This window comes from Oncorhynchus tshawytscha, unplaced genomic scaffold (genome assembly GCF_018296145.1).
Source record: "Oncorhynchus tshawytscha isolate Ot180627B unplaced genomic scaffold, Otsh_v2.0 Un_contig_956_pilon_pilon, whole genome shotgun sequence".
Classification (NCBI taxonomy): domain Eukaryota; kingdom Metazoa; phylum Chordata; class Actinopteri; order Salmoniformes; family Salmonidae; genus Oncorhynchus; species Oncorhynchus tshawytscha.
The window spans coordinates 52,501-115,000 of NW_024609753.1; the positions used below are offsets into that span (position 1 = coordinate 52,501).

The 62,500-nt window shown below is 42.8% G+C and overlaps 6 protein-coding genes across 9 annotated transcripts in view; 1 reads left to right on the plus strand and 5 right to left on the minus strand.

The window, feature by feature from the left end:
* hgs (hepatocyte growth factor-regulated tyrosine kinase substrate) overlaps positions 1-6,546 on the minus strand; it is a 36,316-nt gene extending 29,770 nt beyond the window's left edge. The window contains 4 exon segments of the mRNA XM_042317590.1: positions 3,755-3,847; positions 4,585-4,660; positions 4,906-4,990; positions 6,389-6,546. Coding sequence (XP_042173524.1) covers positions 3,755-3,847; positions 4,585-4,660; positions 4,906-4,990; positions 6,389-6,425 — 291 coding nt within the window. The 5' untranslated portion in view covers positions 6,426-6,546.
* A 3,911-nt stretch (positions 6,547-10,457) lies between these two features.
* Positions 10,458-14,573, minus strand: cldnk (claudin k). The gene is made up of 2 exons (XM_024408170.2): positions 13,480-14,573; positions 10,458-11,729 (listed from the first exon to the last, which is right to left on the minus strand). The coding sequence occupies exon 2, from the start codon at positions 11,428-11,430 to the stop codon at positions 10,786-10,788; it is 645 nt and encodes a 214-aa protein (XP_024263938.1). The 5' UTR covers positions 11,431-11,729; positions 13,480-14,573; the 3' UTR covers positions 10,458-10,785.
* Positions 14,574-16,962: 2,389 nt separating this feature from the next.
* btr02 (bloodthirsty-related gene family, member 2) lies at positions 16,963-28,498 on the minus strand. Of its 3 annotated transcripts, none has more exons than XM_042317584.1 (10): positions 28,252-28,498; positions 23,012-23,145; positions 22,652-22,802; positions 21,639-21,722; positions 20,810-20,929; positions 20,445-20,594; positions 19,667-19,814; positions 19,169-19,195; positions 18,445-18,604; positions 16,963-17,607 (listed from the first exon to the last, which is right to left on the minus strand). In XM_042317584.1, exons 2-10 carry the CDS (start codon positions 23,140-23,142, stop codon positions 17,223-17,225), a joined length of 1,356 nt encoding a protein of 451 aa, XP_042173518.1. In that variant the 5' UTR covers positions 23,143-23,145; positions 28,252-28,498; the 3' UTR covers positions 16,963-17,222. The 3 variants fall into 3 exon arrangements, with proteins under 3 accessions (XP_042173518.1, XP_042173519.1, XP_042173517.1); XM_042317585.1 differs by having other exon boundaries at positions 18,445-18,607; positions 22,667-22,802; positions 28,252-28,450; XM_042317583.1 differs by having other exon boundaries at positions 18,445-18,607; positions 28,252-28,450.
* A 1,040-nt stretch (positions 28,499-29,538) lies between these two features.
* On the minus strand, positions 29,539-37,906 carry si:dkey-120c6.5 (GTPase IMAP family member 9). 2 transcript variants are annotated; one of them, XM_042317587.1, is made up of 5 exons: positions 37,768-37,906; positions 35,174-35,263; positions 34,848-34,879; positions 31,816-31,866; positions 29,539-31,682 (listed from the first exon to the last, which is right to left on the minus strand). In XM_042317587.1, the coding sequence occupies exons 3-5, from the start codon at positions 34,861-34,863 to the stop codon at positions 30,655-30,657; spliced, it is 1,095 nt and encodes a 364-aa protein (XP_042173521.1). In that variant the 5' UTR covers positions 34,864-34,879; positions 35,174-35,263; positions 37,768-37,906; the 3' UTR covers positions 29,539-30,654. The 2 variants fall into 2 exon arrangements, with proteins under 2 accessions (XP_042173521.1, XP_042173520.1); XM_042317586.1 differs by lacking the exon at positions 37,768-37,906 and having other exon boundaries at positions 35,174-36,346.
* A 7,168-nt stretch (positions 37,907-45,074) lies between these two features.
* Positions 45,075-50,059, minus strand: LOC112239746 (GTPase IMAP family member 9). The gene is made up of 3 exons (XM_042317588.1): positions 50,023-50,059; positions 47,760-47,994; positions 45,075-45,864 (listed from the first exon to the last, which is right to left on the minus strand). The coding sequence occupies exons 1-3, from the start codon at positions 50,057-50,059 to the stop codon at positions 45,075-45,077; spliced, it is 1,062 nt and encodes a 353-aa protein (XP_042173522.1).
* An 11,694-nt stretch (positions 50,060-61,753) lies between these two features.
* Positions 61,754-62,500, plus strand: part of rsad1 (radical S-adenosyl methionine domain containing 1) — a 12,459-nt gene continuing 11,712 nt past the window's right edge. The window contains exon 1 of the mRNA XM_042317598.1: positions 61,754-62,207. Coding sequence (XP_042173532.1) covers positions 62,064-62,207 — 144 coding nt within the window. The 5' untranslated portion in view covers positions 61,754-62,063. The remainder of the gene's footprint in view (positions 62,208-62,500) is intronic.

Consider the following 62,500-nt stretch of genomic DNA (forward strand, 5'->3'; position numbering starts at 1 on the left):
CTGGGAAGTCCCTCAGTCGGTCTGACCTGAATCAGCGTGTGACCAAGCTATGACACCACCATCAGGAAGTCAACAGAAGGTCACCTGACAAGGGTGGGGAGCCAATCAAAAGACTGCAATGTCATGCTGTATAGTGTATCCAAATGAACTGTTCAAGAGGGTGCACCCTTAACATACCATTCACAACCAGATAGATATGCGTGGTGTAGAACAGATATAACTGTCAGGTAGAAAAGGGGCGGCAGCGTAGCCTAGTGGTTAGAGCGTTGGACAAGTAACCGAAAGGTTGTGAGTTCGAATCCCCGAGCTGACAAGGTACAAATCTGTCGTTCTGCCTCTAGGCCGTCATTGAAAATAATAATTTGTTCTTAACTGACTTGCCTAGTTAAATAAAGGTTAAAAATAGATATTTTATGAATAAAACTGAAATCAGTCTATCTTATTCTGAACATTGCAGATAGAAATGCATTGTGTAGAACATACAATTGACAGTCCTGTAAGGAATCGTGTCAACTCCACTCATTAGGCTACATTTCTATGTGGAAAACTGAATGACCTCTGGCCAGCTCCCAGGTTGTCAGAATACAGGGTTCAAATACTATTTGAAAATCATTTTAAAGACTTGATCAAGGCTTGATTTCGCTCACCTGGAGCAATGCAACCAATAAGAATAGTGTGAAAACAGTAAACCCTGCAGATTCTGGCACTCCAGACAGGTTTAAGCAAAACACCAGAAATATTTGGAAGACTTCGAACCCTATTTGAACCCAGGTCTGCAGTTCACTACAGCACCAGTGGGTGATTATGAGGCTAAGACGCAGGGTGAAAAGGTCATAAGGATTGGAGTGTGCAGCACAAGGCTCAGACATATCCCCCAGACAGATCACACTGTGTGTGTAAAAACTAGTACAAACTGTAGCTGGCCATGAAGCTGATTTCAGTAGTAGAGGGACCATGAATACGTCTTCTATCTCGACACGGTGGAGAAATCAGAGCAGAGGGAGAGGTGTCTGCTGTGTTATTACAGCCGTTCTGGTGTGCTGTGATCGCCATGGTTACGTCCCAAACGGCACACTATTCCCTACATAGTGCACTACTTTATACCAGAGTCCTATGTGGGCCCTGGTCAAAAGTAGCGCACTAGGGAACAGGGTGTAATTTGGGAGGCAAACCCATGTCAGCTGACTGGGTCACAGCCTAGTCTTAGCTTCCCTCCTTTACCCAACTCAACCACAAGAAGCTCCAGAGAAAGAGAGGGCATTCCTTCCACAAGGAGCACTCTGGGCCGAAGTTTCCTCTAGGTTCAGATCTAGGGTCAGCTTCCCCTCCCCCACTCCAAACCTTAACCATTAGTGGGGCGGGAGGGGAGGGGGGGGCAAAACTGACCCAAGATCAGTGTCTAGGGAGAACTGCCCCCTTGTCCAGAAGAAACCCTCACGTGATTGGATTAGTACTTCAGTGATGCAGCCTAACACTCCCAGTACACTGAGATCACAATAAGTTGGATCTTGTAAAACTGACAGTCGACATAAAACCAAGACATTCCTTTTCTGACCTAAATTGAAATTGAAATGCTAACATGCTTGTATTATTCTAATGTGTAGTTTGATTCCTGTCCCTTCAATCTATTGGCTCACCACAAACATAACTGTTCCTGTCCCTTCATCCTCTTGGCTCACCACAAACATAACTGTTCCTGTCCCTTCATCCTCTTGGCTCACCACAAACATAACTGTTCCTGTCCCTTCAATCTCTTGGCTCACCACAAACATAACTGTTCCTGTCCCTTCATCCTCTTGGCTCACCACAAACATAACTGTTCCTGTCCCTTCAACCTCTTGGCTCACCACAAACATAACTGTTCCTGTCCCTTCATCCTCTTGGCTCACCACAAACATAACTGTTCCTGTCCCTTCAATCTCTTGGCTCACCACAAACATAACTGTTCCTGTCCCTTCAATCTCTTGGCTCACCACAAACATAACTGTTCCTGTCCCTTCAATCTCTTGGCTCACCACAAACATAACTGTTCCTGTCCCTTCAATCTCTTGGCTCACCACAAACTTAACTGGCCCTATGAGAGCTGTCTGAATGGAAGTAACCCAAGGAGGAGATTGATGGGATGTAGGCCTGTAGAAGACCACAGCAGACCAGTCCACTCTAGAGTAACACTCCTATACAACAAGGAGGAGATTGATGGGATGTAGGCCTGTAGAAGACCACAGCAGACCAGTCCACTCTAGAGTAACACTCCTATACAACAAGGAGGAGATTGATGGGATGTAGGCCTGTAGAAGACCACAGCAGACCAGTCCACTCTAGAGTAACACTCCTATACAACAAGGAGTGGAGGTAAGGGTTAGGACGTGACACCATTAGGTCTGACTCCATCACTTGTTTTAAGGAATGACCCATCAGAACGGGGTCATCCAGGTCTCAATGGAGCTTCCCTGGAGAGGAACTGAGCAAGCGGAGAGTGGGAGGGTGAGAGAGAGAAACATCTGAGTAACCTGCTTAAAATGATTTGGCTTCAGTTGGTTTCAATTGAAACTTTTGGTTTAAGAGGCTCTTGATGTTGACATGTGAGCCTTTGTGGCCCACATGGAAAATCATCGAAGTGAAAGACTGCTATCATCAAATCAAATGTATTTATAGAGCCCTTCGTACATCAGCTGATATCTCAAAGTGCTGTAACAGAAACCCAGCCTAAAACCCCAAACAGCAAGCAATGCAGGTGTAGAAGCACGGTGGCTAGGAAAAACTCCCTAGAAAGGCCAAAACCTAGGAAGAAACCTAGAGAGGAACCAGGCTATGTGGGGTGGCCAGTCCACTTCTGGCTGTGCCGGGTGGAGATTATAACAGAACATGGCCAAGATGTTCAAATGTTCATAAATGACCAGCATGGTCCAATAATAATAATCACAGTAGTTGTCGAGGGTGCAGCAAGTCAGCACCTCAGGAGTAAATGTCAGTTGGCTTTTCATAGCCGATCATTAAGAGTATCTCTCTGCTATGATGCTAAGAAAGATGGTGCATGGCAGGGGTGAAAGGAAGGTGTAGAGGGGCTGAAGGAGGGGTAGAGGAGGTATAGAAGGGGGGTGTGGGAAGGAGGGGTGAAGGAGGGGTAGAGGAGGTATAGAAGGGGTGGTGAATGGAAGGTGTAGAGGGGCTGAAGGAGGGGTAGAGGAGGTGTAGAAGGGGTGGTGTAGATGGGGTGAATGGAAGGTGTAGAGGGGCTGAAGGAGGGGTGAAGGAGGTGTAGAAGGGGTGGTGTAGAGAATGGGGTGAATGGAAGGTGTAGAGGGGCTGAAGTAGGGGTAGAGGAGGTGTAGAAGGGGTGGTGTAGATGGGGTGAATGGAAGGTGTAGAGGGGCTGAAGGAGGGGTAGAGGGGCTGAAGGAGGGGGAGGTGTAGAAGGGGTGGTGTGAGGGGGTGAATGGAAGGTGTAGAGGGGCTGAAGGAGGGGTAGAGGAGGTGTAGAAGGGGTGGTGTAGAGGGGGTGAATGGAAGGGTGTAGGGGCTGAAGTAGGGGTAGAAGGAGGAGGGGTGTAGAAGGGGTGGTAGAGGGGAGGGGGTGAATGGAAGGTGTAGAGGGGCTGAAGGAGGTGGAGGGGCTGAAGGAGGTGTAGAGGGGCTGAAGGAGGTGTAGAGGGGCTGAAGGAGGTGTAGAGGGGCTGAAGGAGGTGTAGAGGGGCTGAAGGAGGTGTAGAGGGGCTGAAGGAGGTGTAGAGCGGGTGAATCAAGACAGGGTCACCTTCAGTAGATCCTTCAGCTCCTCCATGGTGGTTTTACAGGCCACCTCATCATGGACCGTCTGACCACAGTTCTTCACTACTGACTCCAACACCTGACAGGGGGAAGAAACACTCAATCACACTTCACAACACAGAGGCCCAATTCTTCTGATTAAGCCTGACGTCAGACCTTTCACTATGGAACTAGCCTGTCACCTTGGTTACACCGACAGCATCATTACGGAAAATGTTACGCAGCATCATCTGGGTAGCCTAGTGGTTAGAGCGTTGGACTAGTAACCGGAAGGTTGCAAGTTCAAATCCCCGAGCTGACAAGGTACAAATCTGTCGTTCTGCCCCTGAACAGGCAGTTAACCCACTGTTCCTAGGCCGTCATTGAAAATAAGAATTTGTTCTTAACTGACTTGCCTAGTAAAATAAAGGTAAAATAAATAAAAAATATGTGGGCAACAGAAGTTCAACATTCACCTTCCGCTGCCATTTCTGTCGAGCCGTCGACACGTACAGTTTAACACTTACGTTCCATAAATCCAACCTGTACATCACACCGAACGCACTGCCTCTGCTGCGCTGCAAGGCCAACACAGTGTTCCACTGGAAACTAACGTACCTCTGGTGTATCCAAATGGAACCACGCTGTCGGTGTGATGGAGGCGTATATATCTGGATATCATTTCCTTAACGCATTTATTATTCAAAACATCTGAATATGGCCCAATGTGAATAATTGATGAGCCGTCCTGTAAAGCAGCACTAGAAGGTTATGATTGTGTCATTACAAGTGGGGTTCAGCGTAGATCCACGCAGCATTGGTCATCTCGTAACCCACCTCAAGACCATAAAGGGCCACATGCGGGTTCTTATCCATCAGCTTCTTCTTAATGGCTCCGATGGCATACTTCGCCCTGCAGGAAAAGAAAGACGTTGATCAGACCAGACACACTTATATCGTGTGGAGAAACATGGGGCTAGTTCCAATTATTTTTCAAATGGTTCCTTCCTTCCTTCCTAGGCCTCGTCACGGAAACACGTAAGGACCTCTCCACTGCAATTATCCAATCACAGAGATTAGGCTAGTGATTACCAGAAGGAAGGAAGGATTCTAAGTATTTGATCAGGGCCGTGGTGTACTCGGCACTCTACTACTCACTGTGTGTCTCCTTGACGAATGAGATCACAGATCTGCAGGATGGACTCCCAGTCTGTCTCCAGCAGCAGCTGACTGGTTGCTTTATCTGCAGACAGAGAGGAGAGGGTTCAGTGTCTCACATGTCTTTCATTCAAGATCATCATAAACATTTTAGTCATTCAGCAGACAACATTATCCAGAGCAACTTACAGTCAGTGCATTAATCTTAAAATAGCTTGGTGAGACAACCACATATCACAGTCATAGCAAGTACACATTTCCTCAATAAAGTAGCTATCAGCTAAGTCAGTGTTAGTAAGAAAAGAGAAGTGTGAGGGTCTTTTAACCTGGGTGGATAAGACAAAACCTTACACCTGAAAGCATAGGCTATTTCTCTAAACAGTGGAGTTGTGTGTTTGCTTGTGAGCAGATGAAATTGATTGTGACTAGCGCCTATTCAAAATCATTGATGACTCAGAAAGCAGCCTTTCCCACATCACAATGAAACATGAACATGTCCAGGCATGACGTGTGGACCTATACAAATGTAACTGATCATATTATACGATCACTGTAGGTATGAAACAGAGGATTTCTCCATTCAGTAAATGATGGGGGTGGGGTAGGCCTAGTTAGTGATTAATAGTGAGTGGATCAAAGTATGTTGTTATGGAATGCATTTCTACACAATAACAAACTAGCTTGCGGCTGTTGCAAAACTAAGAGGAAACGTCGGTAACCGGTAATGAGCCTGTATGTTATTATGATTGACACAAACCTTCGGCCTTTTCTGTGGGCCAGTTTATGATGTGTTGGCCTTAATTTATTATGCCAACACAGGGCTCAACAATAGGCACTGGCACCCTCAATAACATCAGAGCACTTGAAGCAATCTACTGATGATTACAGTTGTCAGCGAGTTGTCTGAACTGTTTAGGGGTTGAAGTTAGTCTACGATGAGACTGATAAGAACATGGCGCAGTGGGGTGAACTGGATAGATAGCCCACTAAGCTACTACTAGCAAACGAGCTAATACATCTAAAACAACTAGCTAGCTGGATGGCAAATAATGAAAGTTATGCAAATTATAAAAACACTTATTTATGTCTGACGATCGGGGACATCCAACTAAACAAATATGTTTTTATTTTTTATTTTATGTCGGGAAAATCGCAGCGCACCCAACACAACATCCTCAGATTGCGTTGCTAGCATGCTAGCTAGCCAAGCTAACCTAGGCTAGACAAAATGCCTGGCATGTAAACATAGTTTTTGGTAGATTAAATGACATGTTACTGATAAGCAGTTACACTGCAATACTCGATAGAAAAGACGATACTCGATTAGAGGCCTCGGCCTATCGTCGAACTGAACACAGACAAGTTTAGCTAAGTAACGTTAGCTAATGTTAGCTTGTTAGCAGGGCTGAGTCACAGCCCCAAACGACTGCCAAAACAATACGCAAAAAAACGGTGTAAAAATGTTTAGATACTCATATCTTACCAAGAAGCCTCTCAAATGTACCACCACCCTTTCCCATGGCTGATCCAATGACGCAGGCTAGCTGACGAGAACCTTATTTTTCTTTTTGGGGGGGGGTCAATCCCAAAAAATTATTTTAACACATCCACTGTGTAGATCGCTAGCCAGCTGTAAAGTTATTTGCTACTTCCTACTTCCGGTTTCGGGTTTAGAAACTCTGTGGTTCTATTCCAAAAGGTATTGTGACGTTGCCCCCTAGAGTCTGAAGAGGGGATTGTACAGGGGGACTTGGTTGTGTACAGTTCATTCAAGTGGACATGGGTCCCATAACATTACGTTTGACAGAGGAATATTTTTTAATGACGGTGCAACAAGCTAGCCTTTACTGGGTACTCAATAAATCCTCACCAATGGCGGTTTTCTGATCAGTTGGTTCGCCTAAATTCTACTCAGTTTGATCAAGTGAAATACAGGGAGACATTTAAATTGGAGAACAAATCGGAGGCCCATTCACAGTCTACCTGTGTGAGCCAATTTAATCGACATGAAATTGTTCAAGAGAAGAGAGGGATCGTTAAGTGTTGGTGGGTGGTGGAGCTGCAGCCTTCTATGTGTCTAGGCCACAGGAGGTTGGTGGCACTTTAGTTGGGGTGGACGGGTAGCACATACATAGAACACATGGTTCCCATGTGCTCAATCACGGCCATTATTATGAGCCATCCTTCTGTCAGCAGCCTCCTGTGGTATAGGCCTACGTCATCAAGTGTGATCAGGCCCTATCCAGCCATCTATCCATTCCATCACATTGTTATGAGGAATAATAGGAACTGCCTTGCTGTATTTCATCACACTCTCCTCCTCCCTACACTGGTATACATAGGTTTACTTAGGTCATAGATGAGTACATAGAAGCAGAATGCATAGAACGACCCACCCCATTCAAGTCAATGATGGCATTATGGGTGGACTGACAGCCAATGTGAGTGTACCCATCCATATACCAGTCAAATTTCCAGGGTTAGAGGTTCCAAGACCTTTTCTGTGGATTATATTTCTATGTATGAGTCACTACCTGGCACTCACAACACTGGAGGCCATTGTTGTGGCTGTGCTGCTGATGCTCCATACAGTGACATTGTGTCTCTATCTCTACTAGTCTCTACTGTTAACTGGTAGGGCTGGACACAGAGAGAGAGGAAGACTGTCTACTAGTCTCTACTGTTAGCTGGTAGGGCTGGACACAGAGAGAGAGGAAGACTGTCTACTAGTGTCTACTGTTAGCTGGTAGGGCTGGACACAGAGAGAGAGGAAGACTGTCTACTAGTCTCTACTGATAGCTGGTAGAGCTGGACACAGAGAGAGAGGAAGACTGTCTACTAGTCTCTACTGATAGCTGGTAGAGCTGGACACAGAGAGAGAGGAAGACTGTCTACTAGTCTCTACTGATAGCTGGTAGAGCTGGACACAGAGAGAGAGGAAGACTGTCTACTAGTCTCTACTGATAGCTGGTAGAGCTGGACACAGAGAGAGAGGAAGACTGTCTACTAGCTGGTAGAGCTGGACACAGAGAGAGAGGAAGACTGTCTACTAGTGTCTACTGAGCTAGCTGGTAGTGTCTACTGTTAGCTGGACACAGAGAGAGAGGAAGACTGTCTACTAGTGTCTCTACTGTTAGCTGGTAGAGCTGGACACAGAGAGAGAGGAAGACTGTCTACTAGTGTCTACTGATAGCTGGTAGAGCTGGACACAGAGAGAGAGGAAGACTGTCTACTAGTGTCTACTGATAGCTGGTAGAGCTGGACACAGAGAGAGAGGAAGACTGTCTACTAGTGTCTACTGTTAGCTGGTAGAGCTGGACACAGAGAGAGAGGAAGACTGTCTACTAGTGTCTACTGATAGCTGGTAGAGCTGGACACAGAGAGAGAGGAAGACTGTCTACTAGTGTCTACTGATAGCTGGTAGAGCTGGACACAGAGAGAGGAAGACTGTCTACTAGTGTCTACTGTTAGCTGGTAGAGCTGGACACAGAGAGAGAGGAAGACTGTCTACTAGTGTCTCTAGCTGAGCTAGCTGGTAGAGCTGGACACAGAGAGAGAGGAAGACTGTCTACTAGTGTCTACTGATAGCTGGTAGAGCTGGACACAGAGAGAGAGGAAGACTGTCTACTAGTGTCTACTGATAGCTGGTAGAGCTGGACACAGAGAGAGAGGAAGACTGTCTAGCTGGACACAGAGAGAGAGGAAGACTGTCTACTAGTGTCTACTGATAGCTGGTAGAGCTGGACACAGAGAGAGAGGAAGACTGTCTACTAGTGTCTACTGATAGCTGGTAGAGCTGGACACAGAGAGAGAGGAAGACTGTCTACTAGTGTCTACTGATAGCTGGTAGAGCTGGACACAGAGAGAGACGAGCTGCCAGGAGCTTCCTCACCACCCACCAGTCAAAGAAACAAGACGATGTATAAACAACTGCTTCTAGCAGATGACAACATGTTTAATTTAATGAGATGGATACCATTTTGTGTGCAGAAAATCTACTTGAATTAAAAGTAGAATGTGTGTGTTTAAAATATGTGACTTGATTTATTTATATACCTACACTAAGATGCTACATGCCATGCACTGTGATCCTTATCTACTGCTGTACAGTTAATGAAATCTGCATTTATATATGATACATTGATAATCATTATTCCTGCCGGTGATGTGGGTTGTCATATTTATTAGATGGATAGATCTTATGAAATGACTTATCATAATTAAAGTAGCTATAACAGCACTGCAACTGTAGAATCTGAAGGATGTCAACTATGTCTCATGAATACAATAGTTATTACTGGCGCTCAATACATCCCACATGACATGCTTTGACAAAACACACACACACACACACACACACACTTACCGTTTGATTGGAGAGATGTTTGTCATTTCTTCTAATGTACTCAATCAACAGTGGAGATTTGACATCAGATCTTCCAGTATATGGGAAGGTAATTGTTCTGAAGGAATGTTGACGTAAATCAAACTAGCGTAGCCTCCAGTAGACTATTCTAGAGCTGTTTTTCCCCTGCCAATCAACACACAGAGACATACACAACAATAATAACTGAATAAAGAAGACATTGGTGATTTTATGAGTTTTAATCCATTCAAAATGATTATGTTATTGTCATTAAATGTATTACGTATGAATCATGTGTTCAAAAAGAATGTTGTTCCATTTGTACTGTATGCCTCTATTAACTTTGCTCCTATTGTATGCTAATTGTGTTCCGGCCCGCCAACTATTAGCTCTGAAAACCTTTTGGGCCCAGAGGCAAAAACCTAGTTGACGAACCCTGTCGTACGGTGTATGGGAACGATGCAATGACATCATCACCTGATGATATCATTGTCAGCCAATCATTTGTGAGGAGTCTGGTTCTGCTGGACTGGACGGACTGGAGACTGAGTCTTAAATTAAATTGAACCCTATTCCCTATATAGTGCACTTTGTTTGATCAGAGCCCATTGTAGTGCACTAGTTTTAAACCAGAGCTCTATGGTTCCATCAAAAGCATCGAACTGTATAGGGAATAGTTTGTTTGATCAGAGCTCATTGTAGTGCACTAGTTTTAAATCAGAGCTTTATGCTTTCATCAAAAGCATCGAACTGTATAGGGAATAGGGTGGTATTTGGGACGCGGGCAGTGTCCCCTAAGAACTGAGGACAGGAGCCCGGTTTTGATATCTAGACTGGACTGGAGACATTGAAACATGGAGATAACTGTACAGTCTGTAGTGATGAACTGATGGGAGATGGAGGATGAGTGGTAGCTGGTTGGGAAAAAGGCCCTTGGCTGGTGCTCTCTCCATCAGCGCTACACCACACACTCACAGACGTACACACACACACAGTTCCCCATTGTTCTATTGTTCCGTTCCAATCTGCACCACCACTCACAGGTCACAATGGTGACGACATGACAACATGTTCCGTTGGCCCACTACAATGCCAAGACATTTACTCTTGGTGACCATCCTAATCCTTTGGTTTGAAGCGAATATAGGCTACTGTATCCTAGAATAGATGAATTCACACAGAGGAGTTTCCCAGAGAGGAATTGAAAGACTGATGATTTTATTGGGTTTTACACTGACAGACAGACAGACTGACAGACAATAGGGTTATCGGAGGACAACAGGGACACATGAAATAACAAAATGATTTCACAATTCCCTTCATAACCTCCTAGTGCATCTTTTAAAAGAATGAGAAAAAGCACCACCGAATAATAATAACATTAACATTCCAAAGTATTAAAAAGTATAAATACTAAGAGAGGAGGGTTTTTCATGTTGTCTGGGTGGAATCATGGAATCATAGAATCTCGGAATCATGGAATCATAGAATCATGGGGTTTTGTGGCATTCCGATCAGACGTAACCTTTGACCTGAGCAGCAGGTCCTCTACGGGGGCTGCTGTCGCTGCTGAAGGTCGGAGACCCGGGGATGCCGGGAGGACTCGACCCGGCATACAGCAGCGACCCACCAATCAGGAGCAAGGCCGACGCCCCCCAGCCCAGGTATAGGGCGGGGCCTAGCTCTCTCTTGTGCGGCGCGGCCACGTGGGGATCATAGAAGTCCCTGATAATGGAGTGGGCCGTCCAGCAGATAGGAACCAGGTAGAGAAACCCAGCGATGCCGAACAGAAAGCCGGAGATCCTTGCAATACGAGCCTTCAGACTATTCTGACCAATACACTTGGTGCACTTTACCCCCACCACACCTAAAGCCAGGGCCAGGCCACAGAGGAGGACGGAGAGCACGGTGAGGCCCCGGGCCGCCTGCATGTCGCTGGGCAGGGCCAAGAGACTGTCGTACACCTTGCACTGGATCTGGCCCGTTGATTGGACGATGCAGGTCATCCACAGCCCCTCCCAGATAATCTGAGCCGTCACGATGTTGTTGCCGATGAAGGCGGTGACGCGCCACAACGGAACAGAGCATACCAGGAAGCCGCCCACCCAGCCAACCAGAGACAAGATCAGGCCCAGGAGCTGCATGCCGGTGGTCGCCATGATTAAGGTGTCAGGCTGTTGTTGTTGTTGTGGCAGTAGTAACGGTTGTGGTGACGGTTGACGATGTCTACCGGTATTTGGCTGGATTTTCGTAAGTATTTGTACCACGTTGGTTGTTACTGGGATGTTAAAGTCCTTTCTCTTTGTCTCACTAAAATAGTCCCAAGCCGTGGAAAGTCTATGCACCCCCGAAATCTTGAAAAACAGATGTCTTCCTCCTCTTCTTCTTCTTCTTCTTGACCCTCTCCTTCTCTCTGGTTGATGTGGAGACCAACTGGGGACAGACGAGGCCGAACGTCCTAACAACCAGATGAAATAAAAGCAGTGGTTAGTATAGTGATCCAGTTGAGGACATTTCTGAACTGCACTTATGCAAATGAACTTCTAAATCACCAGAATAATAGCAAATCAGATCATGAATCATTGTGTTTACTTGATAGCTACCTACACAAATAGCTAGCTAGAACAAAGTGTTAATAAGATAAATTCATTAAAAAGATTCAAAGCAATATAAATAAAAGTTCTCCAGTAGGCATCTACTGAGGGAGCTAAGAGCTGTGTTGTCAGTCATAAGTACCATTCACCCAGTCTATTGAATCCTACACAGATTAGCATAGCATTCATAAACATTTAAAAGTCCAAATAATCCCAGTGTTTAGCTACTGTAACTAATGTTTATCATAACTATTTGTAAACAGGCAGGGGGGAGGGCCTGAGAGTGACTGGATTCCAGTGTGGACCCGAATAAGCAGAGAGAGAACGGTTTCCATTGACTGTCCTACTGTGGGTGTTGGAGCTACGAGCTGCTACGCCTGCCTGGCCAGAACACTGGGTTATCTCAGGAAAACATGAGGAGGATCGGAACACAGCAGGGCTTTCATACAGGACTGGTACAGTGGGCCCAGGCTCTGTTGACTGAGGACCCAGCTCGGTTTAACTCTGTTCTGGTCCGTCTTAATTACACAGGGAGAAATAACAGCTGGACTGATACAATAGACTGATCAATCACTACTTGTATCGGCACAATTGATAGAGGTTAACCCGCTGGGCAAAAATTGGTTGAATCATCGTTGTTTCCACGTTGTTTCCACGTCGTTTCAACAACAACAAAAAATCTACGTGACGACGTTGAATCAACGTGGAAAACTTATCGGATCAAAAAGTCATGAACGTTTAGGACATTTAGTCTTTTTTTCCACCTAACTTTGAACCTAAATCCAATGACATGGTGACATGTGTTGTTCATTTCAAGTTGAATTCACGGTTAGTTGACAACTCAACCAAATGTAAATCCAAAACTTGACATTGAACTGACGTCTGTGCCCAGTGGGGTGATGAAATAAGACTATGATTAAAATATTGTCTAACAGGGGACCTTTATCTTTAGTTTCCCCTCTCTAGGTTCATGCCACATTGGTTAAAAAAAGAAAAGGCATCAGATACTTAAGCAATAAGGCCTGGGGGGGTGTGGTATATGGCCAATATACCACAGCTAAGGGCTGTTCTTAGGCACGACGCAACGCAGAGTGCCTGGATTACAGCCCTTAGTCATGGTATATTGACCATATGCCACACACCCCCGAGGTGCCTTATTGCTATTATAAACTGGTTACCAACGTAAATAGAGCAGTAGAAAGAAATGATTTGTTGTACCCGTGGTGTACGGTATACCACGGCTCTCAGCCAATCAACATTCAGGGCTTGAACCGCCCAGTTTATAAATTACAGTATCATACTAATGATAAAAGACAAGAAACACATTAATATAATAGAGTGAGATCTCAAAAGAGAATAAACACATTAGTATAATAGACAGTGAGATCCTAAAAGAGAATAAACACATTAGTATAATAGACAGTGAGATCCTAAAAGAGAATAAACAGATTAGTATGATAGACAGTGAGATCCTGACACAGACAGGTCCAACAAGCTACGGAACACCTTCTTAACCTTGAGGTGGAATGTTTCAATACCACAATGTTTTTGTTGACTGTACTAACGCCGTAGTATTTTCAATACACAAACAATACATTAGAGTACATTAGTCACCTCAGATGTAGTGTGATGGATCTCCTCTCCTCTTCCAAGCAGCGTGTTCTTCAGCAGTCCTGTGGAGCTGTGGTTGTATAGGTCAGAGGTGGATGTAGGTAACCGGTTGGCTGGTTCAGGGGGAGGCAGAGACAGGGGTCTTGAAGGTTCAGCTCAGTCCACAGGTACTAACGAGGACCTGAGAGGTCAGGTTGGCTTTTGCAGAGGGGGTGAAGAGCTTCAACATCCAGCGAGCTTCAACACCCAGGACAGGACAGGACTGGCGAGAGGGCTGCCCTCTGAGATGCCAGCTAGCGCAAGTCTGTGTGGCAGTGGGTAGAAGCATACACTTGTGTGTCTGTCAGTGTGTCTGTGTAAGCGTGTGTGACAGTGTGTGTAGCCGTGTTTGTGTGTCTCCCAGTGCCTGGTGTTCAAGTACAATGACACTCTGTTCTCCACTGCTGTTCTCTCTCTCCGACACCCCCACACCATCATCCATTCATTCCTCCATCCATCCAGGCCAACAACCCATTCTGTCTTCTTTTTCATCTTTTCGCCTCTTGTTCTTTGATGTGCTCCATTCTTTTCATCTCCCTGTTTCTAATGTTTTATGTGTTCAACTGAAGTTGGTGACTGAGGCGGGTCACAGAGGGCTCTAGTTCAGTTCTCTCCCTTTATTCTACCTCCTGTTCACATGTCTCCTGTCTCCTAAAGACCTGCCTTTAACTTGACCTTTGGGAGCTACGAAAGGACCGTTGTAGCTGTGGTAACCAACCATCAACCCGTTAACCATGCTGATCAACGACGAGAATTCAACTAACCAAGGAAAGAAACAGGAAGTACTGGGAGAACAGACAGGGATCGAAATAAAACTTTTTCTACGATTTATATTTAAGTAATTTACCAGACGCTCTTATCCAGAGTGACTTACAGTCAGTGCATTCATCTTAAAATAGCAAGGTGAGACACTCAACTCAATGAAGTAGTTATCAGCAAGGTCAGTGCTTGTAGGAAAAGACAAGTATAATTTAAGTTGGAGGGGAAATAAGACTGGGATGTCTTATTTAAGATACTCTTTGAAGAGGTACACACATTTTCAGAAGATGGACAGGGACTCTGCTGTCCTAGCTTCATGGGGAAGCTCGTTCCACCATTGGGGTGCCAGGACAGAGAAGAGCTTTGACTGGGCTGAGTGGGAGCTGCCCTCCCCTAGGGGTGGGAGGACCAAGACACCAGAACGGAGTACTCAGGGTTTTTTATTTAACCAAACCCTAACCCGGACGATGGTGAGACAATCACGGCCGGTTGTGATACAGCCTGGAATCAAACCAGGGTCTGTAGTGATGCCTCTAGCACTGAGATGCAATGCCTTAGACCGCTGCGCCACACGGGAGGTTGGGGTGTAGGGTTTGAGCCTGAAGGCAAGGAGGGGCAGTTCACCTTGCTGCTCCGTAGGTAAACACCATGGTCTTGTAGTAGATAGTTGGTCTTGAAGTGGATAGATGGTCTTGAAGTGGATAGATGGTCTTGTAGTGGATAGATGGTCTTGTAGTGGATAGATGGTCTTGTAGTGGATAATTGGTCTTGTAGTGGATAGTTGGTCTTGTAGTGGATAGTTGGTCTTGTAGTGGATAGTTGGTCTTGTAGTGGATAGTTGGTCTTGTAGTGGATAATTGGTCTTGTAGTGGATAGTTGGTCTTGTAGTGGATAGATGGTCTTGTAGTGGATAATTGGTCTTGTAGTGGATAGTTGGTCTTGTAGTGGATAGATGGTCTTGTAGTGGATAGATGGTCTTGTAGTGGATGGATGGTCTTGTAGTGCGTAGTTGGTCTTGTAGTGCGTATTTGGTCTTGTAGTGGATAGTTGGTCTTGTAGTGGATAGTTGGTCTTGTAGTGGATAGTTGGTCTTATAGTGGATAGTTGGTCTTGTAGTGGATGGATGGTCTTGTAGTGGATGGATGGTCTTGTAGTGGATGGATGGTCTTGTAGTGGATAGTTGGTCTTGTAGTGGATAGTTGGTCTTGTAGTGATAGTTGGTCTTGTAGTGGATAGTTGGTCTTGTAGTGGATAGTTGGTCTTGTAGTGGATAGTCTTGTAGTCGATAGTTGGTCTTGTAGTGGATAGTTGGTCTTGTAGTGGATAGTCTTGTAGTGGATAGATGGCCTTGTAGTGATAGTTGGTCTTGTAGTGGATAGTTGGTCTTGTAGTGGATAGATGGTCTTGTAGTGGATGGATGGTCTTGTAGTGGATATGGTCTTGTAGTGGATGGATGGTCTTGTAGTGGATGGATGGTCTTGTAGTGGATAGTTGATCTTGTAGTGGATAGTTGGTCTTGTAGTGGATAGTTGGTCTTGTAGTGGATAGTTGGTCTTGTAGTGGATAGTTGGTCTTGTAGTGGATAGTTGGTCTTGTAGTGGATAGTCTTGTAGTCGATAGTTGGTCTTGTAGTGGATAGTTGATCTTGTAGTGGATAGTTGGTCTTGTAGTGGATAGTTGGTCTTGTAGTGGATAGTTGGTCTTGTAGTGGATAGATGGTCTTGTAGTGGATGGATGGTCTTGTAGTGGATGGATGGTCTTGTAGTGGATAGTTGGTCTTGTAGTGGATAGTCTTGTAGTGGGTGGATAGTGAGTGGATAGTCTTGTAGTGGGTGGGAGCATGTGTAGTGCTGACAACTTTAAAGGCCCAGTTCAATCAAAAACTAGACCTTTCTGTGTTTATATATATTTCCACACTATGAGGTTGGAATAAATCTGTGCAATTTGTGAAATTTCTGATAACGCCCTTGTAGTGTACGAGCTGTTTAAAAAGACCGTCTGAAATGACAGCCTGTTCTGGTGGGATGGAGTTTTGGCCTGCCTGGTGACATCACCAGCTCATAAATTGGTAGTAGACCAATAAGAAAGAGAGTTCCAAACCTCTCTGCCAATAACAGCTAGTTTTCAGTTTCCCCCTCCCCTACTCAGACCACTCCCAGACAGTCCTAGCAAAATTCTTGTTTGAGAAATTGCTCCTTTTTTTTTTTAGAAGCTAATTTTTTGTTTCTCTTTGACCATTTCAATTGAAAACAATCACAGTTAGGCACTTCATTGTTACCCAGAAATGATTTGACATTTAAATCAAAATGTCTGCATTGGACCTTTAAGAAGTTAGGGGCACCAGACAGTCACAGGGGAACCAGAAAAAGAGATGTGCTTGAAAGGTAGGATCGATCATCACCTGGAGTATCTAGCCAGCTGTTAGCCCGCTGTTAGCCCGCTGTTGGCCAGCTGTTGGCCAGCTGTTGGCCCGCTGTTGGCCCGCTGTTGGCCCGCTGTTGGCCCGCTGTTGGCCTGCTGTTAGACCGCTGTTGGCCTGCTGTTGGCCAGCTGTTAGCCAGCTGTTAGCTAGGTAGCATGACTGGACAAGGTTGATACATGAATGGTCAAGGTTTCTTGTTATCAAACAAATAGTTAGGGCCTGCGGCACGGTTTATGAAATGACTCAGACATTCTAGAACTAGAATGTATGTGAATAATTTACAGATATTTTAATGATGCACAGAATTTTTAAAAAGTCAACACTTTGTAAAAAAATATACATTTGAGGGTTCATATATACTGTCATAAATTATAATTAAAATAAATTATAGCATTACTATTGATTACCCAGCTAATTGCCTGAAAATGCAGACGTGAGAGAGGACCGAGTGAGCCTTATTCTACATTATGCTACACAATGACATTATTACATTACTATTACAGGCGTGGGGGTTAAGTCAGGGGGCTCAGATGCTACAGAAGCTAGTACTAATAGTCAGAGGAGCGATATTCCTGCCCCCATGTTGCCTCCCAGGACTAAAGAGTGGATGTAGTCTATCAGTGAAGCCATCTGTAAACGTATGGATGTGAACCCCAGTCTCCGCGCAGTAGAAGGACACTCGGCCCTCCACGTAGTCCAGAAACACCCCCACCTTCCTGGGCTTCTGCTCCAGGCCCACGGGGGTGACAGTGGGGGAGGTGTTAGCTACGTATTGACCCCCGCTCTTTAGGCTCAGTGTCCAGAAGCCATTGGCTGGGCTGACTGTAAACTTCCCTTTCCTGTTGATGGACTGTCTGGCCACGCCCAGGTTCCACTCTATCTTCTCTCCCACCTCCACTTCCCAGTAGTACCTGGAATGGAGTCAACATTAGTACCTGGAATGGAGTCAACATTAGTACCTAGAATGGAGTCAACATTAGTAGCGGGAATGGAGTCAACATTAGTACCTAGAATGGAGTCAACATTAGTACCTGGAATGGAGTCAACATTAGTACCTGGAATGGAGTCAACATTAGTACCTGGAATGGAGTCAACATTAGTACCTAGAATGGAGTCAACATTAGTACCTGGAATGGAGTCAACATTAGTACCTGGAATGGAGTCAACATTAGTACCTGGAATGGAGTCAACATTAGTACCTGGAATGGAGTCAACATTAGTACCTGGAATGGAGTCAACATTAGTACCTGGAATGGAGTCAACATTAGTCCAGTAGTACCTGGAATGGAGTCAACATTAGTCCAGCAGTACCTGGAATGGAGTCAATGTTTTCGTCATTACAACTGATGAACTTTGCATTCAAGTCCAGTCCAAATTTTCATCATTCTAACTGATGAACCTTGTATTTTAGTCCAGTCCATGTTTTCATCATTCTAACTGATGAACTTAGTATTGAAATCCAGTCCATGTTTTCATCATTCTAACTGATGAACTTAGTATTGAAATCCAGTCCATGTTTTACTACAGCACTAGTTAAGGTAAAGAGCCATGAGTGAATCCTAACTTCTACTTAAGTTTGTATCCCCACAATAGTTTCAGTAAAGTTCAACAAACAAACCATATCAGACGGCCTGACAGCCGTTCTAAGAACCATAGATATATGATCATAGATCTTTATGATAATGTAGATATATAGATATAGAATGCTATTATATTGGCAAACAGTATAAAGAGGGACATTACAGTACCTGCCACTGCTGAAGGATTCTCTTCCCAGGACATTGGCCACGCGGTCAAACCTCTTGGGGTTGTCTGGGACCTCCTGGTGTTTGTCTGTGTGTCGCACCTGTTTCCGGTCTTCTGAGACCGAGAGAAAGGCGTGGGCCGTCTTGGGACTCAGGGAGATGTCTACTAGGGTAGAGGAAGGAGAGAGAAACATATAAGTGCCATGGCAACAGAAAACTCACCTTGGTAAAACAAGTACTTGGAAGGCCCAACGCCGCCATTCCTAATTCAATATCAAATTGTTTTCTGAGTAATAATTAAGTACCTTACTCTAATAGATTTCCATTAAAATGGGCAAAAATTTGAAAAGTATTTCTCAAGCAAGATTTTGGCTAGGACTGTCTGGGAGTGGTCTGAGGGGGGAGGGGAAAACTGAAGACTAGCCGTTATTGGCAGAGAGGTTTGGAACTCTCTTTGTTATTAGTCTATTAACCAATTTACCACATTGTGATGTCACAATGGAAAGCCTAAACTTCCGCCCACCCACACCTGCTGACTAAGATAGTTTTTGGTTGAAAATACAATCAGGAAATAACACTTTCCCACACTTTTACAGTGTTAGTTTCATCAGCTGTTGTACAATATGATATAAAACACAGAAAAACTGAATTTTGACTGCACTGGTCCTTTATGAACAAAAAATAGATATTATGGTGTATCTAACTCTTTGGGCAGGTGGAGACATACCTGTGTATTTCTGTATTTTCTTCAGCTCTGCAAAAGATAACAGTTCCAGTAAGAATCCTTCCCAGACAAACAGATCTGACATTTCACTCACCCTAAAGATAACAGTTCCATAAGAATCCTTCCCAGACTAACAGATCTGACATTTCACTCACCCTAAAGATAACAGTTCCATAAGAATCCTTCCCAGACTAACAGATCTGACATTTCACTCACCCTAAAGATAACAGTTCCATAAGAATCCTTCCCAGACTAACAGATCTGACATTTCACTCACCCTAAAGATAACAGTTCCAATAAGAATCCTTCCCAGACTAACAGATCTGACATTTCACTCACCCTAAAGATATGCAGTAGAATAATACAGTAATCATTTATCAGATGCTGACAGATGTCTAATCAACACAAAACATGTGGTCTACTAAAGTGTTGAGGGTGGATGTAGAACTGTAAGAGATGGATCCAGTATGATATGATCGTACCTGTAGTGTAAATACTAACCAGCTTTAGAGAGTCTACAGAGCTCTCCTTTAACCACGTCCATCAGGTCTGACACTGCTCTCCTGGTCACGCCCATACAGGGGTCTGTCTCCATGGTAACCTTGGACCAGTCCCTCCTCTCAGAGTAGCCCGTGGTGGAAGTGGTGCTCTGCGACGTACATAGAGGACAAACAAACAAACACGGTTATATTTTAAGATGAAATATAAGTGGTTGGGGGACTAATTTAAGGGTTCAAGCCTTTTCTTCTGTGGTCCTGATAATTAAGAAACTCTGTTTCTGTTTCTGGAAATGAAGACATGATGAAGCAAAGATCAACATGTAGACCTACTGTGTCCTAATCTACATTATAAACCGGGTAGTTTGGGTCCTGAATTCTGATTGGCTGAAATCCGAGGTATATCAGACATTATAAACTGGGTGGTTCGAGCCCTGAATGGTGATTGGCTGGATGTCGTGGTATACCACGGGTATGAAAGAACATGTATTTTTACTGTTCTAATGACGTTGGTAACCAGTTTTAAGGTGTGTATCCAGTCCGTACTCTGCTTTGCGTCGTGCATAAGAACAGCCCTTGGCTCTGGTATATATTGATTATATGCCACACTCCCTCGGGCCTTATTGAGTATTTGATTACCGCTCTGGGGTGAAGTTTCCCCTAGGTACAGATCTAGGATCAGCTTCCTTTCCCTCAATCTAAACCTTAACCATTAATGGAGAAAATGCTAAACTGGCCCAAAACTAGCGTCTAGGTGCGACTTCACCCTACGCCATGCTTACCACTGCAACACTCTTCTGACCACCACCACCACCACCACCACAGAGCTCATCATGGCTCTGCTGGGAATGACAAGGCCTCAGGTCAGTGTCTCCATTCCTCAGCTGTAGAATCTCCTGTTCCAGCTCCTTCACCAGCTTCTCAACAATCCTCTAAAGAAACACAAACATTGTTACATTTGGTATATTGATAATCACATTGTATTCTGTCAATAGGTGGTGGATGAGGTGAGTTTTCCCCTTACTATGTAAAGTGCTTTGTGTAACTAATTCACAAGAAAGGAGGTAAAGAAATCCAATCCGTTATTATTTTTAATCTAAGTTTATAAATTCATAAATAAATCAGAGTATTACTGTACATTACAGACCTCCTCCTCCCCCTGTCTCTCCTCAATGGCTGCCACCACGGCCTTGTGGCTCTTCTCCATGGAACTGACAAGGGCAGAGAACACCTTCTGGCTCTCACGCACCTCCCTCACACACGAGTTCTGATTGGACAAAAGACATGTCAATATCTCAGATGAGTTCTAATTGGACAAGAGACATGTCAATATCTCAGACATCAGTTCTGATTGGATAAAATACATGTCTGTATCTCACATCACTTTAAGATGATAAGGTGTGATTGGACAAAAGACATGTATGTGGTAAGGGTGGTGGATTTGTCGAACTCATCTAGATCTACATAAGGGCGTAGGGTGTAGGGCCTCTCTAACCCTGTACCTGGAGAGATACCATCCTGTAGGGCCTCTCTAACCCTGTACCTGGAGAGATACCATCCTGTAGGGCCTCTCTAACCCTGTACCTGGAGATCTACCATCCTGTAGGACCTCTCTAACCCTGTACCTGGAGAGATACCATCCTGTAGGGCCTCTCTAACCCTGTACCTGGAGAGATACCATCCTGTAGGGCCTCTCTAACCCTGTACCTGGAGAGATACCATCCTGTAGGGCCTCTCTAACCCTGTACCTGGAGATCTACCATCCTGTAGGACCTCTCTAACCCTGTACCTGGAGAGATACCATCCTGTAGGTTTTCACTACAACCCTAATCTAGCGCACCTGATTCTAATAATTAGCTGGTTGATAAACTGAACCAGGTTAGTTAAAACTGGAGTTGGAGTTAGGTAGCTCTCCAGGAACAGGCTTGGAGAGCCCTGGTGTAGGGGCTAGGGGCCCATTTGGGATCGGGACTCACTTTGAGGAGCTGCAGGGAATGTCTGAGTCTGTCAACTTTCTTCAGTCGCTCCTGGATCATCTGGTCAATGTCTACAACCTGCAGCTGCAGAAGAGGATTACACCAAGGTATCATAACATCAAGAGGATTACATCAAGGTATCATGACACCAAGATGATTACGCCAAGGTAACATGACACCAAGAGGATTACACCAAGGTATCATGCCACCAAGAGGATTACATCAAGGTATCATGACACCAAGAGGATTACACCAAGGTATCATGACATCAAGATGATTACACCAAGGTATCATGCCACCAAGAGGATTACATCAATGTATCATGACACCAAGAGGATTACACCAACGTATCATGACATCAAGAGGATTACACCAAGAGGATTACACCAAGGTATCATGACACCAAGGTATCACGACACCAAGAGGATTACACCAAGGTATCATGACACCAAGGTATCACGACACCAAGAGGATTACACCAAGGTATCATGACGCCAAGATGATTACACCAAGGTATCATGACACCAAGGTATCACGACACCAAGAGGATTACACCAAGGTATCATGACATCAAGATGAATACACCAAGGTATCATGACACCAAGAGGATTACACCAAGGTATCATGACACCAAGAGGATTACACCAAGGTATCATGACATCAATAGGATTACACCAAGGTATCATGACATCAATAGGATTACACCAAGGTATCATGACACCAAGGTATCACGACACCAAGGTGATTACACCAAGGTATCATGACACCAAGGTATCACGACACCAAGAGGATTTCACCAAGGTATCATGACGCCAAGATGATTACACCAAGGTATCATGGCACCAAGAGGATTACACCAACGTATCATGACACCAAGAGGATTACACCAAGGTGTCATGACGCCAAGAGGATTACACCAAGGTATCATGACACCAAGGTATCTATTACAGGTACACCGTAGCGTCTTGAACCTCTTAATGTCACAATATGTTGCACTAAGGTCAGTAGAGTACCGTGTTGTGGCTCTCCTCAGGGCTCTCAGGCCGTGTCGTCCTGTAGTTGTCACAGACGTCAGCCAGGATGCGGTTGACACTAAGGTCTGGCCTGGAATGGAACAACCTCTTGCAGAGGGGACAGTAGTCTGAACGGTGCCGGGTCCAGTACCTGTAATGAGCCCAGTCCATGTTTTTATTATTCTGATGAATTCTACCATCTCAGTACTCCAGTCCATGTTCTACTCATCCACTATTTGAGCTTCAGAGCTAGTGAACAACAATGTATGGATCCTCTGCAATGCTTTCAATAAAGTTCAACAAACGATAGACACCCCCGACCTCCATTTTTTATAATCGTAAGATAACGAGGGGACGTACCCACACAGGCATTCCTGACAGAAACTGTGGCCACACGGAGTAGTCACGGGACTGCTGAAGATGTCCTTACACAGCGGGCACAGGAAGTGCCTCTCGGAGACGAGGCTGATGGTAGAGATGGTAGATGCCATGCCCTGGAAGAACACCATATAAATCAATCAACTCATCCTTTCCGTACCCCTCTTTTCCCTCTGCCCCTCTGATCCATCTCTCCACCCTTTCCAATTCCCCTTTTTCTAAAAGGTCCAAGTTCAATATATTACCAGATTGAGCATGAAACACTTTGCAGTAACAGAAACCTGTAGTGTACTGTCTCTCATTAACAGGGAAGCAACTTTCACTGGGGGCATGCCCCCCCACCACCACCACACATTCTGAAATTGCATTTTTATCTCCCCCCATTACTATTGTAATGTGATACAAAAACAAGGCACCGGTGTGCTTTAGGACCATGAGGACATCTCGGAGCGGTCGCGTAGACTGTTTGGAAAATATATATCATGCCCCCCCCCCGGTTTTATCATTGTCATCCCCTCACTTCTAAAAACCAAAGATGCACCCCATTACATAACAATATAGAGATGAAATGTAATGTCAGGTCTCTCTGAATACCTTCATGTTCTTGTCACGTAATACTTCCATTTGATTGGCCAGACAGAGTTCACTGGTACAGTTATTGAAGGTTTCCCCCATTCATTTTTCCCAATGGAAGGAGAGTGTGCGTTAAAAGCCACAGTATTCACTCGCTTCAAGATTCAACTTAATCAACTAGTCAGTTGGGTTACAGTGCCTTCAGAAAGTATTCAGACACCTTGACTTACTCCACATGTTGTTAGATTACAGCCTTATTCTAAAATGGATTCAATTGTTTTCTTCCCTCATCAATCTATACACAATACCCCATAATGACATCACAATACCCCATAATGACATCACAATACCCCATAATGACATCACAATACCCCATAATGACCATGCAAAAACAGGTTTAGACATTTTTGCAAATTTATTAAGAATAAAAAAACGTAAATATTGGTATTCAGACCCCAGCGATTACAGCATTGAGTCTTCTTAGTAATGACACTACAAGCTTGGCACACCTGCTTTTTGGGGAGTTTACTCCATTCTGCTCTGCAGATCCTCCCAAACTCTGTCAGGTCGGATGGGGAGCGTTGCTGTACAGCTATTTTCAGGTCTCTCCGGAGATGTTCAATCGGGTTCAAGTCCGGGCTCTGGCTGGGCCACTCAAGGACATTGAGACTTGTCCCAAAGCCACTCATGCGTTGTCTTGGCTGTGTGTTTAGGGTCGTTGTCCTGTTGGAAGGTAAACCTTCGCCCCAGTCTGAGGACCTGAGAGCTCTTAAGCAGGTTTTCATCAAGGATCTCTCTGTACTTTGCTATGTTCATCTTTGCCTCGATGCTGACTAGTCTCCCAGTCCATGCCGATGAAAAACATCCCCACAACAGGATTCTGCCACCACCATGCTTCACCGTAGTGATGGTGCCAGGTTTCCTCCAGATGTGACGTTTGGCATTCAGGCCAAAGAGATCAATCTTGGTTTCATCAGACTAGAGAATCTTGTTTCTCATGGTCTGAGAGTCTTTAGGTGCCTTTTGGCAAACTCCAAACGGGCTGTCGTGTCTTTTACTGAGGAGTGGTTTCCATCTGGCCAAAAAGGCCTGATTTATGGAGTGCTGCAGAGATGGTTGTCCTTCTGGAAGGTTCTCCCATCTCCACAGAGGAATTCTAGAGCTCTGTCAGAGTGACCATTGGATTCTTGGTCACCTCCCTGACCAAGGCCCTTCTCCCCCGATTGCTCAGTTTGGCCAGCTCTAGGAAGAGCCTTGGTGGTTCCAAACTTCTTCCATCTAAGAATGATGGAGGCCACTGTGTTCTTGGTGACCTGCAGAAATGTTTTGGTACCCTTCACCAGATATGTGCCTCAACACAATCCTGTCTCAAGGCTCTACGGACAATTCCTTCGACCTCATGGCTTGGTTTTCGCTCTGACGTGCACTGTCAACTGTGGGACCTTATATAGACTGGTGTGTGCCTTTCCTAATCATGTCCAATCAATTGAATTTACCACAGGTGGACTCCAATCAAGTTGTAGAAACGGCTCAAGGATGGTCAATGGAAACAGGATGCACCTGAGCTCAATTTTGAGTCTCACAGCAAAAGGGTCTGAGTAAATGAGGTATTTCTGTTCATAGATTTTTATAAATTTGCCCCCCCAAAAAATCTAAAAAAACGTTTTTGCTTTGTCACTATGGGGTATTGTGTGTAGATTGCTGAGGATTTTTATTTATTTAATTCATTTTAGAATAAGGCTGTAACAAAAAATACTTTCCTAAGGCACTGTTTTCTCTCAGCAAGGAATATAATCCAATCAGACTTTCCAAGGTGAAATAACAAAGACTGATTCATTCAATCACCTCTTTCCCATTTTGCTGATAAATAACAAGCTGAAGAAGGACAGAGGTTTATAAAACCCATCGGTTCTGAAACCCAAGGACAGTGGAGGGCTACTGAAGTTAAGATGTTGACACTGACTAGAGGGAACATACAGTATTTTGTCTTAAATATAGTGTGCATCTAGGATCCTCTCTGAAGTTCTGGAGACTTCAATAGACCCAGACCCACTTCTGATAATCCTGGGAGTGTCTGATTCCCTAAACGGATTAAACAACCCACAAAAACAACTAAAATAACTAATTTCTGCAACAAAAAATAATAATCTTGTTGTATTGGAAAAGGAGGGAAGTGCCCTCTACCAAATTATGGCTCAGCGAATTGGCAAACACTGTACACTTAGAAAGAATGAGATATATTCTGAACAATAAATTATCAACATTTGATCAAATCTGGCAGCCTTTCCTCTCCTACGTGGACGAGTCGGCGCTGTGAATTTGTACTTATTAACACACTCTCAAATCTCCATTGTAATATATTAATCTACCTTTAGGCAGCATGTGCTGGTCCTGCCACCCGAGCAGTTGGGGGGGGAATAGGGGGAATAAGTGGGGGATAAGTGGGGGGGAATAAGTGGGGGAATAAGTGGGGGGGGTAAAGGGGGAATAAGTGGGGGGTGGGGTAAAGGGGGAATAAGTGGGGGGGTAAAGGGGGAATAAGTGGGGGTGGGGTAAAGGGGGAATAAGTGGGGGTAAAGGGGGAATAAGTGGGGGTGGGGTAAAGGGGGGAATAAGTGGGGGTAAGTGAGGGGGTAAAGGGGGAATAAGTGGGGGAATAAGTGGGGGGTAAAGGGGGAAATAAGTGGGGGATAAGTGGGGGGGTAAAGGGGGAATAAGTGGGGGGTAAAGGGGGGAATAAGCGGGGGAATAAGTGGGGGGGGTAAAGGGGGAATAAGTGGGGGGTAAAGGGGGGAATAAGTGGGGGAATAAGTGGGGAAGATGTTGGGGGATAAAGGGGGGATAAAGGGGGGAATATGTTGGGGGGTAAAGGGGGGAATAAGTGGGGGGGAATAGGTGACATCTACCCTCTGTCTTTCTACCTGTCCTTGTTCTGTATGTCGTGTTTTTAATATTTGTAATATCTAATATTTCTAATATTTTAGATAGGGATTTTATACTGGTCTTTTATACCGAAACACCATTCTTGTGTGTGTTCAATAAAAAATATTTGAACGAAAATATAGCCTGCATCCTAAATGGCACCCTATTCCCTATGGGGCCCTGGGTCAAAAGTAGTGCACTATCAAGGAAATAGGGTGCCATTTGCAGTATTCGAGAGAAAGCCATTTAGACATGGTGCAGCCAACAGATTCCCAACATAAAAGCTATGACCTCATGTCCTTGACATCACCGCAGCGAGCAAAGTCACATTCCAGCTATTCCAATCTGATTGGACGAAAGACAGGAGGTGGATATTCTCAAAGGAAGTGAATTGTTATCAACTCCACGGTCAAACATGTTTCTTTGTCAAGCAGTGAAGGCTTGTCTTTTGATATTTCACTATTGGAACTCTTTCAGGTCACAGATTCATCTGAGCTCACCTAATGTTTCTCTGTGTGTCTCAAAGCCAAGTCAGTTATGTGATCATGTGTGTCATTCAAAAAAAAGTGTGTGTGTCTGTCTGTCTGTCTGTCTGTCTGTCTGTCTGTCTGTCTGTCTGTCTGTCTGTCTGTCTGTCTGTCTGTCTGTCTGTCTGTCTGTCTGTCTGTCTGTCTGTCTGTCTGTCTTTCTGGCTCTCTCTGTCTGTCTCTGTCTGTCTCTGTCTGTCTGTGTCTGTCTTTCTGTCTGTCTGTCTCTGTCTGTCTGTGTCTGTCTTTCTGTCTGTCTGTCTCTGTCTCTCTGGCTCTCTCTGTCTGTCTCTGTCTTTCTGTCTGTCTCTCTGGCTCTCTCTATCTGTCTGTCTGTCTGTCTCTCTGTCTCTCTGTCTCTCTGTCTGTCTGTGTCTCTCTGGCTGTCTCTGTCTGTCTGTCTCTATCTCTCTGGCTCTCTCTGTCTGTCTGTCTGTCTGTCTCTCTGTCTGTCTGTCTGTCTGTCTGTCTGTCTGTCTGTCTGTCTGTCTGTCTGTCTGTCTGTCTGTCTGTCTGTCTGTCTGTCTGTCTGTGTCTGTCTCTCTGGCTCTGTCTGTCTGTCTGTCTGTGTCTGTCTCTCTGTCTGTCTGTCTGTCTCTCTGGCTCTGTCTGTCTGTGTCTGTCTGTCTCTCTGTCTGTGTCTGTCTGTCTCTGTCTGTGTCTGTCTGTCTCTCTGTCTCTGTCTGTGTGTGTCTGTCTGTCTCTGTCTCTCTGTCTCTGTCTGTGTCTGTCTGTGTCTGTCTGTCTCTGTCTGTGTCTGTGTCTGTCTGTGTGTTTGAGAGACAGAGAGCGTAAAATTCCCTGGTATGCAGTAGAACAGGTAACACCAAGTATTCTGTTACATAATGAAGGAATCAACACAACACTCAACACCTGCATGACCTCTTCCAGCTGTTATTCTCACTACAATCACAACTGTTTGTTTTACCTCAAAACGGTATTGTATTTTCTCTCTTTTACCAGTTAAAAACAAACAGTGTAGCACCTATAAAGTTGTGACTTCCTGAACTGAGAAGAGTGACGTCCTGACCTGTTCAGTCGTAACCATGATGTCAAAGAAAATGGATGTTACATATACTGTTCTGAACAGAGAGCCCACGTCCTGACAAGGAGGATTGATTTGAATAAGCTTTATTGTTCCTAAGCTGTCTTCAATATTTACAACCTGTGTTCAGTACGATGTTAACAAGTTAAACCTACCTGTCCCACTTATTCCTTTCCAGGTGCTCAGAGCTTCAGTCGCTAGTCAGTCTGTGTCTCTTCCTGTATTCAGAGACCAGGTGACAGGTGTGAGTTCCTAGAAAGGTGCTTGTGGGTGGGGTTTAATCCAGGTGTGTTCAGCTGTTGTCAGTCAATCAGGTGTTTGCTTTGGGAGGAGTCTGTAACCTTAGACATTGGCTACGTCCCAATTATCTCTCCTTCCTCCTGAAGTGTGCACTTCACCACTCCCCACAAACTTAAAAGCATTTGATTGGTGGAGCCATGGACTACAGTCTAGAGGAAGTTTCTGTATTTTCTGTATTCATTTAAAATAATTAAAAGTGAAGTAAACAAGTGCACACTTGGGGAGAAGGGGCAAATCTTAGGTAAGACCCTGTTAGAGCTGACAAACAGCAGCACTAGGCCCTGCAGTAGCTCTGATCCAGGGTGTTAGAGCTGTCAAACAGCTCTGGTCCAGGGTGGTAGAGCTGTCAAACAGCAGCACCGGGCTCTGCAGTAGCTCTGGTCCAGGGTGTGTTAGTGTGGCTTGCTAACGCTGAGCCTTCCTGAAGATTCACTAACACCCTGGACCAGAGCTAGCCCTGTAGTAGCTAGTCTCGTCCACTAGCCTGCGCTGTCTCTCTGTAGTGTATCAGTTGAGCCTGTGGATGAGAATATGTGGTGGCTAGCCTCGTCCCCAGCCTCAACTGCCACACACAGAGACAGAGAGATGAGAGAGAGGTACTGTGCAGTATAGTATCAGTAGGTTCTGCAGCCAGAGATCCAGTAGTCATCGTGGAAGGCTGGACACCAGAGCTCTGCTAGAGTGGATTTGTGCAGCAGTGTAGGAGTTTAGCTGTGAAGGAGTTTAGCTGTGAAGGAGTTTAGCCGTGAAGGAGTTTAGCCGTGAAGGAGTTTAGCCGTGAAGGAGTTTAGCCGTGAAGGAGTTTAGCCGTGAAGGAGTTTAGCCGTGAAGGAGGAGTTTAGCCGTGAGGAGTTTAGCCGTGAAGGAGTTTAGCCGTGAAGGAGTTTAGCCGTGAAGGAGTTTAGCCGTGAAGGAGTTTAGCCGTGTAGGAGTTTAGCCGTGTAGGAGTTTAGCCGTGTAGGAGTTTAGCCGTGAAGGAGTTTAGCCGTGAAGGAGTTTAGCCGTGTAGGAGTTTAGCCGTGTAGGAGTTTAGCCGTGAAGGAGTTTAGCCGTGAGTAGGAGTTTAGCCGTGAAGGAGTTTAGCCGTGAAGGAGTTTAGCCGTGAAGGAGTTTGAAGGAGTTTAGCCGTGAAGGAGTGAAGGAGTTTAGCCGTGAAGGAGTTTAGCCGTGAAGGAGTTTAGCCGTGTAGGAGTTTAGCCGTGAAGGAGTTTAGCCGTGAAGGAGTTTAGCCGTGTAGGAGTTTAGCCGTGAAGGAGTTTAGCCGTGAAGGAGTTTAGCCGTGTAGGAGTTTAGCCGTGAAGGAGTTTAGCCGTGAAGGAGTTTAGCCGTGTAGGAGTTTAGCCGTGAAGGAGTTTAGCCGTGTAGGAGTGCTGGAGGGACGGCTGGTGGAAAGATGAAGTGGAATGTCTTTGAGATGGAAGAGTTGAAGCTGAAAGAGCAAGAGAACCTACAGGGAGACAGGCTGGTCTCTCCTGATTGAACTGTCAGACTGTTTCAGTACAGTATGCAATGGAAGATCAGATATGTGCTTTAACACAATACAAATACCACAGGGAAGCAAAACTGGGATTTATTTTCATTTTTAAAAGAAGGAATTTATTTGGCAAAATAGAGATATATACAGCAGCAGTAATATAAAATTAAAAAATAACTATATAAGTTTCATAAAAGGATTTAGAATATATATTTATATTTATTTCCTATTTAAATGGACACATATTTATTGGGAATTAGTATACAGTATACAGATAAAAATAAATATAAAAGTATACAGATGTATATATAAATATACATTCTAAATCTATTTAAATAGGAACACGTTATAAATGTACTGTTGTTTTTGGTGTCTTTGGAATTCCCAATACATCTGTATACTTTTAAATAGGAAATAAATATAAATATAGATTCTAAATCCATTTATGAAACTTACATAGTTACATTTATAACGTGTTTAAATATTCCATTGTTAGAGGATCTTCCCTTTATTCATGATTTACGTATTTCAACAATGAATCTGTTTAAAATAACCAACTAGAAACCATCACCAGATCAGCAGCCCCCAAAAAAAAACAAATCAACAGCGTCTAATATCTACAAAACATACATCTCTGAATATTTTCTCACTGACTAATAAGATTCATTAGTGAACTGATTGGCCTCAGACCTCTACACAGTGGTGTTAAACTGGGCAGGAACGGCATCAAAATGACACAATCTGTTAAACTGTGCAATGCCTCATCGATGTAAGCAGCATTGTCTCAACGTCTATTCATTTGTGCAGCAGTGTTTGTGAGGTAACCCCATGCCGCACTGACAGCACCTCCTATGCCCCCCCCGACGACGGCACCTACAGCGGCTCCCACCACCATACCCTCAAACCCCACGACCGCTCCACATAAAGCCCCTAGAGCTGCCCCTTTACCTACTGCAGCAGCATAGTCAACTGCTGTGAGAGTAAATCCCAGTACCTCTGAGATCTTCCTCTCAGCCTTCGCTCGGTTCTCTACTCTTATCCTTGTCTCAAACTGCAGCAGCTCCTTTTCAAGACCTTCACCTGTGTACCTGCTCTCCAGCTCCTTCTCAAGACCTTCACCTGTGTACCTGCTCTCCAGCTCCTTCCTCTTTGTCAGCATCTCTTTCTTTCTCCCTTTCATCATGAAACGCTCCTCTTTCTGGATTCTCTCCTCTGCTTCCTGGTATTGGTGATTGGAGTAGAATCTGCATCCGTTTTCCCTCACCATGTCGTCCATCTTCTCCAGGAGCTGTCTGGAAACCTTCTCATCTCTCCGGGCCTTCCTCTCATTGAAGAGGTGATACCTTCGGCCACACTTCTCAATGAGCTCCCTGAAGTCTCTGTTAGTCTTGACTTTCTCCTCAAGAGCTGAATCCTCCTTCTCCTCTTCATGACACACCACAACCATCATGTGGTTCAAGATGCTGTCCCCAAAATGCTTTGTGACGAGTTCCAGGATGCTTGCTGCACTTGGTGAGATGTTGTTCAGGTCGAATGCAAAGAGAACAACGTAGGGACCAGGAGAGGACATACACACAGACAACTTGAACACTCTTCTCAGCTCTTTCTGGGATGCCTCGTACTCAGAGAGGTTTGGAGTGTTGACCACAGCTAGTTTTCTCCCGAACGCCTCGCTCCTGTGTCTCTGACTCTCTGTAATGTGGCAGAGCTCATCATTGAACACATCTGTCCCCAGAATGGAGTTTGCCAGAGAAAATTGACTGCGGCCACTTCTCCCAAAGAGAAGGACTCTAAACTCTGCATCGCCTGACACTGACAAACACACACACACACAACCAACAGTCAACAAAAGTACACAATTAGACCAGCATGCACTATTCTCTTGGCCTTCACAAGTATTTATTTATGTACAGATGAATACAAAACTAAAATGTATAGAACTCACAATAAGGGGGCTCCTCCATGCTGTTCTTCCTCCTCCTTTTCGGTTGAGAACCTATGAAAACATGTTAAGTTACAGGCCTACTAAATATACTGTAAAGTTACAGGCCTACTGAATATACTGTTAAGTTACAGGCCTACTGAATATACTGTTAAGTTACAGGCCTACTGAATATACTGTTAAGTTACAGGCCTACTAAATATACTGTTAAGTTACAGGCCTACTGAATATACTGTTAAGTTACAGGCCTACTAAATATACTGTAAAGTTACAGGCCTACTAAATATACTGTAAAGTTACAGGCCTACTAAATATACTGTTAAGTTACAGGCCTACTAAATATACTGTTAAGTTACAGGCCTACTGAATATACTGTTAAGTTACAGGCCTACTGAATATACTGTTAAGTTACAGGCCTACTGAATATACTGTTAAGTTACAGGCCTACTGAATACAGGCCTACTGAATATACTGTTAAGTTACAGGCCTACTGAATATACTGTTAAGTTACAGGCCTACTGAATATACTGTTAAGTTACAGGCCTACTAAATATACTGTTAAGTTACAGGCCTACTAAATATACTGTTAAGTTACAGGCCTACTAAATATACTGTTAAGTTACAGGCCTACTAAATATACTGTTAAGTTACAGGCCTACTGTTAAGTTACAGGCCTAAATATACTGTAAAGTTACAGGCCTACTAAATAATATACTGTACTGTTAAGTTACAGGCCTACTAAATATACTGTTAAGTTACAGGCCTACTGAATATACTGTAAAGTTACAGGCCTACTAAATATACTGTTAAGTTACAGGCCTACTAAATATACTGTTAAGTTACAGGCCTACTAAATATACTGTTAAGTTACAGGCCTACTAAATATACTGTTAAGTTACAGGCCTACTGAATATACTGTTAAGTTACAGGCCTACTGAATATACTGTTAAGTTACAGGCCTACTAAATATACTGTTAAGTTACAGGCCTACTGAATATACTGTAAAGTTACAGGCCTACTAAATATACTGTTAAGTTACAGGCCTACTAAATATACTGTAAAGTTACAGGCCTACTAAATATACTGTTAAGTTACAGGCCTACTAAATATACTGTTAAGTTACAGGCCTACTAAATATACTGTTAAGTTACAGGCCTACTGAATATACTGTAAAGTTACAGGCCTACTAAATATACTGTTAAGTTACACTAAATTACTGTTAGTTACAGGCCTACTAAATATACTGTTAAGTTACAGGCCTACTAAATATACTGTTAAGTTACAGGCCTACTGAATATACTGTAAAGTTACAGGCCTACTAAATATACTGTTAAGTTACAGGCCTACTAAATATACTGTAAAGTTACAGGCCTACTGAATATACTACTTTACTGTCCATTACAGGCCTAAAATTAATGTTAAGTTAGAGGAAGTAGTTACAGGCCTACTAAATATACTGTTAAGTTACAGGCCTACTGAATATACTGTTAAGTTACAGGCCTACTAAATATACTGTTAAGTTACAGGCCTACTAAATATACTGAAGTTATACTGAATATACTGTTAAGTTACAGGCCTACTAAATATACTGTTAAACAGGCCTACTGAATATACTGCAAGTTACAGGCCTACTAAATATACTGTTAAGTTACAGGCCTACTAAATATACTGTTAAGTTACAGGCCTACTAAATATACTGTTAAGTTACACTGAATATACTGAACTGTACTGTTAAGTTACAGGAATATACGTTAAGTTACAGGCCTACTAAATATACTGTTAATACAGGCCTATCAAAGTTACAGGCCTACTAAATATACTGTTAAGTTACAGGCCTACTGAATATACTGTAAAGTTACAGGCCTACTAAATATACAGTTACAGGCCTACTGAATATACTGTTAAAGTTACAGGCCTACTAAAAACTGTTAGTTACAGGCCTACTAAATATACTGTAAGTTACAGGCCTACGAATATACTGAAGTTACAGGCCTACTAAATATACTTTAGTTACAGGCCTACATGGAATATACTGTAAGTTACAGGCCAAACAATATACTGTTTTACAGGCCTATAATACTATAAATACTAAATATAGTTACTATAAGTTACTAAATATACTGTTACAGTTACAGGCCTAAGTAAAGAACAACTACTAAATATACATGGATAACAGGCCTACTGAATAACTGTTGTTACAGGCCTAAAATTACTGTTAAGTTAACCTAATAGGAATATACTGTTTTACAGGCCTATCAAATATACGTCCATTACAGGCCTACTGAATATACTGGAGAGGCCTACTAAATATACTTGTTTTACAGGCCTACTGAATATAAGTTACAGGCCTACTAAATATACTGTTAAGTTACAGGCCTACTGAATATACTTTAGTTACAGGCCTACTAAATATAAATACAGGCCTATACGTTTATCAGTTACAGGCCTACTGAATATACTGTAAGTTAACAGAGAAAATATACTGTTAAGTTACAGGCCTACTAATATACTGTTGAAGTTACAGGCCTACTAAATAACTGTTAAGTTACAGGCCTACTGAATATACTGTCAAAGTTACAGGCCTACTGAATATACTGTAAAGTTACAGGCCTACTAAATATACTGTTAAGTTACAGGCCTACTGAATATACTGTTAAGTTACAGGCCTACTAAATATACTGTTAAGTTACAGGCCTACTAAATATACTGTTAAGTTACAGGCCTACTAAATATACTGTAAACCCAGATCCCTATCTGACATACCATACAACATACTTTACTGTCCATTTCCATGGAAAATTAATTTAGAGAAGTCAAACAAATACACAAACACAACACACTATAATACAGTATAATATACTATAATACCTATATACTACATACAGACCTACTCAGCAATAACAACTGCAATATCCCACTGGGAACACACTGGTTGAATCAACGTTGTTTCCCACGTTATTTCAATTCAATTACATTGAACCGTGGTGGAATAGACGTTGGTTGATACAATGTATCAAATAAGGAATGATACTCACCCTCATTGGATGCCATAATTGTGCAGCTTAACCTATTAAAACAACGGTGTGTATATGGTTAATGTGGAGGAAATTAGTAGCCTGATAATGAGTGTGATCAGAACGTATATTTGAGTATCTCATGAGGCTTTGTGTACAGGCCTATAAGGGCGCGATGCACCGCTTTGTACCGTTACTGAACACCGAACCATCACAAGTACTTAACAGAAAGAAAAGAAAACATGACGTAATAATATACATAGGATAATTATAATAAAGTGGACAGGAATATTCAACCAATAGGAAGAACTGTTTTACCGCAGGAATCATGTACGTCCATTACTTACGGAATTTGCCGACTGGAGAATTCTACGTCTTCATTTCTGTCAACGACGTCGTTCGGTCGAGCGCTCCGAAACTTTATTCATTCACACACGCTAAAATAACAAACTATATCGTTTATCGTTGCATAATAATCCAGTTCACAATGTAATTTAAATGAGAAGATATAGGCATATACAAATCTGATCAAATCGGTTTGAACTGTAGGCTTTAGAACGTCAACTTTATAATTTAGAGTCAAATCGAAAGTGATATCAGCGGCTACAGCCAATCAGGATGCATTACGGGTTCCCCGGATGTGCATAGTTTACTAATTTTAGACTATTCCATCTACACTCAAGCAAAAGGTAACTCACTAAATGTTTGACAGCTTGTTTTTTCCTTAAAGGCTCCCGAGTGGCCCAGCGGTCTAAGGCACTGCATCTGAGTGCAGGAGATGTCATTACAGTCCCTGGTTCAAATCCAGGCTGTATCCCATCTGGCTGTGATTGGGAGTCTCAGAGGGAGGCGCACAATATGTCTGGGGTAGGCTGTCATTGTAAATTAGAGTTTGTTATTAACTGACCTTCCTTGTTCAATAAACCATTTGCTGCTGGCAGAACCAGTTGTGTGTTTACACACTGTGTGGCAGAACCAGTTGTGTGTTTACACACTGTGTGGCAGAACCAGTTGTGTGTTTACACACTGTGTGGCAGAACCAGTTGTGTGTTTACACACTGTGTGATAGAACCAGTTGTGTGTTTACACACTGTGTGGCAGAACCAGTTGTGTGTTTACACACTGTGTGGTAGAACCAGTTGTGTGTTTACACACTGTGTGGCAGAACCAGTTGTGTGTTTACACACTGTGTGGCAGAACCAGTTGTGTGTTTACACACTGTGTGGCAGAACCAGTTGTGTGTTTACACACTGTGTGGCAGAACCAGTTGTGTGTTTACACACTGTGTGGCAGAACCAGTTGTGTGTTTACACACTGTGTGGCAGAACCAGTTGTGTGTTTACACACTGTGTGGCAGAACCAGTTGTGTGTTTACACACTGTGTGGCAGAACCAGTTGTGTGTTTACACACTGTGTGGCAGAACCAGTTGTGTGTTTACACACTGTGTGGCAGAACCAGTTGTGTGTTTACACACTGTGTGGCAGAACCAGTTGTGTGTTTACACACTGTGTGGCAGAACCAGTTGGCAGAACCAGTGTGTTTACACACTGTGTGGCAGAACCAGTTGTGTGTTTACACACTGTGTGGCAGAACCAGTTGTGTGTTTACACACTGTGTGTTTACACACTGTGTGGCAGAACCAGTTGTGTGTTTACACACTGTGTGGCAGAACCAGTTGTGTGTTTACACACTGTGTGAACCAGAACCAGTTGTGTGTTTACACACTGTGTGGCAGAACCAGTTGTGTGTTTACACACTGTGTGGCAGAACCAGTTGTGTGTTTACACACTGTGTGGCAGAACCAGTTGTGTGTTTACACACTGTGTGGCAGAACCAGTTGTGTGTTTACACACTGTGTGGCAGAACCAGTTGTGTGTTTACACACTGTGTGGCAGAACCAGTTGTGTGTTTACACACTGTGTGGCAGAACCAGTTGTGTGTTTACACACTGTGTGGCAGAACCAGTTGTGTGTTTACACACTGTGTGGCAGAACCAGTTGTTTACACACTGTGTGAGAACCAGTTGTGTGTTTACACACTGTGTGGCAGAACCAGTTGAGTTTACACACTGTGTGGCAGAACCAGTTGTGTGTTTACACAGTTGTGTGTTTGTGTGGCAGAACCAGTTGTGTGTGGCAGAACCAGTTGTGTGTTTACACATTGTGTGGCAGAACCAGTTGTGTGTTTACACACTGTGTGGCAGAACCAGTTGTGTGTTTACACTGTGTGGCAGAACCAGTTGTGTGTTCACACACAGGTCAATTGTGTGGCAGAACCAGTTGTGTGTTTACACACTGTGTGGCAGAACCAGTTGTGTGTTTACACACTGTGTGGCAGAACCAGTTTTGTGTTTACACACTGTGTGGCAGAACCAGTTGTGAGACAGAAAAAAGTCAGTCTCACAGACAGGTCAACCAGGAGAGACAGACTCCAACGTTGCTAGGGAGTCCGTCTCACAGACAGGTCAACCAGGAGAGACAGACTCCAACGTTGCTAGGGAGTCAGTCTCACAGACAGGTCAACCAGGAGAGACAGACTCCAACGTTGCTAGGGAGTCAGTCTCACAGACAGGTCAACCAGGAGAGACAGACTCCAACGTTGCTAGGGAGTCAATTCTCACAGACAGGTCAACCAGGAGAGACAGACTCCAACGTTGCTTGGGAGACAGTCTCTCCTGGTTGACCGGTCTGTGAGACTGTACAGTTTAGTATGTGGAAGATCAGATCTGTGTTTCAACACAATAAATATAGTACAGCAAATGGTCAGGCATTTTATTAGGAATTGAATGGAGATCCATAACAGAAACCCCATAGGGATCTTACAGTTTCACATCTTACAAAAACACTCCTAAATATGTACGGATTGTATGCATGTTTGGTATGACATTGTTGTAGCTACCTACGACTTGGCGTGACATCTACAGGTATGACATAAACGTACCTGTATGAATCACAAAGCCAACTTGTCCGTAGACATATACACTGTTTGTATTCGGTCATGTTTCCGGTCACCTTGCCCTGATTAAAAGCAGTGGTTTGCGCTTTCAGTTTCACGCGAATGCTACCATCAATCCACGGTTTCTGGTTTGGGTATGTTTTAATCGTTGCTACGGGTACGACATCGTCAATGCACTTTCTAATGAACTCGCTCACCGAATCAGCGTATTCGTCACTGTTGTTGTTGGACGCAATGCGGAACATATCCCAGTCCACGTGATCGAAGCAGTCTTGAAGCGTGGAATCAGATTGGTCCGACCAGCGTTGAACAGCCTTCAGAAAGTATGTACACCCTTAGTATTGTTCTACATGTTGTTGTGTCACAGTCTGAATTTAGAATGGATGAAATGTACATGTTGTGTCACTGGTGTAGACACAATACCCCCATAATGTCAGAGTGGAATTATGTTTTTACACATTTTCACAAATTAATACAAAATTAAAAGCTGAAATGTCTTGAGTCAATAATAATTGAAACCCTTTGTTATGGCAAACCTCAATAAGTTCAGGAGTAAATATTTGCTTAACAATTCACATAATGGTTTGTATAAGTCACTGGGTGCCGTAATAGTGGTTAATATGATTTTTGTATGACTACCTCATCTCTGTACACGCATACAATTATCTGTAAGGTCCCTAAGTTGAGCAGTGAATTTCAGAGATTCAACCACAAACACCAGGGAGGTTTTCCAAAGCCTCACAAAGGGCACCTACTGGTAGATGGATAAATAAAACAACAGACAGTGAATATCCCTTTGAGCATGGTGAAGTTATTAATTACACTTTGAATGGTGTATCAATACACCCAGTCACTATAAAGATACTGGCATCCTTCCTAACTCAGTTACTGGAGAGGAAGGAAACCGCTCAGGGATTTCACCATGAGGTCAATGGTGACTTTAAAACAGTTACAGTTTAATGGCTGTGATAGGAGAAGACTGAGGATGGATCAACAACATTGTAGTAGAACAGTCTAATGATAACATCAAGGTCTAATGATAACATCACAGTCTAATGATAACATTAGGGTCTAATGATAACATCAAGGTCTAATGATAACATCAAGGTCTAATGATAACATTAAGGTCTAATGATAACATTAAGGTCTAATGATAACATTAAGGTCTAATGATAACATCACAGTCTAATGATAACATTAAGGTCTAATGATAACATTAAGGTCTAATGATAACATCACAGTCTAATGATAACATTAAGGTCTAATGATAACATTACGGTCTAATGATAACATTAAGGTCTAATGATAACATCACAGTCTAATGATAACATTAAGGTCTAATGATAACATCAAGGTCTAATGATAACATTAAGGTCTAATGATAACATCACAGTCTAATGATAACATTAAGGTCGAATGATAACATCACAGTCTAATGGTAACATCAAGCTCTAATGATAACATCAAGGTCTAATGATAACATCAAGGTCTAATGATAACATTACGGTCTAATGATAACATTACGGTCTAATGATAACATTAAGGTCTAATGATAACATTACGGTCTAATGATAACATCACAGTCTAATGATAACATCAAGGTCTAATGATAACATTACGGTCTAATGATAACATCAAGGTCTAATGATAACATCACAGTCTAATGATAACATCAAGGTCTAATGATAACATCAAGGTCTAATGATAACATCAAGGTCTAATGATAACATCAAGGTCAAATGATAACATTACGGTCTAATGATAACATTACGGTCTAATGATAACATTACGGTCTAATGATAACATTAAGGTCTAATGATAACATTAAGGTCTAATGATAACATTACGGTCTAATGATAACATAAGGTCTAATGATAACATTCAAGGTCTAATGATAACATTAAGGTCTAATGATAACATTAACATCAAGGTCTAATGATAACATTACGGTCTAATGAACTAATGATTACATCAAGGTCTAATGATAACATTAAGGTCTAATGATAACATTACGGTCTAATGATAACATTAAGGTCTAATGATAACATCAAGGTCTAATGATAACATCAAGGTCTAATGATAACATCTAATGATAACATTCACAGTCTAATGATAACATTAAGGTCTAATGATAACATTAACATTACGGTCTAATGATAACATTAAGGTCTAATGATAACATCAAGGTCTAATGATAACAAGGTCTAATGATAACATCAAGGTCTAATGATAACATCAAAGGTCTAATGATAACATTAAGGTCTAATGATAACATTAAGGTCTAATGATAACATTAAGGTCTAATGATAACATCAAGGTCTAATGATAACATTAAGGTCTAATGATAACATTAAGGTCTAATGATAACATCAGGTCTAATGATAACATTAAGGTCTAATGATAACATCAAGGTCTAATGATAACATCAAGGTCTAATGATAACATTAAGGTCTAATGATAACATTAAGGTCTAATGATAACATTAAGGTCTAATGATAACATTACGGTCTAATGATAACATCAAGGTCTAATGATAACATTAAGGTCTAATGATAACATTAAGGTCTAATGATAACATCACGGTCTAATGATAACATTAAGGTCTAATGATAACATTACGGTCTAATGATAACATTAAGGTCTAATGATAACATTACGGTCTAATGATAACATTACGGTCTAATGATAACATTAAAGGGAAAAAATTAAGAGGCAAACGTATCAACGTATGTCGGTGATCGAAGATTTCTCTTGATTCCTCTTCAACCTTGAAGGGCCTCATTGAGGACCTGGATAATGTCTCCAGTTTCTCTAAAACCCAACTGATGACTTCACTATATTATGGATACAGTCTCTAAAAGATACAAACTTTAAATTGTCATTACAAGCATTTCGCTACACCCGCAATAACATCTGCTAAACACGTGTATGTGACCAGTGAAATTTGATTTGATGAGGTCTCCTTCAAGTCCATGTGCCTGATGTACGTAACCCAGAAAAGGTTAGAGATCTTGCAACTATTAACTTTGATTGAAAACTTAGCAAAATATATAGAATCTTGAAACTGTAAAAAGGGATATACAGTGCCTTGCGAAAGTATTCGGCCCCCTTGAACTTTGTGACCTTTTGCCACATTTCAGGCTTCAAACATAAAGATATAAAACTGTATTTTTTGTGAAGAATCAACAACAAGTGGGACACAATCATGAAGTGGAACGACATTTATTGGATATTTAAAACTTTTTTAACAAATCAAAAACTGAAAAATTGGGCGTGCAAAATTAATTTTTATAGTTTTATATCTTTATGTTTGAAGCCTGAAATGTGGCAAAAGGTCGCAAAGTTCAAGGTGGCCGAATACTTTCGCAAGGCACTGTACCTATCCATTTATGGGAAGAGTTGCTGATTTATTATGTCATTATATTGCAGTTTATATGTTTAATCATGGCTCTAGCAGGAAAGTCAAACGTGTTTGACAGCAATACCATAAGAAATTCAAGTACATTGGGAACAGGTTTTTGAACGAGTCTATGAATTGACATTTTTTTAATTAAATGGACACATCAATCTGTTCATTTCAATTGAAGCTATTATATATAGTAAAATACTTGCTACAAAAAGAATGCTCAATATATGCTGCCCTACCAAGCAGAAATGTTACAAATAGGAAGGTAAATAAGGAAAATAAAATACATTTTTCCTCAGTTCCACGCTATGAGCAGTTACTGCCCATTTGCTTGGTAGGGCATTATGGGGCACTGAACAGTCAGCCTTGTGCAGACTCTGCCACTAGGAAACACAATCAATCAAACATATTTTCTGGTACTGTCCATCGGTGGCTCGCTTTTGGTACTGTCCAGGAATGGTTGTTATGTCATAGTATCGGGGTTCAGATGGACCTGCAAACTGTATTGTTAGGGGCTCTGAAAAACCACCATCAGTCAATGGGAAATATTATCATTCTCTGGGGTAAAGTATTGATTTTTAGGGCAATATCGGTAGAAATGTTACAAATAGGAAGGTTCAGGATCCTCGTAAGACTTCACAGTAAAATGGAGGGATGTAATTGCTAAAGGAAATAGATAAATGGCATTATTCTGGGAAAGATGGGTTAATCTGTGGGCATCGGAGGGTTGGAGTTAACATCAGAATGAATGGTGGGTCGGCCGCTGTGGGAAAGAGGAAATGAGGAATACTTGTATAATTATTTAACTACAGGTACCGCCGATGTGAGCATTTTTTAAATTAGGGGGATTGGAAATTATGCAAACAATTAAATTGATAGATTGTAGGTTCAATCTGCAATATTAAAGATGATCTACCCCCCCCCCCCAAACAAATAAATAAACAAACAACAACATTGTAGTTACTCCACCATATTAACCTAAATGACAGAGTGGAAATAAGGACGCCTGTACAGAATAAAAATATTCCAAAACATGCATCCTGTTTGCAATAAGACACTAAGGTAAAAATGCAAAAAACATTGCAAAGAAGTGTACTTTATGTCCTGAATACAAAGCGTTATGTTTGGGGAAAATCCAACACCACACTGAGTACCACTCTTCATATTTTCAAGCATGGTGGTGGCTGCATCATGTTAAGACTATGCTTGTCATCAGCAAGGACTAGGGAGTTTTTTTAGGATAAAAATAAATGGAATAGAGCTAAGCAGAGGGACAATCTTAGAGGAAAACCTTGTTCAGTTTGCTGTCCAACAGACACAGAGAGAAAAATTCACCTTTCAGCAGGACAATAGCCTTAAAAACAAGGCCAAAAAATCCCTGGAGTTGTTGACCAAAATTACATAGACTGTTCCTGAGTGGCCTAGTTATAGTTTTGACATAAATCTTCTTGAAAATCTATGACAAGATTATAATATGACTGTCTAGCAATGATCAACAACCAACTTGACAGAACTTGAAGAATTGTAGAAAGAATAATGTGCAAATATTGTACGATCCAGGTGTGTAAAGCTCTGAGAGACTCACCTAGAAAGACTCCCAATAGTCTCTATCGCCTGCTCCCAGGTCGCTGCCAAAGGTGATTCCAACAGGTATTGACTCAGGAGGTTGAATACTGATCTAATCACTATATATTACTGTGTTGTTTTCCATCATTTCTTTACAATTGTTAGATTTTTTCTTCCACTTTAACATTACAGATTATTTTGTGTAGATCGTTGACAATAAATTACAATTAAATCCATTTTAATCGCACCTTGTTACACAACAAAATGTGGGAAAGGTCAAGGGGTGTGAACACTTTCTGAAGGCAGTATAGCAGTCTACTGAATAAATAGCCTGAACCTGTCCATATAGCTGGCTACTGAATAAATAGCCTCATGGTAATGTATAACTATTTCAAGTGAACCTATATCTACTCAGTATAATCCTAAAATACTACCTCGACATGCGATAAGAGGTAAGAGGATATTCTCTATACAGGTACACACACATACTGTTGCTAGGTAACTAGTACTTGAAAACTCATAGAGAGATGACACCTGAGTTTCCCACTTGGAAAGTTACAGAATTAACCAGACTGTTAAACTTAGGTTAATGTTCACTCCTAGGTTCCCGAGTTTCCGTCACGAAATGCAGCATATTTATAGCAGTGGTTTAAAGTTGAGTCAGACAGATTGTCTCTCTATCACACAATCACTAAAAGTTCAAGTAACTACTACCTATGTATGTGTCCAGGTTCCAGTAACTACTACCTATGTATGTGTCCAGGTTCCAGTAACTACTACCTATGTATTTGTCCTGGTTCCAGTAACTACTACCTATGTCCAGGTTCCAGTAACTACTACCTATGTATGTGTCCAGGTTCCAGTAACTACTACCTATGTATGTGTCCAGGTTCCAGTAACTACTACCTATGTCCAGGTTCCAGTAACTACTACCTATGTATTTGTCCTGGTTCCAGTAACTACTACCTATGTATGTGTCCAGGTTCCAGTAACTACTACCTATGTATTTGTCCTGGTTCCAGTAACTACTACCTATGTCCAGGTTCCAGTAACTACTACCTATGTATTTGTCCTGGTTCCAGTAACTACTACCTATGTCCAGGTTCCAGTAACTACTACCTATGTCCAGGTTCCAGTAACTACTACCTATGTATTTGTCCTGGTTCCAGTAACTACTACCTATGTATTTGTCCAGGTTCCAGTAACTACTACCTATGTATTTGTCCTGGTTCCAGTAACTACTACCTATGTCCAGGTTCCAGTAACTACTACCTATGTATTTGTCCTGGTTCCAGTAACTACTACCTATGTATTTGTCCAGGTTCCAGTAACTACTACCTATGTATGTGTCCTGGTTCCAGTAACTACTACCTATGTATGTGTCCTGGTTCCAGTAACTACTACCTATGTATTTGTCCAGGTTCCAGTAACTACTACCTATGTATTTGTCCAGGTTCCAGTAACTACTTCCTATGTATTTGTCCTGGTTCCAGTAACTACTACCTATGTATTTGTCCAGGTTCCAGTAACTACTACCTATGTATTTGTCCTGGTTCCAGTAACTACTACCTATGTATTTGTCCAGGTTCCAGTAACTACTACCTATGTATTTGTCCAGGTTCCAGTAACTACTACCTATGCCCTGGTTCCAGTAACTACTACCTATGTATGTGTCCAGGTTCCAGTAACTACTACCTATGTATTTGTCCAGGTTCCAGTAACTACTACCTATGTATTTGTCCTGATTCCAGTAACTACTACCTATGTATTTGTCCTGATTCCAGTAACTACTACCTATGTATTTGTCCAGGTTCCAGTAACTACTACCTATGTATTTGTCCAGGTTCCAGTAACTACTACCTATGTATTTGTCCTGATTCCAGTAACTACTACCTATGTATTTGTCCAGGTTCCAGTAACTACTACCTATGTATGTGTCCAGGTTCCAGTAACTACTACCTATGTATTTGTCCTGGTTCCAGTAACTACTACCTATGTCCTGGTTCCAGTAACTACTACCTATGTATTTGTCCTGATTCCAGTAACTACTACCTATGTATTTGTCCTGATTCCAGTAACTACTACCTATGTATTTGTCCAGGTTCCAGTAACTACTACCTATGTATTTGTCCTGATTCCAGTAACTACTACCTATGTATTTGTCCTGGTTCCAGTAACTACTACCTATGTATGTGTCCAGGTTCCAGTAACTACTACCTATGTCCAGGTTCCAGTAACTACTACCTATGTATTTGTCCTGGTTCCAGTAACTACTACCTATGTATTTGTCCAGGTTCCAGTGATTAACACTTCCTCCATGTCATGAACGTGGTGGTCTGAAGAAGCGGTTGATGAAAACAGTGTTGAAGTTAGTAGCGTGTGGTCCCACTCTGTCCTCCAGGTGTTCTATCGCTACCTGGGCCGTCCCACCCGCCGACCCGCCCATCAACCCTCCGAAAGCCCCTCCCATCGTCATCCCCATCGCCCCCGCCACCGCCCCCATCGCCATCCCCATGGCAGCCCCCGCGGCCAGCCCCAACCCCGCCCCTACGGCGAGCGACGTCCTCAACCATCCGTTGTCCATCTCGGCTTTAGCCCGGATCTCTGCTCCCACGCTGTTGTTGTAGGCTTCCATCTGCCAGCGCAGCGCCTCCCCGCGGTACTGCTGCTCCAGCTCCCTCCACGCCTCCTCCGTCTCCGCCGCCCTCTTCTTCAGCAGCTTCCTCTCTTCCTTCCTCACGCTCTCCTCCGCCTGCCCGTAAGAGCGGCTGGTGTAGTGCTGCCCGCCCAGGGTCGCCAGCATCCGTTCTATCTTCTGGAGGAGCTCCTTGTCTCGAGAACGGTCCCTCCAGTTCTTGTTGAAGACGTGGTAGCGCCCGCCGCACTGCTCGATGAGCTCTCGGAGGTGCCAGTCGGTGCTGACCCGGTTCTCCAGGGCCAGAATGTCTACGTCCCCCTCGTAGGCCAGGAGGACTATGGTGTGGGAAAGTGCATCTTCACCGAAACGCTTCACCATCAGCTTGGGCGTCTTGACGTCGTTGGGGCAGATCTGCTCCAGGTCAAAGGCCATGAGCAGAGCGTGAGGGCCGGGTGCTGACAGACACTTGCACCTAAATCAAATCATATGATATCTACAGTGTTGTACCACATGATATCTACAGTGTTGTACCACATGATATCTACAGTGTTGTACCACATGATATCTACAGTGTTGTACCACATGATATCTACAGTGTTGTACCACATGATATCTACAGTGTTGTACCACATGATATCTACAGTGTTGTACCACATGATATCTACAGTGTTGTACCACATGATATCTACAGTGTTGTACCACATGATATCTACAGTGTTGTACCACATGATATCTACAGTGTTGTACCACATGATATCTACAGTGTTGTACCACATGAAAAGGCTGCAAAACACCTTACTGAAAAGGTGCAGCCTAAACGCTTACAATTCTACCTGCAGGGAGACAATACAGAGACTACAATCAGGAAAGAACAATATGTTATTATTGTATAGTATTGTGTGGTATTGTGTTGTATAGTGTTGTATTGTGTTGTATCGTATAGTGTGGTATTGTGTTGTATTGTGTTGTGTTGTATTGTGTTGTATTGTGTGGTATTGTGTTGTATAGTGTTGTATTGTATTGTATTGTATTGTGTTGTGTTGTATTGTGTTGTATTGTGTTGTATTGTATTGTGTTGTATTGTGTTGTATTGTGTTGTGTTGTATTGTGTTGTGTTGTATTGTGTTGTGTTGTATAGTGTGGTATTGTGTTGTATTGTGTTGTATAGTATTGTATTGTATAGTATTGTATTGTATAGTATTGTATTGTATAGTATTGTGTGGTATTGTGTTGTATTGTATTGTGTTGTATTGTGTTGTATTGTATAGTGTTGTATAGTATTGTATTGTATAGTGTTGTATAGTATTGTATTGTATAGTGTTGTGTTGTATAGTATTGTATTGTATTGTGTTGTATTGTATTGTGTTGTATTGTGTTGTATCGTATAGTGTGGTATTGTATTGTGTTGTATTGTATTGTGTTGTTGTGTTGTATATTGTATTGTATTGTATTGTATTGTATTGTATTGTGTTGTGTTGTATTGTGTTGTATAGTATTGTATTGTATAGTATTGTGTGGTATTGTGTTGTATTGTATTGTGTTGTATTGTGTTGTATTGTATAGTGTTGTATTGTATTGTATTGTATTGTATTGTATTGTGTGTTGTATTGTGTGGTATTGTGTTGTATTGTATTGTGTTGTATTGTGTTGTATTGTATAGTGTGGTATTGTGTTGTATCGTATAGTGTTGTATTGTGTTGTATAGTGTTGTATTGTGTTGTATAGTATTGTATTGTATAGTATTGTGTTGTATTGTGTTGTATTGTATTGTGTTGTATTGTATTGTGTTGTATTGTGTTGTATAGTATTGTATTGTATAGTATTGTATTGTATAGTGTTGTATTGTGTGGTATTGTGTTGTATTGTGTTGTATTGTGTTGTATTGTGTTGTGTTGTATTGTATTGTGTGTGTTGTATTGTATTGTGTATGTGTTGTGTTGTATAGTATTGTATTGTATGTATTGTGTTGTATAGTGTTGTGTATTGTATTGTGTTGTGTTGTATTGTATTGTGTTGTATTGTGTTGTATCGTATAGTGTGGTATTGTGTTGTATCGTATAGTGTTGTATTGTGTTGTATCTGTAGCTCAGTTGGTAGAGCATGGCTCTTGCAACTCTAGAATTGTTAGATTCCCAGGACCACCCGTATGTGAGATGTCTGCATGCATGACTGTAAGTGGTTTGGATAAAAGTGTCTGCTCAATGGCCTGTAGTATTAATATATTACATTTAGCATTTCTGCACTTTCAACTGTGAGCAAGAATCAATCATGTTAACGTTAAAGTCACCTCTTCTTATGCGTACAGACGTTAACACTACAGACTACATGACACAGAAGAGCATAGACACAGAACAACATTACGGCCACCTCTTCATCTCCGTCTTCATCTTGGTGCGGGACAGGTGCTTCCCGTAGAGGTTGGGTCCGTTGACCACAGCAACACGCGTCCCGGCCAGGTCCCCCAGGTTCTTCCTGCTCTGGACGATGCTGGTGACTTCCTTGGAGAACTCCTCCCTCCCCAGGATAGAGTTGGTCAGGGAGAACTGAGACGGTCCACTGGACCCCACCACCAGGATCCTCAACTCCATGTCTGTGGACTGAGCTTCCGGGACAACAAAGACAATTTGATGGTTAACAGTTATGGAAAGGTTAACTTAAAGGTCAGTTAAAGATCAGTCTAACCACGTATCAGTGTCCGGAGAAGATCATGATGTTTTCATCATGCTAAGACCATTTGATCATCAACAGCTACGGAAAGGTAAGTCAGACCACGTATTAGCACATGTTGCCGGGACAACAAAGACCATTTGATCATCAACAGCTACGGAAAGGTAAGTCAGACCACGTATTAGCACATGTTGCCGGGACAACAAAGACCATTTGATCATCAACAGCTACGGAAAGGTAAGTCAGACCACGTATTAGCACATGTTGCCGGGACAACAAAGACCATTTGATCATCAACAGCTACGGAAAGGTAAGTCAGACCACGTATTAGCACATGTTGCCGGGACAACAAAGACCATTTGATCATCAAAACGGAAAGGTAAGTCAGACCACTATTAGCACATTTCGGGACAACAAAGACCATTTGATCATCAACAGCTACGGAAAGGTAAGTCAGACCACATATTAGCACATGTTTTGGGACAACAAAGACCATTTGATCATCAACAGCTACGGAAAGGTAAGTCAGACCACGTATTAGCACATGTTGCCGGGACAACAAAGACCAACAAAACATTCCTTTACCTTTCATCAACTAGTATCACTATCACATCTATGTTGACGTCTCTTTTTTGAGAAACAAAGAAGTCAAAAATATGTTATTGAATTGTAATTTCAGTTTGCTTCCTGAACTGACTGCCTTCCATTCTAATTGACCCCAGCCCTGTTCAAGAGTTAAACAGACCATTCTAATTGACCCCAACCCTGTTCAAGAGTTAAACAGACCATTCTAATTGACCCCAACCCTGTTCAAGAGTTAAACAGACCATTCTAATTGACCCCAACCCTGTTTATCAGCTAAAAAAGACCATTCTAATTGACCACAGCCCTGTTTAACAGCTAAACAGACCATTCTAATTGACCAACCCTGTTTAACAGCTAAATAGACCATTCTAATTGACCCCAACCCTGTTTATCAGCTAAAAAAGACCATTCTAATTGAACAGCCCTGTTTATCAGCTAAACAGACCATTCTAATTGACCCCAACCCTGTTTAACAGCTAAACAGACCATTCTAACCCCAACCCTGTTTATCAAACCCTGTTTATCAGCTAAAAAGACCATTCTAATTGACCACAGCCCCTGTTTTTAACAGCTAAACAGTTTAACAGCTAAACAGACGAGTCAGACCACACATCAGTAGGATGCTGCTGGAACAACAAACAGAAACGATCATGAATCAACGCAATACTGTACAATAATTCAACCTTATAAAGAATAAGTACAAATAAATAAAAAGTTACAAAAGACAAAGATGCCCAAAATAGTGTATTTATCACTTAAGGTGATAATTCACTGTCCTTTACATCTGCATAGGGAATATTGTGCCATTTGTTGCCATGTGGGACATAGCCAGAGATCAACATAGAAACCAATTCATATAGGTTTCCAACAACACAAAAGTATAGGTTCGTGTTTTGGTCAAACATGGACCGTTTAATACACGTTCTGTAGCGTGAGGCAGCTTGATGCACCCCTGGACACCCCCTGGACACCCGCTGGACAGCCCCTGGACACCCCCTGGACACCCCCTGGACACCCCTGGATACCCCCTGGACACCCCTGGACACCCGCTGGACAGCCCCTGGACACCCCCTGGACACCCCCTGGACACCCGCTGGACACCCCGGGACACCCCTGGACACCCCCTGGACACCCGCTGGACACCCCCTGGACACCCCCTGGACACTCCCTGGACACCCGCTGGACACCCCCTAGACACCCCCTGGACACACCCTGGACACCCGCTGGACACCCCTGGACACCCGCTGGACACCCCTGGACAGGACACTGTAAAAAGGGTTCATACATACTGTACATTCCACTGAAAAGTCCCCCTTGGATTAACTGCCTGCTCTATGACAGTCAAAAGGATACGTACATTATTCTGTTCCAAACTCACCCTCCTGCCTCCGGTGGCTGTGGTTGTGACTGTCCATCGCTCCCAGGCTGTTAATGGTGCAGACAGAGAAACACTCCAGGATAGCTCTTCCACAGGACAGGTTGTAGCTCTGCAGAGATGCACTCCCTCCAGCACTCCTCCACAGGACAGGTTGTAGCTCTGCAGAGATGTACTCCCTCCAGCACTCCTTCACAGCTAAACTCCTTCACGGCTAAACTCCTTCACGGCTAAACTCCTTCACGGCTAAACTCCTTCACGGCTAAACTCCTACACTGCTAAACTCCTTCACGGCTAAACTCCTTCACAGCTAAACTCCTTCACGGCTAAACTCCTACACTGCTGCACAAATCCATTCTAGCAGAGCTCTGGTGTCCAGCCTTCCACGATGACTACTGGATCTCTGGCTGCAGAACCTACTGATACTATACTGCACAGTACCTCTCTCTCATCTCTCGCTCTCTCTCTCTCTCTCTCTCTCTCATCTCTCTCTTTCACCCCCCCTCCCCCCTTGGCTGCATGGATATGGATAGACACTGTACATCACTCCTCCTTTCTCTCCCTCTTTCTCTTCCTCTCTTTCCTCGCTTCTCTCCCTCTGTCCTCATTGATCGTCCTCTCAGCTTATTTCATATTAGGTGGAAAATGCCCTCAGGTCAGGAGCCTGCTAAAATAAGAACAGTGCTGTCAAACACACACACACACACACACACACACACACACACACACACACACACACACACACACACACACACACACACACACACACACACACACACACACACACACACACACACACACATACACACAAAAACACACACACACACACACATACACACAAAAACACACACACACACAAAACACACACACACAAAGACACACACACACATACACACACACACACACACACACACACACACACACACACACACACACACACACACACACACAAAGACACACACACACATACACACACAAACACACACACACACACACACACACACACACACACACACACACACACACACACACACACACACACAAACACACACACACACACAAAACACACACACACACACAAAACACACATACACACACACACATACACACAAAAACACACACACAAAAACACACACACACACACAAAACACACACACACACACACACACACACACACACACACACACACACACACACACACACACATATACACAAAGACACACACACACAAAGACACATACACACAAAAACACACACAAAAACACACACACACACAAACACACACACACATATATACACACACACACACAGACACACACACACACACACACACACAGACACAGAAGACACACACACACAGACACAGTCACAGACACACACACACACACACACACACACACACAGACACAGACACAGACACAGACACACACACACACACACACACACACACACACACACACACACACACAGACACACACACACAGACACACACACACAGACACAGACACACAGACACAGACACAGACACACACACACACACACACACACACACACACACACAGACACACACACACACACACACACACACACACACACACACACACACACACACACACACACACACACACACACACACACTGCAGCACAAATTAACTCGTCCCTTTTTTTACTTCACCTTACTGTCCAATGTGAAGGTAGACTCAGCACTAAGGAGCCTTCAGAAGAGTGTGTGAAAAATAGTGTGAAAAGAGTGTTCACTTATTTTGACCAGGGCCCATAGGTCTCTAGTCAGAAGTAGTGCACTATATAGGGAATAGGGTGCCGCTGGGAACACGTAGCGTATGTACTGAGTTGCTGCTGCATAAGTCAGCATCAGCTGTCACGTTGCTGCAGGAGACACAAGAGAACCTGTCATATCACTGAGTCTCAGTTTAAATGAAAAGCTACGTCATGAGGTCCCAGCGAGTGAAAACAGTAGAAAACGTTTCTCTTCCTGTCAATGTGACAGTGGGTGACTCAGCTAATTAATGACTCAGCTAATTAACTCAGATTAGTCAACACACTGTTCTGAATCAGAATGTTTCTTCATTTGTTCTAAGACATTACACACACACATATATATACAGTATATATGGCACTGTCACTGAGTCTACAGTAGATACTGTATATATGGCACTGTCACTGAGTCTACAGTAGATACTGTATATATGGCACTGTCACTGAGTCTACAGTAGATACTGTATATATGACACTGTCACTGAGTCTACAGTAGATACTGTATATATGACACTGTCACTGAGTCTACAGTAGATACTGTATATATGACACTGTCACTGAGTCTACAGTAGATACTGTATATATGACACTGTCACTGAGTCTACTGTAGATATATATGGCACTGTCACTGAGTCTACAGTAGATATATATGGCACTGTCACTGAGTCTACAGTAGATATATATGGCACTGTCACTGAGTCTACAGTAGATACTGTATATATGACACTGTCACTGAGTCTACAGTAGATACTGTATATATGACACTGTCACTGAGTCTACAGTAGATACTGTATATATGACACTGTCACTGAGTCTACTGTAGATATATATGGCACTGCCACTGAGTCTACAGTAGATATATATGACACTGTCACTGAGTCTACAGTAGATATATATGGCACTGCCACTGAGTCTACTGTAGATATATATGGCACTGCCACTGAGTCTACAGTAGATATATATGGCACTGTCACTGAGTCTACAGTAGATATATATGGGACTGCCTCTGAGTCTACAGTAGATATATATGGGACTGCCTCTGAGTCTACAGTAGATATATATGACACTGTCACTGAGTCTACTGTAGATATATATGGCACTGTCACTGAGTCTACAGTAGATATATATGGCACTGTCACTGAGTCTACAGTAGATATATATGCACTGTCACTGAGTCTACAGTAGATATATATGGCACTGTCACTGAGTCTACAGTAGATATATATGGCACTGTCACTGAGTCTACAGTAGATATATATGGCACTGTCACTGAGTCTACAGTAGATATATATGACACTGTCACTGAGTCTGCAGTAGATATATATGGCACTGTCACTGAGTCTACAGTAGATATATATGGCACTGTCACTGAGTCTACAGTAGATATATATGGCACTGTCACTGAGTCTACAGTAGATACTGTATATATGACACTGTCACTGAGTCTACAGTAGATATATATGGCACTGCCACTGAGTCTACAGTAGATATATATGGCACTGTCACTGAGTCTACAGTAGATATATATGGCACTGCCACTGAGTCTACAGTAGATATATATGACACTATCACTGAGTCTACTGTAGATATATATGGCACTGTCACTGAGTCTATATGACACTGTCACTGAGTCTACAGTAGATATATATGACACATTGACATTGGGGGTGACATATAGATACCTGCTGGATACCTGCTATACCTGCTGGAGCGTGTGCTACAGGTGGGCGATGCTATGGTGACCAGCGAGCTGAGATAAGGGGGGAATTTACCTAGCAGGGTCTTGTAGATGACCTGGAGCCAGTGGGTTTGGCGATGAGTATGAAGCGAGGGCCAGCCAACGAGATCATACAGGTCGCAGTGGTGGGTAGTATATGGGGCTTTGGTGACAAAATGGATGGCACTGTGATAGACTGCATCCAATTAGCTGAGTAGGGTATTGGAGGCTATTTTGTAAATGACATCGCCGAAGTCGAGGATTGGTAGGATGGTCAGTTTTACAAGGGTATGTTTGGCAGCATGAGTGAAGGATGCTTTTTGCGAAATAGGAAGCCAATTCTAGATTTAACTTTGGATTGGAGATGTTTGATGTGGGTCTGGAAGGAGAGTTTACAGTCTAACCAGACACCTAGGTATTTGTAGTTGTCCACGTATTCTAAGTCAGAGCCGTCCAGAGTAGTGATGTTGGACGGGCGGGCAGGTGCAGGCAGCGATCGGTTGAAGAGCATGCATTTAGTTTTACTTGTATTTAAGAGCAATTGGAGGCCACGGAAGGAGAGTTGTATGGCATTGAAACTTGCCTGGAGGGTTGTTAACACAGTGTCCAAAGAAGGGCCATAAGTATACAGAATGGTGTCGTCTGCGTAGAGGTGGATCAGAGACTCACCAGTCTAACCACTAGGCTACCTGCCCCCCTACGCTCTAACCACTAGGCTACCTGCCGCCCCTACGCTCTAACCACTAGGCTACCTGCCACCCCTACGCTCTAACCACTAGGTTACCTGCTGCCCCACCACTCTAACCACTAGGTTACCTGCCGCCCCACCACTCTAACCACTAGGTTACCTGCCGCCCCACCACTCTAACCACTAGGCTACCTGCCACCCCTACACTCTAACCACTAGACTACCTGCCTCCCCTACACTCTAACCACTAGGCTACCTGCCACCCCTACACTCTAACCACTAGGCTACCTGCCGCCCCTACACTCTAACCACTAGACTACCTGCCACCCCTACACTCTAACCACTAGACTACCTGCCACCCCTACACTCTAACCACTAGGCTACCTGCCACCCCTACACTCTAACCACTAGGCTACCTGCCACCCCTACACTCTAACCACTAGACTACCTGCCACCCCTACACTCTAACCACTAGGCTACCTGCCACCCCTACACTCTAACCACTAGGCTACCTGCCACCCCTACACTCTAACCACTAGACTACCTGCCACCCTACACTCTAACCACTAGGCTACCTGCCACCCCTACACTCTAACCACTAGGCTACCTGCCTCCCCTACACTCTAACCACTAGGCTACGCTGCCACCCCCTTCTGTGGTATACAGAAGATAGCCCTATTTAGTAACAGACCAAGTCCATATTATGGCAAGAACAGCTCAAATAAGTAAAGAGAAATGACAGTCCATCATTACTTTAAGACATGAAGGTCAGTCAATCCGTAACATTTCAAGAACATTTCGAGTTTCGTCAGGTGCAGTTGCAAAAACCATCAAGCGCTATGATGAGACTGGCTCTGATGAGGACCGCCACAGGAAAGGAAGAAACAGAGTTACCTCTGCTGAAGAGGATAAGTTCATTAGAGTCACCAGCCTCAGATTGCAGCCCAAATAAATGCTTCACAGAGTTCAAGTAACAGACACATCTCAACATCAACTGTTCAGAGGAGACTGTGTGAATCAGACCTTCATGGTCAAATTGCTGAAAAGAAACCACTACTAAAGGACACCAATAAGAAGAAGAGACTTGCTTGGGCCAAGAAACGCGAACAATGGACATTAGACCGGTGGAAATCTTTCCTTTTCGACAAATGAGTCCAAATGTGAGATTTTTGGTTTCAACTGCCGTGTCTTTGTGAGATGCAGAGTAGGTGAACAGATGATCTCCGCATGTGTGGTTCCATAGAAACACCCCAGACCCTACAGATCTGACATCAGAGGGCAAGGGTCAGAGTTAGGGAAAGGGAGCATTTTGGGAGCATTTTGGGAACAGCTTGATTGGTTTGCATGACTGAATTCACCTGTTGTTGTCATATCCACATCCACTGAGTCTACAGTAAGTAGTGTTTCTGTGGAGCATCCTCCATGGAGCCAGAGTGTGGTTCACTCAGAGATCAATGTTAGGTCAGGAGAGTGTTTGGTTTGCATGACTGAATTCACCTGTGACACATACGCATGTTGTCATATCCGATATCGACGGCTAAAACGATGGTAGCGTGAGGGAGAATGATGGCCTGATTATGTCTGGCTGATGCAATGTGATATGTAATTGGCCTACTTTAACCAAACATTAATTTGGCACACCTGATTTAAGCTTTTATCACTCTTACATACTTGTAGTAAATTTGTATCACTCTTTATGTAGTAGTAGTATAATTGTATCACCATTTACGTAGTAGTAGTAAATTTGTATCACTCTTTATGTAGTAGTAGTATAATTGTATCACCATTTACGTAGTAGTAGTATAATTTTATCACTCTTTATGTAGTAGTAGTATGATTCTATTACTCTTTATGTAGTAGTAGTATGATTCTATTACTCTTTACGTAGTAGTAGTAGTATGATTCTATTACTCTTTACGTAGTAGTAGTAGTATGATTCTATTACTCTTTACGTAGTAGTAGTATGATTCTATTACTCTTTACGTAGTAGTAGTATGATTATATTACTCTTTACGTAGTAGTAGTAGTAGGATTCTATTACTCTTTATGTAGTAGTAGTATGATTCTATTACTCTTTACGTAGTAGTAGTAGTATGATTCTATTACTCTTTACGTAGTAGTAGTATGATTCTATTACTCTTTATGTAGTAGTAGTATGATTCTATTACTCTTTACGTAGTAGTAGTAGTATGATTCTATTACTCTTTACGTAGTAGTAGTATGATTATATTACTCTTTATGTAGTAGTAGTATGATTCTATTACTCTTTACGTAGTAGTAGTATGATTCTATTACTCTTTACGTAGTAGTAGTATAATTATATTACTCTTTACGTAGTAGTAGTATGATTATATTACTCTTTACGTAGTAGTAGTATGATTATATTACTCTTTACGTAGTAGTAGTAGTATGATTCTATTACTCTTTACGTAGTAGTAGTATGATTCTATTACTCTTTATGTAGTAGTAGTAGTATGATTCTATTACTCTTTACGTAGTAGTAGTATGATTATATTACTCTTTACGTAGTAGTAGTAGTATGATTCTATTACTCTTTACGTAGTAGTAGTAGGATATTATCACCCTTTACGTAGTATGATTTTGCTTACAGATCTATGTAGTGCTCAATCAATGAATCAAATGTATTTTTTAAAGCACTTTTTCCATCAGCAGTTGTCTCACAGTCCTTTACAGATACCCAGCCTAAACCCCCAAAGAGCAAGCATTGCAGATACAGATGCACAGAGGCTTTATGAATGCTCCATGAGGCATTTATGAATGTTCCATGAAGCCTTTATGAATGCTCTATGAAGCCTTTATGAATGCTCTATGAAGCCTTTATGAATGCTCTATGAAGCCTTTATGAATGTTCTATGAAGCCTTTATGAATGCTCTATGAAGCCTTTATGAATGCTCTATGAAGCCTTTATGAATGTTCTATGAAGCCTTTATGAATGCTCTATGAAGCCTTTATGAATGCTCTATGAAGCCTTTATGAATGCTCTATGAAGCCTGTACAGCTTGTTGCTTGTTTAAAGTGTGACCTACAGTACATAGCATCTTTATACAGTAAATCAGCTTAGATCATTAAACTCCTCTAGAGGTCATTCTCTAGAGGTCATTCAGTTAAACAGTATAGCAGCTTAGATCAGTAAACTCCTCTAGAGGTCATTCAGTTGCACTGTACCAGTATCAAATTAAATCAAAATGAAATGCTTAAATATATTTACTAAATAAACTAAAGTAAATATATATATATATTTAAACTAACACAATAAAACAACAATAATGAGGCTATATACAGGGGGTACCGGTACTGTACATAGTCCATCGGTAAATAGCCATTTCACCTACCTCATCCCCTTACTGTTTTTATTTATTTACTTTTCTGCTCTTTTGCACACCAGTATCTCTACCTGCACATGACCATCTGATCATTTATCACTCCAGTATTAATCTGCTAAATTGTAATTATTTGCCTACCTCCTCATGCCTTTTGCACACAATGTATAAAGACTCTTTCTTTTTTTTCTACTGTGTTATTGACTTGTTTATTGTTTATTCCATGTGTAACTCTGTGTTGTTGTCTGTTCACACTGCTTTGCTTTATCTTGGCCAGGATGCAGTTGTAAATGAGAACTTGTTCTCAACTGGCCTACCTGGTTAAATAAAGGTGTTCTCAACTGGCCTACCTGGTTAAATAAAGGTGTTCTCAACTGGCCTACCTGGTTAAATAAAGGTGTTCTCAACTGGCCTACCTGGTTAAATAAAGGTGTTCTCAACTAGCCTACCTGGTTAAATAAAGGTGTTCTCAACTGGCCTACCTGGTTAAATAAAGGTGTTCTCAACTGGCCTACCTGGTTAAATAAAGGTGTTCTCAACTGGCCTACCTGGTTAAATAAAGGTGTTCTCAACTGGCCTACCTGGTTAAATAAAGGTGTTCTCAACTGGCCTACCTGGTTAAATAAAGGTGTTCTCAACTGGCCTACCTGGTTAAATAAAGGTGTTCTCAACTGGCCTACCTGGTTAAATAAAGGTGTTCTCAACTGGCCTACCTGGTTAAATAAACCTGGTTAAATAAAGGTGTTCTCAACTGGCCTACCTGGTTAAATAAAGGTGTTCTCAACTGGCCTACCTGGTTAAATAAAGGTGTTCTCAACTAGCCTACCTGGTTAAATAAAGGTGTTCTCAACTGGCCTACCTGGTTAAATAAAGGTGTTCTCAACTAGCCTACCTGGTTAAATAAAGGAGAAATAAAATAATACTGAGTCATTGTGTGGGGATAGAGGTCAGTCGAGGTCATTTGTACATGTAGGTAGGGGTAAAGCGACTATGCATAGATAATAAACAGCGAATAGCAGCAGTGTAAAAACAAAGGGGGAGGGGTCTGTCAATACAAACATTCCAGGTAGCCATTTGATTAGCTGTTCAGCAGTCTTATGGCTTGGGGGTAGAAGCTGTTCAGCAGTCTGATGGCTTGGGGGTAGAAGCTGTTCAGCAGTCTTATGGCTTGGGGGTAGAAGCTGTTCAGCAGTCTTATGGCTTGGGGTAGAAGCTAGAACCTTTTGGACCCAGACTTGGTGCTTCGGTACCGCTTGCCATGTGGTAGCAGAGAGAACAGTCTATGACTTGGGTGACTGGAATTGTTTTGGCCTTCCTCTGACACCACCTGGTATAGAGGTCCTGGACGGCAGGGAGCTTGGCCCCAGTGATGTACAGGGCCGTGCGCATAATCCTCTGTAGTGCCTTACGGCCAGATGCCAAACTGTTGCCATACCAGGCCGTGAGGTTGTTGTCATGGCACCACACTGCCAGGGCTCTGACCTCCTTTCCTACAGGCTGTTTCATTGATGTCGGTGATCAGGCTTTTGTGTCGTCAGCAAACTTAATGATGGTGTTGGAGTCTTGCTTGGCCACGCAGTTGTGGGTGAACAGGGAGTACAGGAGGGGACTAAGCACCCCCCCTGAGGGGCCCCCGTGTTGAGGATCAGCATGGCAGATGTGTTGTTGCCTATCTTCACCGCCTGGGGGCAGCCCATGATGAGCTTTGAGGGCACTATGGTGTTGAACGCTGAGCTGTAGCCAATGAACAGCATTCTCACATAGGTGTTCCTTTTGTCCAGGTGGGAAAGGGCCGTGTGGAGTGCGGTTGAGATTGCGTCATCTGTGGATCTGTTGGAGCGGTATGGGTTTCCGGCATGATGCTGTTGATGTCAGCCATGACCAGCCTTTCAAAGCACTTCATGGCCACCGTCGTGAGTGCTATAGTCATTTAGGTTACCCAGACTAACAGAACAGGACAGTCATTTAGCCAGGTCATCAGGAGTGACAGATCAATAGCTCAGAGTTGTTCCTTCATGGCCACCGTCGTGAGTGCTATGGGGCGGTAGTCATTTAGCCAGGTTACCCAGACAAACAGAACAGGACAGTGAACAGAATAGCAGACCGTTCTACATCAGGAGTGACAGATCAATAGCTCAGAGTTGTTCCTTCATGGCCACCGTCGTGAGTGCTATGGGGCGGTAGTCATTTAGCCAGGTTACCCAGACAAACAGAACAGGACAGTGAACAGAATAGCAGACCGTTCTACATCAGGAGTGACAGATCAATAGCTCAGAGTTGTTCCTTCATGGCCACCGTCGTGAGTGCTATGGGGCGGTAGTCATTTAGCCAGGTTATCCAGACAAACAGAAGAGCAGACAGTTCTACATCAGGAGTAACAGATCAATAACTCATTATCTACTGTAGCCGTAGCCTATGGACAAGACATACATTCTACCCTATTCCCTATATAGTGGACTACTTTTGACCGAGGCCCATTGTCCTAAATGGTAGCCAATGGTTCCTGGTCGAAAGTAGTACACTTGATTGGGAATAGGGTGTCATTTGTGACGCAGAACTATGTTTGATCTGTGAGAAGAACAGGGTCATAAATGATAGGCCTGTCTCTATTGATAGACAGACCTATCTCAACCATGTTGACGGGTGCCTTTAGTGTGTTCAAAAGTATGTGGAAATAGAAATAGATGTTTCCATTTGTTTCCATAGATATAGATGTTTCCATTTGTTTCCATAGATATAGATGTTTCCCTTTGTTTCCATAGAAATAGATGTTTCCATAGAAATAGATGTTTCCATAGAAATAGATGTTTCCATAGAAATAGATGTTTCCATGGAAGTAGATGTTTCCATTTGTTTCCATACAAATAGATGTTTCCATTTCCATTAGTCTATAAAATGATATCTAGAATCGGCTTCCGATTTCGCAACAAAGCCTCCCTCACTCATGCTGCCAAACATACCCTCGTAAAACTGAACATCCTACCGATCCTCGACTTCGGCGATGTCATTTACAAAATAGCCTCCAACACTCTACTCAGCTAATTGGATGCAGTCTATCACAGTGCCATCCATTTTGTCACCAAAGCCCCATATACTACCCACCATTGCGACCTGTACGCTCTCGTTGGCTGGTCCTCGCTACATATTCGTCGCCAAACCCACTGGCTCCAGGTCATCTATAAGTCTTTGCTAGGTAAAGCCCCGCCTTATCTCAGCTTACTGGTCACCATAGCAGCACCCACACGTAGCACATGCTCCAGCAGGTATATTTCACTGGTCACCGCCAAAGCCAATTCCTCCTTTGGCCGCCTTTCCTTCCAGTTCTCTGCTGCCAATGACTGGAACAAATTGCAAAAATCACTGAAGCTGGAGACTCATATCTCCCTCACTAACTTTAAGCATCAGCTGGCAGAGCAGCTTACAGATCATTGCACCTGTACATAGCCCATCTGTGAATAGCCCATTCAACTACCTCATCCCCATATTGTTATTTATTGTTTTGCTCCTTTGCACCCCAGTATCTCTACTTGCACATTCATCTTCTGCACATCTATCACTCCAGTGTTTAATTGCTAAATTGTAATTACTTCTCCACTACGGCCTATGTATTGCCTTACCTCCCTAATCTTACCTCACACACTGTATATAGACTTTTCTATTGTATTATTGACTGTACGTTTGTTTATTCCATGTGTAACTGCTTTGCTTTATCTTGGCCACAGTTGTAAATGAGAACTTGTTCTCAACTGGCCTACCTGGTTATATAAAGGTGAAATAAAATTCATAAAAAATGGCATGTAGCTCTTGTCGTCTCAGATTCCAAACATGATGTTTGGTCCATGTGAACACGTCCACATCGTCTAGATAGTCCAACTCCTGCTACGGCTCTATTTCTCTTACATTTCAAACCTGTTGCCTGAAGACATCTGATATCTCCACAGTGTGGTGAGAGATGAGATTAGTCTGCTGTATATGGTGCTCAGTGGTCACATGTCTCTATATAAAGTTACACTTCATGGCCTGACTGTTTTGGAGGCCAAAATATATGATAACAGTTTTTTCCCGACCACTTAACTTTATCTGGAAAAAACTCCTGGCCCTGGGAAGAATTCATGGTCTGGCCCATCAGCCTGACCAATCATTCTGCCTGTACAGCAAGGTGACACATTTAAATCAAACTAAACAGCACCACCGTAAGGTTGTAGCAGGTATTACACAACGGAAATCGGTTTGTTGTCTTCCTGTTTCTAGATGTGTGCGGCGGTATGAAGTTGATCGCATGCTATTGAACGGTCTATGGACAGTAACGGTTTAGCTACATTGTGTCATGTCATGATTATGCCCGCGGTAAATCACGGATCGCTACATCGACATGGTGTTACATTGTTACTAAAATAACCGGACTTGCGTGTGGTTGGTGCTACAGTTCAAAGGCAACCAACTCACGAGGTAACGTTACTGTACAGTAGTGCAACAACTTGAAATGATTGTCTGACATTCGCTCACATATTGAGTGAAAGGATGCTGAGAACATGTTTAACAGCTGTCCGCAGTCCTGCGGTCTGCGTGGGTCGGTGTTTCAGTAGTGAAGTGAGTGGTGCAGTTTCCACGTTAGCCGGTTTCTCCTGTCCACCGTTCTCAACGGAGGCTTCACTCTATGTTCACGTGAGTATTAGTAGACCACTAACGTTATATTCAATCAGTTTATCTCTTTCTTCCATTCTGCCTCCCTCTTTCTGCTATCTATCCTTCTCGCAAAAGGCAATGAATGAATGAATGAGATCCGATTTCAACTAACACTTTGTCAGTCAGTCACACACACACACACACACAGTGGCCATACTGTCTGAGGGGATGCGCCTACTGCAGAGGAGGCTGGTGGGAGGTGCTATAGGAGGATGGGCTCATTATTATGGCTGTAATGGATTCCAGGCTGTATCACAACCGGCCGTGATTGG

Coding starts and splice junctions, on each gene's coding strand:
- cldnk (XM_024408170.2), bottom strand. CDS start 11,430: ATGGCGACCACCGGCATGCAGCTCCTGGGCCTGATCTTGTCTCTGGTT.
- LOC112239746 (XM_042317588.1), bottom strand. CDS start 50,059: ATGGACAGTCACAACCACAGCCACCGGAGGCAGGAGG. Junction 47,995..50,022: donor CAGCCACCGGAGGCAGGAGG/GTGAGTTTGGAA, acceptor TTGTCCCGGAAG/CTCAGTCCACAGACATGGAG. Junction 45,865..47,759: donor ATGAAGACGGAGATGAAGAG/GTGGCCGTAATG, acceptor GATTTGATTTAG/GTGCAAGTGTCTGTCAGCAC.
- btr02 (XM_042317583.1), bottom strand. CDS start 23,142: ATGGCATCTACCATCTCTACCATCAGCCTCGTCTCCGAGAGGCACTTC. Junction 22,803..23,011: donor TGTCAGGAATGCCTGTGTGG/GTACGTCCCCTC, acceptor GGCTCATTACAG/GTACTGGACCCGGCACCGTT. Junction 19,815..20,444: donor GTCAGAAGAGTGTTGCAGTG/GTAAGCATGGCG, acceptor TGTACGTCGCAG/AGCACCACTTCCACCACGGG.
- si:dkey-120c6.5 (XM_042317587.1), bottom strand. Junction 31,683..31,815: donor CATGGAGGAGCCCCCTTATT/GTGAGTTCTATA, acceptor TGTGTTTGTCAG/TGTCAGGCGATGCAGAGTTT.